Source organism: Pogoniulus pusillus, chromosome 1 (assembly GCF_015220805.1).
Source record: "Pogoniulus pusillus isolate bPogPus1 chromosome 1, bPogPus1.pri, whole genome shotgun sequence".
Taxonomy (NCBI): Eukaryota; Metazoa; Chordata; class Aves; order Piciformes; family Lybiidae; genus Pogoniulus; species Pogoniulus pusillus.
The window spans coordinates 21,313,180-21,372,417 of record NC_087264.1 but is presented as its reverse complement, the minus strand read 5'-3'; the positions used below and the strand labels follow the sequence as shown (position 1 = coordinate 21,372,417).

Genomic DNA, 59,238 nt, shown 5'->3' with positions numbered 1-59,238 from the left:
AAACAAACAAACAAAAAGTTTGTTTGCCTGTCTAGAAGGTTAACCCTCCTGGGGGGTGGCCTTGACCCTGCCCCCAGGTGCTCCTGACTCCTCCCCAGGGGTGGTCTGAGCCTGACCCCAGGTGTAATGGTTAGCCTGCTCCCACTTCCTGCCTAGCCCCCTATAAAAACAGAGGTACTGCCTGTTGTTTCTTCTCTTTGCCCTGCCTCCCTGCCTGCCAGCACCATCCTGTTGTTCCTGCTGCTCTGTGTTTTACAACGTGGCCATCCTTCCTCCAGGTGGACAAACCCATTGCCATCAACCTGGTTTTATATATATATATAGTAGCTTGTTTTTTTTCCATACCTATACCTCTTTGTAACAACCTTACCTCGATTACCTTTTATTTATTGTTAAAAGTTTTCTCTTTTAACTTTCAAACCAAAGTGAGTCTATTTGGGTGTGTTTTACCTTTTCCTCTCTACATCTAATCCCTTTCTTTCTGAAAGGGCTGGGGAATGGGAGGGAGAGGGGAAGGCATCCTTTGTAACTGTATTGGTTCTATTAGCTATGCTTGAGTCTCTGGGAAATTTAATCTAGAACTGAGACAGTCTGCTACAGTTGCTGTCTGCATGCCTCTAAGATCCTACAGGCATAGAAGATTACGAGAGGGATTGTGGAGTGTGCTTAGAGAAGGGCCAGGAGGATGCTCAGAGGGCTGCAGCAGCTCTGCTATGAGCACAGACTGAAAGAGTTGGGGCTGTGCAGGCTGCAGAAGAGGAGGTGAGGTGTCCTTCTTTTGGCCTTGGAAGATCTGAAGGGGGCCTAAAAAAGGCTGTGGAGGGACTTTTTAGGCTGTCAGGGAGTGCCAGGACTGGGGGGAATGGAGCAAAGCTGAAAGTGGGGTGATTCAGAGTGGATGTGAGGAGGAAGTTGTTAAGCATGAGAGTGGTGAGAGGCTGGAAGGGAGGTGGAGGGGCAGCCCAGGGAGGTGGTTGAGGCCCCATGGCTGGAAGTGTTTAAAGCCTGTGGGCAGCCTGCTCTAGGGTAGGGTGTCCCTGCCCATGGCAGAGGTGTTAGAACTAGGTGATCCTTGTGGTCCCTTCAGCCCTGACTGATTCTGTGATCCTCTCATTTAAACATTTCACTAGACCCCAAAAAAGAAGCAATCTTCTCAGATGATGACTTGCTTTTCATTTTCTGGTAGCTCACAGGAGTTCTGTGGCTAGCAATAAGTGCAGGCTCTTTACACAGGCTTAATCACAACCAAATATGATTGATATTATAGGCAGTAGGAGAACTAAGAGTTCTTACTGTACCCAGTACAGGCAGCCTCAAGGCAATAAGGACTCCAAGCCAGTATTTTGCTCTTGTTTTGTTGTTTGGTTTTTCATAGACAAGTAAAATTGAGCTTTGATGGTGAACCATTACTCACTATATTAGCATTCATTTAGTGTGCTTAATAAAACTGTTCCCTTCTGGCTCATTTACATTCCAACAGTTACCACCAAAATCATAAATATCAAGGAGCTGTTCTGCTGCCAAGTGCCTGATGATGGCTCTGGAATGTTTCTTTGTTTATTTTTTTAAGTGAGAAAGAAAAATCCATCAGCATTTCTTCAGAGATTCATCAAGGATGCACTGGCATCTCTTGTTCCAACTTCCAAATTCACAGAATCACAGAATCAGTCAGGGTTGGAAGGGACCAAAAGGATCAGCCAGTTCCAACTCCCCTGTCATCGGCAGGAACACCCTACCCTAAAGCAGGCTGCCCACAGCCTCAGACAGCCTGCCCTTAAACACCTCCAGGCTCTCACCACTCTAATGCTCAACAACTTTCTCCTCACCTCCAGGCTGACTCTCCCCACCTCCAGCTTTGCTCCATTCCCCCCAGTCCTCTCACTCCCTGACAGCCTCAAAAGTCCCTCCCCAGATTTTCTGGAGGCCCCTTCATCCTGGAAGGCCACAAGAAGGTCACCTGGGAACCTCCTCTTCTGCAGCCTGCACAGCCCCAACTCTTTCAGTCTGTGCTCACAGCAGAGCTGTTGCAGCCCTCTGAGGATCCTCCTGGCCCTGCTCTGGACACACTCCAGCATCTGCACATCCTTCTTGTCATGGGGGCTCCAGAACTGGATGCAGTACTCCAGGTGGGGTCTCAGCAGAGCACAGCAGAGGGGGATCATCACCTCCCTGGCCCTGCTGGCCACACTTCTGCTGATGCAGCCCAGGCTCTGCTTGGCTTTCTGGGCTGCAAGTGCACACTGCTGGCTCCTGTTGAGCTTCTCCCCCACCAGCAGCACCCCCAAGTCCCTCTCCTCAGGGCTGCTCTCCAGACACTCACTGCCCAGCCTGGATTTCTGCTTGGGATTGCCTTGACCCAGATGCAGGAACTTTCACTTGGTCTTGTTGGACCTCCTGAGGTTGGCTTGTGCCCACCTCTGCAGCCTGTCCAGGTCCCTCTGGATGGATCCCTGCCCTCCAGCCTGGCTGCTGCACCACACAGCTTGGTGTGGACAGCAAACTTGCTGAGGCTGCACTCAGTGCCTCTGTCCATGGCACCCACAGAGATGCTGAACAAGACTGGTCCCAGGGCTGATCTCTGAGGGACACCACTTGTCCCTGGCTTGCGCTTGGCATTGGAGCCATTGGCAGCCACTCTTTGGGTGCAGCCATCACGCCAGTTCTTTACCCATCCAGTGCTCCACCCATCAAACCCCTGTGTCACCAGCTTGGAGACCATGATGTGGTGTGGGACAGTGCCAGAGGCCTTGCTCAGGTCCAGGTAAATGCCATCAGTTGCTCACCCCTCATCTATTCATGTTGTGACCTGAAATTAGGCCATTCCTCCACTGCTGTGCACAAGCCTTATCCAAATATCCCTGAAGGCAGAGCTGTGTAACATTCTGCACTTCTCACCACACAGTTAGAGGTTGTGGTGAGGGGGTAAGAAAAATGCCTGACTAAAAAACTTGTAAGTTGAATTAAAAGTAAACTCTCTCATGCTGACACCAAAGCTGCACAGCATTTAGACAACATAAAAACAGAGGTGAAGTTACTGTAAAGGGGGTAAAAAATGCTTGTTCTGGCTCTCTCTGCCCAGCCAGTGTCTGAAGTGGTAATTACTTCTATGATACAAGATCATAGTTGTGTTGGGAAGCTATGGAGGTTAATATGCTTCTGCTGCCACTTCAAATGAGATATTTGTGGTTATACTGAACTGAGAAGGTCAGGTAAAAATGCTGCTCATAAGCCTTGCTACTGATCTGAATGGTTGCTACTGTGATATCTCCTGCTTGCTTCCAGAGGATGGAGCCATAGGTAGAACTCCCTATGGAATCATGGAATCAATCAGGTTGGGAGAGTCCCCCAAGCCCATCCAGTCCAACCTAGCACCCAGCCCTGGCCAATCAACCAGACCATGGCACTAAGTGCCCCAGCCAGGCTTTGCTTCAACACCTTCAGGCACGGCGACTCCACCACCTCCCTGGGCAGCCCATTCCAATGCCAATCACTCTCTCTGGGAAGAACTTCCTCCTAACATCCAGCCTAGACCTCCCCCAGCACAACTTGAGACTGTGTCCCCTTGTTCTGTCGCTGGGTGCCTGGCAGAAGAGACCAACCCCACCTGGCTACAACCTCCCTTCAGGGAGTTGCAGACAGCAATGAACTCTGCCCTGAGCCTCCTCTTCTGCAGGCTGCACACCCCCAGCTCCTTCAGCCTCTCCTCACAGGGCTGTGCTCCAGGCCCCTCACAGCTTTGTTGCCCTTCTCTGGACACCTTCCAGTACCTCAACATCTCTCTTGAATTGAGGAGCCCAGAACTGGACACAGCACTCAAGGTGTGGCCTGAGCAGCACTGAGTACAGAGACAGAAGGACTGCCCTGGTCCTACTGGCCACACTGTTCCTGATACAGGCCACGGTCCTGTTGGCCTTCTTAGCCACCTGGGCACACTGCTGACTCATGTTCAGCTGCCAGCCAGTCCCCCCAGGTCCCTCTCTGCCTGGCTGCTCTGCAGCCACTCTGTCTCCAGCACTGCATGGGGTTGTTGTGGCCAAAGTGCCGAACCTGACACTTGGCCTTGTTAAATCTCTTGTTGCTGGACTGTGCTCATCTGTGCAGCCTGCCCAGGTCCCTCTGCAGAGCCCTCTGTGTTGTCAGGGTTTGGGGCATTTTTTTTTGTTTGTTTGTTTGGTTTGTGTTTAGTTTGTTTTGGGGGTGGTTTGGTTTGGTTTGATTCGATCAGTGACCATTTCTGGAGCGGTCACTGCAGCATTACTACTCCTCTCCAGCAATGCAGAGCTGTGTTCGAGAGCTGGGAGCCAGGTGAGATGTGTGCCATGCCTCTGTGCTGGCACCCAAGAAGCAAGGCAGGATTTTCTGCTCTGCCTTTATCAGCAATGGCCCTTTAAGTCTGAGCAGGGCATGCAGCATGGAGACTGCCCAGTTCAAATCCAGCAGCCACGTGAACTGTACCCCAGTGGGCAGTGCCTGGCTGGCACAGCAAAAGCCTCCCAGTGGAGCCTGCCTGCTCCACTTTTATTTGAGACCGAGGAGCAAAACCTGTCTCCAAATGACAGATCCCAGGGCTATGTGTCAGAGAAGGAGATGCCTGACAGCAGAAATGTCTGTCCTGCCCTGCTTTCTGCCCGGGATGCTGCAGCACTGAGTGCAGTAACCTCGCAAGCTGTCCCTGCTGCAGGCAGTGTTTTGGCTCCTGTTAATGTTGGGGACCTTCACTCTCCGGTGAGCATTTTTTCTTCACCTCTCCTCTCCGGTTCTCGTCGCCTTGTGTTTTTGCCCTTGGGCTGCGTTGTGCTGCCCGTGATGCTTCGGGAATTCCTACGTAAGGAGGAGCTCCTCGTGGTCCGTGCCTCGGGGCCAGAGCTATCGAGCAGAGCTGAGCAGCCAAGCTATTGACTCGCACCGCAGCCCGCTGCCGCTTCTGCTTCAGTGCAGCTCATCGGAGTCCCTCCGCTGCCACGCCGAGGGGAAGAGTTAGGACCGCGTCCATCCATGTTTGCTTCAAAATCCAGCTCTGTGTCTCCTTCTCCATCCATGGAGCAGGCAGACTCAGACGCTCTGGACATCAGCACCAAAGTGCAGCTGTACGGCGTGCTCTGGAAGAGACCCTTCGGGAGGCAGTCGGCCAAGTGGTCCAGGAGGTAAGCCGCAGCCACTGAGGGATGCTGAGGTGAAATACAAAGCCCGAGGGTTTTGGGCTGAGCTAGAGCCTGTGTGCTTGGCTCTTCAAGTGTGCCTAGCTAGGCAGAGACTAGGGGTGAAACTTTGGGCACAGCTTCCTTGCTGCTCTTGGGTCTGCTTTATACCCTCGGTACCCACGTTGTGCTTTCTCTTCTGTCTGCCCTGTGCTGCCTGCTCTTCAGGATGGGAACAGAGAGGAGTTGTCTCCTCTGCGTAATTATCCTATGGCCATTTCATGACAGAGGCAGAAGCAGCTGGCACGTTTTGTCCCCAGACCACCTGGCTTCTTTCATTGGCACTCGTTAAAGCTCTGTGAGTCCCTTGGGTGTGAAATGGGCAGGTGGAAATGCTCACCCACCTGGGAATCTGTGTGTGTGCCTGGCAGGATTCCTGGAGGAGCATCAGCCCTGCAGACTCTTCCCTGGTGGAAAGGTCCTCTGAATTCTCTCCTATCTGGTGCTAGACAGTTGTAAGCTGGGATGTGTCAGCAACCAGAAAGCCTGAAGGTAGAGAGCATTTGCTGTTTCCCAAGGACAGAGGTGTGTCCTGTAGTACTGAACTGATGGCTCAGGTTGAGGTTTAAAGTTGCAGTCTCTTTCTGAGAAGCACTGAATCTCCCGGGAGAGCTTTCCATTGGTGGTGAGATCACGACACAGGGCTCCTTATGGCTGGGTGCTGGTGCAGAAATGTGGAGCAAGGTCTTTGTCAGTGCTTGCTAGGGGTACATGATCCCATGGATTAAGCTTTCCAGCATTGCTGAATGGTAGATTTATGTCACTGCTGAGAGATGTCATTGGCAAATGATTCAGTTCAAAGATTGTGGTGTGTGGTGCAGCAGCCAGGCTGGAGGACAGGGATCCATCCAGAGGGACCTGGACAGGCTGCAGAGGTAGGCACAAGCCAACCTCAGGAGGTCCAACAAGACCAAGTGAAAGTTCCTGCATCTGGGTCGAGGCAATCCCAAGCAGAAATCCGGGCTGGGCAGTGAGTGGCTGGAGAGCAGCCCTGAGGAGAGGGACTTGGGGGTGCTGCTGGTGGGGGAGAAGCTCAACAGAAGCCAGCAGTGTGCACTTGCAGCCCAGAAAGCCAAGCAGAGCCTGGGCTGCAGCAGCAGAAGTGTGACCAGCAGGGCCAGGGAGGTGATTCTCCCCCTCTGCTGTGCTCTGCTGAGACCCCACCTGGAGTACTGCGTCCAGTTCTGGAGCCCCCACTACAAGAGGGATGTGGAGATGCTGGAGTGTGTCCAGAGAAGAGCCAGGAGGATGCTCAGAGGGCTGCATCAGCTCTGCTGTGAGCACAGACTGAAAGAGTTGGGGCTGTTGAGTCTGGAGAAGAGGAGGCTCCCAGGTGACCTTCTTGTGGCCTTCCAGGATCTGAAGGGGGCCTAAAAAAGTCTGGGGAGGGACTTTTGAGGCTGTCAGGGAGTGAGAGGACTGGGGGGAATGGAACAAAGCTGGAGGTGGGGAGCTTCAGCCTGGACGCAAGGAGGAAGTTGTTGAGCCTGAGAGTGGTGAGAGGCTGGAATGGGTTGCCCAGGGAGGTGGTTGAGACCCCATGGCTGGAGGTGTTTAAAGCCTGTGGGCAGCCTGCTCTAGGGTAGGGTGTTCCTGCCCATAGCAGGGAGGTTGGAACTAGGTGATCCTTGTGGTCCCTTCCAACCCTGGCTGATTCTATGATTAGCAGCCAAGAAACTTGCATTTTTCACCGTGCCACTGCCAGAGAAATGTTTAATGGTCCAGAGTTTGCTGTTGGGATCTGTTGAAGGAGGGCAGTAGTACTTACCTGCCATTAGTGCTCTGATGCCTGCACATGGGAATAGTTTGCTGCAAAAGAAATTGTGGGGGAAATCTGCTAGGAAGGAAAACTAATGTGCTGAAGCTTTCCTCTGAGGACAGCAGTGGCCATTATTATGGATAATGTTATGATGAGAATTCTCCACCAGCTTCGACATCTTTCTTCGCCTTTAGGTACTAGACTGGTGTCAAATTACTGTGCTCATCTGTCCTGGAGCCTGCTTGGCTCCTTCAGACTCTGGGGATGGGTACATGGAAGTGTTAGAATTGCTCTTGTGAATCACACCTGAAGCCATCACTGTGAGGGGCCTCAGAGGAAGGTGATGTAGTCCCCAGGATGCCCTCATCTGTCTCAGTGGAGGCTTTCTACCCAGAAGCAGTAGGGTTTCCTGGAGACGTTCACAGCAGTGTCTTACCCTTCCCAAATTCCTGAGAATCAAAGAATCAAGCAGGTTGGAAGAGACCACCAACATCATCCAGTCCAACCTAGCAACCAGCCCTAGCCAGTCAACCAGACCAGGGCACTAAGTGCCTCATCCAGGCTTTGCTTCAACACCTTCAGGCATGGCAACTCCACCACCTCCCTGGGCAGCCCATTCCAATGCCAATCACTCTCTCTGACAACAACTTCCTCCTAACATCCAACCCAGACCTCCCCTGGCACAGCTTGAGGCTGTGTCCCCTTGTTCTGTTGCTGCTTGTCTGGCAGAAGAGCCCAACCTCACCTGGCTACAGCCTTTCTTCAGGTAGCTGTAGACAGCAATGAGGTCTGCCCTGAGCCTCCTCTTCTGCAGGCTGCACACCCCCAGCTCCCTCAGCCTCTCCTCACAGGGCTCTGCTCCAGGCCCTTCACAGCCTTGTCGCCCTTCTCTGGACACCTTCCAGCACCTCAACATCTCTCTTGAATTGAGGAACTCAGAATTGGACACAGCACTCAAGATGTGGCCTGAGCAGTGCTGAGTCCAGGGGCAGAAGAACCTCTCTCATCCTGCTGGCCACACTGCTCCTGAGCCAGGCCAGGATGCCATTGGCTCTGCTGCCCACCTGGGCACACTGCTGCTTCATCTTCAGCTACTCTCTACCAGCACCCCCAGTTCCTTTTCTTCCTGGCTGCTCTCAGCCACTCTGTTCCCAGCCTGTAGTCTCTTGGTTTTTTTCAGCTACTTTTCATTTTTCATTCAGACCAAGTTTAAGGCACATGACACATCTCTGCCCTGCACCACTGGCTGCAGGGTCAATGCAACCTCAGTTTTTCCAACAGAAAGTCTCTCCCAGGGGCATTGTGGACATCTAAATCAGCTAAAAGTGGAATTTCTTCCATCACAATTACATGCTCCAAGTGCAGTAGACTCTTGGTATACAGAAGCTGTGATGTTTTGTTGCCACTGTGCAGTGTTCATCAGAGCATACCTGATGCTAACTGAGCAGAACAAGGTACACTGAGATGTGATGCACAGGAGTGAAAGGAATTCCATTTCCTTTGTGTGTGCAGTGGTCAATGGCAGGAGGCTTTACCAGGATCTCTGCCTGAAGATACCACTGAAGCATGTGTCTGCTCCAGAGTGATGTTGTAACCAATGCTGTATTTTACAGCCTACAGTCATAGAATGGTTTAGGTTGGGAAGGGCCTCAAAGACCATCCAGTTCCAATCCCCCTCCATAGGCAGGGACACCTCCCACTAGAACAGGTCTAGACTGTGACTCTCCCTATGATAGGAACCAGCTGTGCACTGGAAACACCTCCCTGCAGGCTTATGCTGAACTGGGAGGAAAGAAGGTGGCAGGGAAGAGATGGCAGAAGAAGATTTCAGTTGCTCTTCAAAAAGACATCAGTTTGCCATCAGAGATAAAGGAGCAACTTTCTTCCAGTGGTTTGGGTCCAACATATGGGCAAGCCACATTTCTTACTGGTGAAAATACCAAAGCTCTCTGGCTGTGTTCCTCTCTTGGACATAGACACCAGTTCCAGTCCCCTGTGAGCAGATGATTCTATGGTTTACCTTGAGGACCCCAAGCAGTGCTAAAGGCTGGGGACAGAGTGGCTGGAGGGCAGCCAGGCAGAGAGGGACCTGGGAGTGCTGGTAGATAGCAGTGTGCCCAGGTGGCAAGGAGAGCCAAGGGCATCCTGGCCTGGATCAGGAACAGTGTGGCCAGAAGGACCAGGGAAGTCCTACTTAACACTGGTCAGGCTACACCTTGAGTGCTGTGTCCAGTTCTGGGCTTCTCCATTCAAGAGTGATGTTGAGGTGCTGGAAGGTGTCCAGAGAAGGGCAGCAAGGCTGGGGAGGGGCCTGGAGCAGAGCCCTGTGAGGAGAGGCTGAGGGAGCTGGGGGTGTGCAGCCTGCAGAAGAGGAGGCTCAGGGCAGAGCTCATTGCTGTCTACAGCTACCTGAAGGGAGGCTATAGCCAGGTGGGGTTGGGCTCTTCTGCCAGGCAAGCAGCAACAGAAGAAGGGGACACAGTCTCAAGCTGTGCTAGGGCAGATTCAGGCTGGATGTTAGGAGGAAGTTGTTGTCAGAGAGAGTGATTGGCATTGGAATGGGCTGCCCAGGGAGGTGGTGGAGTTGCCATGCCTGGAGGTGTTGAAGCAAAGGCTGTCTGGGGCACTTAGTGCCATGGGTTAGTTAATGAGAAGGCTTAGGCAAGAGGTTGGACTCCAGTCCAACCAGCTTGGAGGTCTCTTCCAACCTGGTTAATTCTGTGTGATTCTGTGACAAGTGTGTGCTTGGTGTGAGAAACAGAAGCACAAAGCAGTTTCACTTGACACAGTGTCAAACACAGAATCATAGAATCAGTCAGGGTTGGAAGGGACCACAAGGATCATCTATTTCCAATCCCCCTGCCATGGGCAGGGACACTCTGGCACTAGTTCATGGTTCTGAGCAGGAGCATGAGGCACCTCAGGATTGGATGCTAGTAGTAAACGCTTCTGCTCAGAAAGCAGCTTTAGCTAGGTGGAGATTTTCTTGTGCTCTGAACTGCAACCTTTGCTCGAGCAGAATTTATTTCCTTTCTCTGCCTTACAGGTTCTTCATTATTAAGGAAAGTTTCCTGCTCTACTATGCTGAGAGTGAGAAGAAAAGTTTTGAAAGCAATAAATATTTTAATATCCACCCCAAGGTGAGCAGCATTTGCATGGGGGAAGGGCTTATTTTGTTTCTAGCACCTTCGAGGGCCAGCAAATGACTGAGAGGTATGTCCCAAACACAGCACCTCAAAAAAGCAACAGTCATGTCAGTGCTTCTTGGGGCTCCATAATATTCCAACACTTCCATTTCCTTTTTTTTTTTTTCTTTTGTTCCCCTTCTGCTTGGTAGTAGATTCTGTGGTGTCTCAGGTGTTCTGTGGTTTTCATGATTCCATAGAATCAAGCAGGTTGGAAGAGACCTCCAAGCTCAGCCAGACCAACCTAGCACCCAGCCCTGGCCAACCAGACAGACCATGGCACTAAGTGCCCCAGCCAGGCTTTGCTTCAACACCTCCAGGCATGGTGACTCCACCACCTCCCTGGGCAGCCCATTCCAATGCCAATCACTCTCTCTGACAACAACTTCCTCCTAACATCCAGCCTAGACCTCCCCTGGCACAGCTTGAGACTGTGTCCCCTTGTTCTATTGCTGCTTGCCTGGCAGAAGAGCCCAACCCCACCTGGCTACAGCCTCCCTTCAGGTAGTTGTAGACAGCAATGTGGTTTGCCCTGAGCCTTCTCTTCACAATCAGCTGTGAGAATACTGTTGGCAAAGCCAGTTGCAAGGCTGACAGCTTTGGTTGCTGCTTGATCCTAACCTGTACTTGCACTCGTAAGCAGGTGCAGTCAGTCCCTGCTTATCCATGTGCCTTCAGGAGCAGCATCTATAGTAGCTGCCTGGAGCTCCCACGGAGGAGACTGTGCTCAGAGTCTGCTTTACCCTCTGTAGTTGCTGGGGGATGGTGAAGATGTGCTTTCAAAGGCAGTTGGCTGTGGACAGCAGGCTATCCATGCCTCCCAGCACACGTGGGCCCATGGCCCACTCACAGTGACTCGAACGGCTGCACAACCTTTGCTGTGCTACTACACTGTCAGCTTGCAAGGTAGCCCCTCTAGGGACATCACCTTCTTTGTGATAGGAGATCAGAATCACAGCAACATCCAGGCTGGCAAAGCCCCTCAGCATCACAAAGTCCAACCTAGACCCCTACTTTACAAGATTCACCTTAAACCATAGCCCTGAGCACCACAGCCAAACCACCCTGAAACACATCCAGGCTGGGTGACTCCACCACATGTTCCCACTTCCATGTTGCAGCTAACAGCCTTCCCTCAGGCCAAATGCAGGAAAGCCATAGTTACCCCTTTCAGATACCAGTTGAAGGTCTCCTGCTGGTGGGAGCCCCTTTGCTTTTCATGAACCCTGTGTGTTTTCTTTCCTGTGATAGCCAAGCCAGGGCAGGGCCCACAGTGACCAAGAATTAAAGTTCAGCTCTGGGTTATTTCACAGTTGCCCTTGATTTTGCTAATTGAAGTCCTCTGCTTCGTCCCTAGGGTGTCATACCCCTGGGAGGTTGCATCGTGGAGCCTAAAGAGGAGCCCAACATGCCTTATGCCATAAAGATCTCTCATGAAGACTTCCATGTAAGTTGACTTCTTCCCCCCCCAAATTCCAAGCACCATGTTGCTGCTGAGGAGCAAAGAGAAGCTGCCTTGCTGCCCCAAGTCTGCTCAAGGCTTTGCTGATGCTCCTGCTTTGGGAACCAGCAAGGAAATTTGCTCTGTTCTATGGTGCTCACAGACCACTAGACACTGAGGAGCCCTGGAGCTCATCTTGCCTTAACGTTTCCTCCTCACTGTGGCAGCTTGCCATGTGCATCCCTTTCCAACGTGTGGCAGGCCAGGCTCACGTTTGAGCCCATGGGGTGGCTGCCTTGGCGGCGGTAGCCTGTGGTGGGCTCTCCTCCCTCCATAGCTATGGTGGCTGTGTCCAGCTCATGCCTGGAGTGCACACAGGTGCATTAGGCACCAGCCTCTCTAATACAGTTTGTTTTTTTTCCCCTCCCTCTTCTAGGGAAACATCGTTCTAGCAGCTGAGTCAGAGCCTGAGCAGGCTCAGTGGCTGGAGATGCTGCAGGAGTCTGGAAAAGTGTAAGCTTTCTGCCTGTTCCTTGCTCTCTTCAGGTGTGTGAAGAAGCCTGACTGAAAGGCCTGTGGGGAAGCAGATGAGCTCCTCAATTCTAGAGAGCAGCCAGGCAGAGAGGGAGCTGGGGGTGCTGGTAGAGAGGAGCTGAAGATGAGGCAGCAGTGTGCCCAGGTGGGCAGCAGAGCCAATGGCATCCTGGCCTGGCTCAGGAGCAGTGTGGCCAGTAGGATGAGAGAGGTTCTTCTGCCCCTGGACTCAGCACTGCTCAGGCCACACCTTGAGTGCTGTGTCCAGGTCTGGGCTCCTCAATTCAAGAGAGATGTTGAGGTGCTGGAAGGTGTCCACAGGAGGGCGACAAAGCTGGGTAGGGGCCTGGAGCAGAGCCCTGTGAGGAGAGGCTGAGGGAGCTGGAGGTGTGCAGCCTGCAGAAGAGGAGGCTCAGGGCAGACCTGAGCCAACTCCCTGAAGGGAGGCTGTAGCCAGGTGGGGTTGGGCTCTTCTGCCAGGCAAGCAGCAACAGAAGAAGGGGACACAGTCTCAAGCTGCGCTAGGGCAGGTCTAGGCTGGATGTTAGGAGGAAGTTGTTGTCAGAGAGAGTGATTGGCATTGGAATGGGCTGCCCAGGGAGGTGGTGGAGTCGCTGTCCCTGGAGGTGTTGAAGCCAAGCCTGGCTGGGGCACTTAGTGCCATGGTCTGGTTGTTTGGACAGGGCTGGGTGCTAGGTTGTGCTGGCTGAGCTTGGAGGTCTCTTCCAACTGGGTTAATTCTACGATGATTCCATGATTCCTAGAAACATTCAAGGTCAGGTTAGATGAGGCTCTGAGCAGCCTGATAGAGTGGGAAATGTCCCTGATTACCACATAGGCATTGGACTAGGTGACTTTTTGATGTTCCTTCCAACTCAAAGCATTCTGTGGTTCTAAGCAGGAACTTGACTTTCCCAATCCAGGCAGAAACTTCTGGAATCTGTAGAGCCTACTATTCAGTTATGAGACTTGGAGTAATGAGCTCTTTACACTTCCTTGTGCAGAGCAAGGTAAATTTGCTCCATTGCAGTATGTGTATGTGGCCTCCTGTGACTGGAGGAACAAAAGCTGCTCCTCCAGGCAAGTGTAAGTTGCAGTACCAATGTGTGCATGGTAAAGGCAGTGTCTCAGTAACTTCCAATGGTGTGAGATTGAAAATGTTCACTTGCAACTAATGGGGAACACAATTGTTAGGGTGGATTGGCCCAAGCTAAGCTCTGCTGTTGCAGCAAGCCTGGCTTGGTACTGCTGCTTTAGCTGCTGTTACCTCCCAGCTACTTTATGAACTGCACCCCAATACTGTCCCTTAAAGCTGCGTGGCAGCATGAGCCCCATGGCACACAAGAGCCAAGGCAGGGAACTGCCACCCACTCCACACAAGTGGGCTTGACAAGTGCAGGGGGGGAGGGACCTGTATTTAGTCTTTGAGTAATTCGGTGGCTTTTCTTCTGTAGTTCATGTCTACAATTGCCTTCCACAATGTTGTTCTTAACTATTGCCACATGCAAAAAATTGGAGGGCTGAATAGTCTTGAAGGTCACAGGCTCACAGGATGTTAGAAGGGACCCAAGGAGATCATCCAGTCCAAACCCCCTGCCACAGCAGGACCATACAATCTAGCTCAGGTCACACAGGAACACATCCAGACAGGCCTGGAAAGGCTCCAGAGAAGGAGACTCCACAACCTCTCTGGGCAGCCTGTGCCAGTGCTCTGGGACTCTTCCAGGAAAGAAGTTCCCCTTTGTGTTGAGCTGGAACCTCCTGTGTTGCAGCTTCCATCCATTCCTGCTTGTCCTATCCCAGGGAGCAATGAGCAGAGCCTGTCCCCCACTCCTGACCCCCAACCCTCAGATACTTATAAACATTGATTAAATCCCCTCTCGGTCATCTCTTCTCCAGACTTAGCAGCCCCAGGTCCCTCAGCCTCTCCTCATCAGCCATGCCCTCCAGTCCCCTCATCATCCTCGTAGCCCTCCACTGGACCCTCTCTAGCAGATCCCTGTCCCTCTTCAACTGGGGAGCCCAAAACTGAAGGCAGTACTAGGACAGAGCAGAGGGGGTGGAGAACCTCCCTTGATATGCTGGACACACTCTGCTTAATGCATCTCACGATCCCCTTGGCCTTCTTGGCCACAAGGGCACATGGCTGTGCCATTGTTGTTCTGCACCAGGACCCCCAGGTCCCTCTCCACAGGGCTGCTCTCCAGAAGATCACCTCCATCCTGTCCTGGTGCAGTTTATCATTGCTGTGGAGGCAGGAATTAATTTGGCTGAATCAGGAATATGTATAAAAATAATTGTTTTGTTTTCCTGAGACCTGCCCCCAAAACTAGGTACAGAAATGAACTTAGTTTAATTAGCAGATGCAGTTTGAGTGAGAAGATCTTACAAGGGTACTGTAGATAAATTGGGCTATTTTAGAAGTCAGGAGATGGAAGAGGCTAAGCTATAAACACAGCTTTCCCAGTGTCAATCAGGCTGAGCAGAAAGCTCACTGCTCAAAGGTGAGCCAGGCTGTGTGAGAGAAAGGGCAGCCCAGGTGCTTGTCAGCTCTTCTCTTTCAGAGGACATCCGAGGCTGTGATGGTTTGGGTGTTCCCTGCCCCCCCACACTTTAGAAATCACCCAGACTAGACTCAGCTGGCTCTGGAAATTGAATGAAGCTTATATTTACAGCTAGCACAAGATACAAGCAGATATTTACAGTATATACAGTTATAGACAGGAATAGACAAGGTAAAAGGTAACACAGAAACACAACTCCCCTCCCAGAAACCTGAGTCCCCAGGAGGGGCTCTCAACCACCCTTCCACCTTCTCCCACCCCTCTCAACCTTACCCCAGTCCCAAGGAAGAATGGAGGTTCAGCCAGGGGGTTAGGAAGCAAAGTGGATTAGTCAGAGAGACAGCAGAGAGGCTAGAGAGGGAAATGCAGCCCAGAGCTCCCCAGCAGAAGAGCCTTAGCTATGTTTGCATTCTTGTTCTTATACATCTCAGCAAGCCTATGAGTGTTTTCTCTGTCACAGGCTGTGATCTAATCCTTCTCACCAAAACATTCTAGCTAGGCTCAAACTAGCACATAGGTGTGCAGCCCACAGCCAGTCCCCAGCCCGATCCCAGCACAGGCATTGGCATGGGGCACCACTTGTGTCGGAAGGTCCCTTTGCTGCCCCCCTTCATGCCTGCAGGGCAGGGGGAGAGGAATCAGATTTTTCGTGCTTTCCTCTCCCATTCAAACCACAGAGGGAGAGGAATTTTGAGGTATCCCTGGGGGACACCACTGGTCACAGCTCTCCAGCTGGACCTGGCACCACTGATCACCACTCTTTGAACTCTGACTTGTAAGCAGTTCCTAATCCACCTCTCTGCAGAAGAGGAGGCTCAGGGGTGACTTCATCGCTGTCTACAACTCCCTGAAGGGAGGCTGTAGCCAGGTGGGGTTGGGCTCTTCTGCCAGGCAACCAGCAACAGAAGAAGGGGACACAGTCTCAAGCTGTGCCGGGGAAAGTATAGGCTGGATGTTAGGAGGAAGTTGTTGTCAGAGAGAGTGATTGGCATTGGAATGGGCTGCCCAGGGAGGTGGTGGAGTCACCGTCCCTGGAGGTGTTGAAGCCAAGCCTGGATGAGGCACTCGGTGCCATGGTCTGGTTGACTGGCTAGGGCTGAGGGATAGGTTGGACTGGATGAGCTTGGAGGTCTCTTCCAACCTGGTTGATTCTATGATTCCATCCCACTCTTCTGAGCTTGCTCAGGTGTGCAAGGGATGGAAGGAGCACAGGAGCCTCAGTGCTCAGGAGCCCTCTAGTCCTTGCTTTGATAACCAGGAGATAAATAGCTGTCACGCAGCAGCTTACCTACACCTAGCCAACAATCTGCCACTCCTCCCCTCTTCTCACCATTCTTTCATCAGAAAAGGAGGGTGATGCAGCTGCAGTGCCAGCCTAAAGCTGGTGGTAGGCTGTATTTGAGGAAAAGCACAGATTATGGGATTGATGTCATCAGGGTCAAGCTGGGGGTACAGCAGCAGCCAGAAAGGCACTGTTTGGCCAGTAAATTGGTGAGCAGGAAAGAGAGCAGGATGCAGCTGGCATCTTCTAGGAAAGCTGTTCAAGTGTCCTGTGCTCCTAGGTAAAGATTGTTCCTGCTGATGGCACAGCAGCAGTTCATTGCCATCCTCTTACAGTCTCCTTTAGTATTTAAAACATTTAGAGCACTGGCACAGGCTGCCCAGGGACGCTGTGGAGTCTCCCTCTCTGGAGATACTCCAGAGCCATCTGGGTGCATTCCAGTGTGATCTGCTCTGGGTGATCCTGCTCAGGCAGACCAGATGAGCTTTCCAGGTCCCTTCCAGCCCCTGACATTCTGTGATTCTGTGGCATTCTATGAAAACCAACCAAAGGGGGGAAAAAAGCCAGACCATGACATCCTCAGGAAGTTCTAAATCCACTGAATGAGATTTTGTTTAATAGGAGAAAGAGGATAAAATGAACCCAGTATGGAAAATGCCCTCTGCTTTCTCTATCTGCACCTTCTGGGGCTGGGTGGCAGTTGTATGTGTGTATGCACAGCTGCTCAGCCTCTCACCACCACACTCTGCTTTACTTCTTCACTCTTTTCCACACCCCTGGTTTAAGAAGGAAACAGGTTGGAGCTGGTGGTCCCTTCAGCCTCGCAACATCTTGTGGCTGCTTTAGCATCTCACATTAGCCAGGTTTTGAAAGCTTTTTGGAAGCACACAAAGCCCTGACTCTCACTCAGCTGTCCAGCTTCTCTCAGAGGCTGCCAGGCAGGAGTAGGGGCACACAGTTGCTCTCTGTGCTCACAGTGGCATTCCATGCGTTCAAGGTAGATGTGGTGGGCATTGAGGAGAAAATGAACAGGTGACATAGCAGCTATGTCCTGTGGAGCATGAGGTGCTGGAGTGGGTCCAGAGGAGGGCAACAAAGCTGGTAAAGGCTCTGGGGAATAAATCTTATAAAGAGATATAAATCTTAGAAATGAAGGAGCTGGGGATGGTAAGTGTGAGGAAGAGGAGGCTGAGGGGAGACTTCATTACTGTCTACAGCTGCCTGAAGAGCCATTGTGGAGAGGCTGCTGCTGGGCTCTTCTCACAGGTCATTGGAGTCAGAACAAGGGGGAATGGCCTCAAGCTGAGGTTGGGGAGGTTTAGATTGGACATTAGGAAAAAGTTTTTCATGGAGAGAGTGGTCAGGGCCTGGAATGAGCTGCCCAGGGAGGTGGTGGAGTCACCCAGCCTGGATATGTTTAAGGGTGGTTTAAGGTGATATGGTTTAAGGTGAATGTTGTAGAGTAGGGTTCTAGGTTGGGCTTGGTGATTGTGATGGTTGGGTGTTACCTGCCTCCCCACACTTATGAAATCACCCAGACTAGACTCAGACAAGCTGAAAATTAAGGAATGAAGCTTTATAGACACAGCTTAGCACAATGTACAAGCAGGTATTTGCAATACAGCTATAGACAGACATATGCAAGTTAAAAGTAACATAGAAACACAGCAGCCCTCCCAGAAACCAGAGTTCCCAGCAGGGGCTCCCAACCACCCTTCCACCTCCTTCCCACTCCTCTACCTTATCCCAGACTTTGCCTTATGTGCAAGGTGAGTTTGGAGGGTCAGCCAGGAGGGTTAGGAAGCAGAAGGATTAGTTGCACAGACAGCAGGTTAGAGAAAGTAATGCAAGCAGCCAGAACAGCAACTGTGTTATCTATGTTTGTGTTCTTGTTCTTATCCCTCTCAGCAAGCCTATGAGTGCAGCAGACATCACCACTGTTTCCTTTTCACAGCCTAGCATCTAATTCCTCTCACTAAATTATCCCAGCTAGGCTGAAACTAACACAACCTCCAAGCTGCTGCAGTTGCACACTGACACTGGCTGCAGCAGGTAAAAGGAATGAAAACTTGAGTCCTACACAGCTACATAGGTGCTCCTACCAAGTTGTAGAGCACTGGCTCTAATAACCTTTGAGTTAGAGAGGGAAGCATCTTGTTAGGCTGGGGAAGGGAAAGAGCACTGGAAAAGTAACTCTGATAAACAGCCAGCCTAAAGGCCACTGCTGCTTTGAAACACTCCATTTGGTAGTCTTTTATGTGTCTCTCCTGCCTTGAGCTGTTTGCTGCTGCTGCTTTTCTAGATTCAGGATTCATTCTGTAGAAGAGAATTGCTGCTCCTGTGTATGCATCTGTGTAAATAGAGCAGGATGACTGCTAGGCGTGCACTGTGTGTTGTAGCTCTCTGGGTTTGGTCTGTCTGTTGTGCTTGTTTGGGCTTTTTTTTATGGGACAGGGCAACAAAGCTGGTGAGAGACCTGGAACACAGACCCTATGAGGAGAGGCTGAGGGAACTGGGGGTGTGCAGCCTGCAGAAGAGGAGGCTCAGGGCAGACCTCATTGCTGTCTACAGCTACCTGAAGGGAGGCTGTAGCCAGGTGGGGTTGAGCTCTTCTGCCAGGCACCCAGCAACAGAAGAAGGGGACACAGTCTAAAGCTGTGCTAGGGGAGGTCTAGGCTGGATGTTAGGAGGAAGTTGTTGCCAGAGAGAGTGATTGGCATTGGAATGGGCTGCCCAGGGAGGTGGTGGAGTTGCCGTGCCTGGAGGTGTTCAAGCAAAGCCTGGCTGGGGCACTTAGTGTCATGATATGGTTGCTTGGCCAGGGCCGGGTGCTAGGTTGGGCTGGATGATCTTGAAAGTCTCTTCCAACCTGGCTGATTCTATGAATAGAAGGGAGCAGCAGATGTGATTTATTTTTCTGGTTTTGATTTGTGTGTCCTTGGCCTGACAAGGAGGGAAAGGAAAGGCAAGGGAAAGGAAAGGAAGGGCAGGGAATGGAAAGGCAAGGAAAGGAAAGGAAAGAAGGAAAGGAAGGGCAGGGAAAGGCAAGGAAAGGAAATGCAAGGAAGAGCCAAGAAAGATGAATGCTTGAACAAGAGTGGTTGCAGCAGCAAAATACTGAAAAGGCTGCTGATGACACTGGCCCATGGGAAGTTAGTTGAGTTAAAAGCTAAAATTTGGATCTAAAGTATCTCAGTATCTCAGTATCTAGTTGTAGTTGCAGGCTGTGCATGTGCTGGGTTTGTCTGGAGGCCCTAATGCCTGAGCTCAGTGTATAAATCTCCAAAACACTAGGGGGAAACCCATTTGAATAGCTGCAGTGTTGGCACAGAGCTCTTGTAGTTACAGAAAAAAATGAATGTGATGAAAATTTCTCCAATTAATTTATGGAGAAAAAGTTAGAGAATTGCTGGCCCAACTGATGAGAAGCTGTGTGTTTGAATGCCCTGGCAGATTGCCCTGCTTGCTCCATAGTTGTCTGCTTTACTCTGCTCCCCCTAGGACCTGGAAGAATGCCCAGCTGGGAGAAGCCATGATCGAGAGCCTGGAAGCCCAAGGACTACAGCTGGCCAAGGAGAGGCAAGAATATTTAGGTAGGAAGTTCTTATTCCCCAAAGTCATCAACCCCAGAGCAGCCAGTTTGCTATTCTGCAGTGATGAGGATCAAGCTGGGTGCGTTCCTGTGTGATCTGCTCTAGGAGATCCTGCTCTGGCAGGGGAGTTGGACTGGATGAGTTCTCCAGGTCCCTGCCAGCCTCTGAAGTTCTGTGATGCTGTGTTTTCAGTCAGCAGCTGAAAGTCAGGTTCTGAAGGGAAGGGAGGATGTGAATGCCAAGATCCAGACCTGGAGTGTGGAAGGAAGAATGTGCTGTGGCCAGCAGGCTGCAGCTCTGCCACTCCTCATGGCTGGATATACCTTGCCCCAGACAAGCTGGGATGAGCTGATTTCAGCTGCTCACCAAACAAAGAACCCATACCTTCATCTCCCCAGATCACACAGACTGGTATTTCAGAGGCTGACTGCAGCTTTTCAGGCACAAGTTTTCCTTCTCCAGTTGTTGGTTTGGGGTGGTTTGTGTCTTTTTTGGTTTGGGTCTGACTCTACTTGGTTCTCCTCTGCATTTGCTCACACTGGAAGTGAGCCACATAGCTCCTAGAACAGAATATTGACATGGGCTGGCTTCAAGTGCTAATGGCAGTGAACTACCTAGAACAGAGTATTGACTTGGGCTGGCTTCCAGTGCTAATGGCAGTGAACTACCTAGAACAGAGTATTGACTTGGGCTGTCTTCCAGTGCTAATGGCAGTGAACTACCTAGAACAGAGTATTGACTTGGGCTGGCTTCCAGTGCTAATGGCAGTGAACTACCTAGAACAGAGCAGCCAGGCAGAGAGGGAACTGGGGGTGCTGGTAGAGAGGAGCTGAAGATGAGGCAGCAGTGTGCCCAGGTGGGCAGGACAGCCGAGGGCATCCTCGCCTGGCTCAGGAGCAGTGTGGCCAGCAGGACAAGGGAGGTTCTTCTGCCCCTGGACTCAGCACTGCTCAGGCCACAGCTTGAGTGCTGTGTCTAGTTCTGGGCTCCTCCATTCAAGAGAGATGTTGCAGTACTGGAAGGTGTCCACAGGAGGGCGACAAAGCTGGGGAGGGGCCTGGAGCACAGCCCTGTGAGGAGAGGCTGAGGGAGCTGGGGGTGTGCAGCCTGCAGAAGAGGAGGTTCAGGGCAGACCTCATTGCTGTCTGCAGCTACCTGAAGGGAGGCTGTAGCCAGGTGGGGTTGGTCTCTTCTGCCAGGCAAGCAGCAACAGAAGAAGGGGACACAGCCTCAAGCTGTGCCAGGGCAGGTCTAGGCTGGATGTTAGGAGGAAGTTCCTGCCAGAGAGAGTGATTGGCATTGGAATGGGCTGCCCAGGGAGGTGGTGGAGTCACCGTGGTGGAGGTGTCCAAGCAAAGCCTGGCTGAGGCACTTAGTGCCATGGTCTGGTTGCTAGGTTGGACTGGATGAGCTTGGAGATCTCCTCCAACCTGGTTGATTCTTTGATTCTATTGAACAGGGAGGATCTCAGTGCAGGGTCACACATCTAACAATGGTCAGGCACCAAGCACATAGGTTGTGGTCAGCTGGATGAGCTCATGTGTGCACCTGGCAAAGAGGAGTGGTTCCTTACCTACCACATGGAAAATGAAGAATGCTGAAAGAAGGACCCAGAGGGCACAGGATGAAAATCAGAAACAGGAAAGTGTTGTCAAAACATTATTTTGCATCCATCAGAGCAGATTGCAGAGCCTGCAGAAGCAGAGAGCCACAGTATGATACTAGACAAGGGGAGAGAGGAAAGAGGAATACATGATCTATACAGGAGGGATTTGGGTAATCAATATATAGATATGTATTACTAGGTGCTTTCATCCATGACCTGGAGATGTTGAAGCAAAGCCTGGATGAGGCACTTAGTGCCATGGTCTAGTTGGTTGGCTAGGGCTGGGTGCTAGGTTGGAGTGGACGAGCTTGGAGGTCTCTTCCAACCTGGCTGATTCTATGATTCTATGCCAAGAACATTCAGACAATTATCACAGTTGGTTGCTTTCTTTTGACAGCAATGCTCTTGGATGATCCTTGGGATCTTCCAGCCCTGACAACTCCATGATTCTGTGGCCTAGTTATTGAAAAATAACTGCTGCATTAGATCTACCTTTGGTGATCTGTGTCTGAGACTGCCCCTGGCAGCCGGTGAAGAGGCTCTGGAGGAAGCCAACGTTGCTCTGATGCATTCTGTGAATCCCTGTGGAGTCACCTTCCACCTGCACCCTGCTGGTTTCTCTCTCAGGCAGGGGCTTTCCAAAAGCCCATCAAGCTCGGGAACTGCCCTCACAGCTGGCAGGAGGAATGGAAGAGGGAAGCTGAAAGAGGCTCTGTGTAGCTGTGATGGGTCCTGGCAAGGAAAAAGAGGGCGAGAATGTGAAGGAGAGGCAGGAGTGGTGGCCAGCATAGCTTTAGCAATGTGGCACTGCTGCTCTGGCATTTTTTACTTGGCTGGGATGTCCCAAGGTGACAAGAGGGAGCCAGCAGTGACACACAGCACAGAGGAGAGAGTGATGTGCCAGGCGGGGAGGGCAGAGCACCCAGCTGCAGGCTGCACCACTGTTACAGTGCAGCCGCTTAACCTTTCTGTGCCTTTGCTTCCTCGCGTGTGAAGCAGAGATAAGAATATTCTTCTGGCCCAGCCAGAGGACTGGGAAGGTTAATTCATTCGTGATTTCTGAAGGAAAACCTCTGAGAGGAAGCCTTAGCAGGAGTACAGAACAATGTGATTGCTTAGTTTACTAAAGCATAAGCTGTTTGGCAGGAGGCAACCTGTGTAACATCCCATTAACATCATCTCTGCCTTGGGAGCCTCCCAGGCAGATGCACACGGACCAAGAGGGACAGCTACGTTTTTTAGGCTTCAGTCAGTACTTCATGCTCATAAATACCCCCAGGATATGAAATGCTTTCCCTCTGTGTTTGACGACTCTGTCTGTGTTTGTAGATAAGCTAATGGAAGAAACAGAAGAGCTGTGCCTGCAGAGGGAGCAGAAAGAGGTGAGCATTCATCCCAACCCAGTCCCTCTCAACTTATTGATGGCAGGACTAGCTGGTTCCTTGGAGGCTGAAAGAGTCTGAGAACAACCTCTGAGCCCTGTGAATGAGAAAATGACTAGGAGCCATTAGGGCTGAGTACCAGAGGACTACTTTTCCCCAGCACTTATGGTGCAGTGAGCATGTGTTTGTGTCTCTAGGAGGAGCAAGGAGGAGCAGGTTAAATTCAGTCTCTGTGATCACTATTACACACTTGTTATTGAGCAGATTCAAGAAGGCTGGCAACAAACTTGTTTGTCTCCACAGTTAGCATGAGAGCCAGTGGCATCCTGGCCTGGCTCAGGAACAGTGCAGCCAGCAGGGCAAGGGAGGTTCTTCTGCCCCTGGACTCAGCACTGCTGAGGCCACACCTTGAGTGCTGTGTCCAGTTCTGGGCTGCTCAAGAGAGATATTGAGGTGCTGGAAGGTGTCCACAGGAGGGCGACAAAGCTGGTGAGGGGCCTGGAGCAGAGCCCTGTGAGGAGAGGCTGAGGGAGCTGGGGGTGTGCAGCCTGCAGAAGAGGAGGCTCAGGGCAGACCTCATTGCTGTCTACACCTACCTGAAGGGAGGCTGTAGCCAGGTGGGATTGGGCTCTTCTGCCAGGCACCCAGAAATAGAATAAGGGGACACAGTCTCAAGTTGTGCCAGAGGAGGTCTAGGCTGGATGTTAGGAGGAAGTTGCTGGCAGAGAGAGTCAATCACTCTGCCAATCAGCACACTGCAGTGGTGCTGAGCTGTGCAAGGAGCATTTCTGTGTTTCCTAGGTGCCTGGAAGTGAATTAGTTGGGGCAATTAATGAGGCAGGGATTACAAAATATGTAGTTAATTTTATTTCTAGAATGCCCTGCCCACAACTATATACTAATTAATTAAATTTGGGTTCTAATTTGGTCAGGAAAATCTTCCCAAGGATGCTCCTGGGCAATTCATTCAGTGAGGAGGATCAGAAACATTGGAGAAGTTTAGCCACAAAATGACTTTGCCTCAGTTACAAACAGGCAGCCTGCAGCCCCAGGGCAAGTCTGTGCTACTCACGGTGGTGGAGTAGGAATTTCAAGATGGTCCCTGGCTCCTTTGTGGCAGCATTGGAACTGCTTGTCCATTGGGAGGCTTCCAGATTTTCCCAGGGTGCTGGGAAAGAGGCAGACAACCTGACCTGATCCTGGTTCCTCTTGGCACAGGAGTTTGCAGAGGTGCAAGCAGCATCTTTGCAGCTGTGCAGGGAGCACCATGTCAGTGGCACTTCTTGCCATGTTGTGAGGCACTAAAATGCCTTCTCCTGGGAAACCTGAGGCACTTAAGTTTCCAGGTAGTTCAAGCCCAAAACATCAGGGCTAAGCTGGTCTGAAGCACGAGGCAGAGCAGAACACATTGGCCAAGAGCCGAGGCAGCTCCGTGAGGCAAAGGCAGCAAGCAGAGGCAGCCAGGCAGAAGCAGCACAACTGCTTGCAACTTAGCTCCACTTCTATCACTTGCCTGAGTGCCAAGGCTCCTTTGGCCACAGAGATTCACCAATCAAAATGGCATCTGCAAAACTGACCATATGGGGTGACCTCAGGGCTTGCTCATCTTTATTTGGGCAAGACACCAACAAGTACCTAAACACCTGTGGATACCTGTTTATCACTTTGAGAGGGGACATAATGGCCTAAGCCTTTGTTTTCCTCCTGCCTTTGCTTCCCCCATAAGCAGAAGAGTGGGGCAAGGCAGAACATCTAATAGGCTTATTAGCCTGCCAGGACAGAGACCTGCTCTGTGACTTTTGGATGTCCCAACCAACATTCAATCCCTTCTAATTGCCCCAGGACAAAAGCCTGGTGGGCTGGGAAACTCAGTGACTCTACATGGCTCCTGTTAAAAGCCTCAGGCAGTTTGCACTGAGGCCTTTCCCAACCGTGTGGGAGCAGAGTTTGTTCTCTCTCTTCTGTTTTTCACCCAGGAACTCGAGCGTCTGAACCAGGTCCTGGAGGCAGAGAAGCAGCAGTTTGAAGAAGTGGTGCGGGAGCTGCGACTGGAGCAGGACCAGATTAGGAGGTAAGGTGGTGAGCTCCATGGCTCAGGGCAAAGATATAAGTCCCCATGCTGGGCAGCAGTGCTGCCTTGGGGATGGAGCAAAACTTCTTTTTTAGGAAGTGTAGGAAAGGGATAAATAATACATTTACCAAAACAAGAGAGGCTGGGAGTAGAGAAAAAAGGCAGCTGCTCCCTTCCACGGAGACAGTGAGGGTGTCAGAGTCATCTGCTCCTCCTAACTTGGAGGTTTTAAGCTTAAGGAGACTGGAGATGAGGAAGAAATTCTTGACATGGAGGGTGGGGTGACACTGGAACAGGTTGCCCAGGGAGGTGGTGGAAGTCTCCACCATGGAGGTGTTCAAGACCAGGCTGGATGAGACTGTAGACAGCCTGATCTAGTGTGAGGTGTACCTGCCCATGGCAGGGGAGATGGAACTGGCTGATCCTTGTGGTCCCTTCCAGCCCTGACTGAATCTGTGATTCTATGGTCAAAGTGCTTGCCCAACATTTATCATAGAAGCAACCAGGTTGGAAGAGGCCTCCAAGATTTACCTGCATTGGCTAGCACCAGATCCCTGATAGAATGCAGCACTTGGACCAATGGCTCACAGGATGTCAGGGGTTGGAAGGGACCCAAGGAGATCATCCAGTCTAAACCCCCTGCCACAGCAGGATCAGACTATCTAGCTCAGGTCACACAGGAACACATCCAGACAGGCCTTGAAAGGCTCCAGAGAAGGAGACTCCACAACCTCTCTGGGCAGCCTGTGCCAGTGCTCTGGGACCCTTACAGGAAAGAAGCTCCCCCGTGTGTTGAGCAAAACGTCTTATGCTGCAACTTCAACCCATTGCTCCTTGTCCTACCCAGGGAGCAGTGAGCAGAGCCTGTCCCCCTGCTCCTGACCCCCAGCCCTCAGATGTTTATAAACTTTTATTAGGTCCCCTCTCAGTCTTCTCTTCTGCAGACTAAACAGCCCCAGGTCCCTCAGCCTCTCCTCATCAGGCAGTGCTCCAGTCCCCTCATCATCCTCGTAGCCCTCCACTGGACCCTCTCCAACAGATCACTGAGAGCTGCCTCATGAACAAAGCCCAGATGAGTTAGGGCAGCATGGCAACAGAGAGGTGTTACAGCAGTTCAGAGAGGCAGACAGTGTGATCAAGCCACGGAGTCCTGTGGGCTTCACACCTCTGAATCTGCTCTTCCACCATCAGCTTAGTGACATTGGGTGGGTAAAGAATTTGCCTCACCAAGAATAATGCTGTTGTATTTAAGAGTTGTGCTGATCAAATTATGAATAGCCCTGTGTTTAGGAAGGGAAGGATCAAAGTGCTTTGCCCTGAGTGTCTTTGCTCTATTTTCTCTCCTAACTATTTCCCCTAAGTATTTTTTTCCTACCTACACAGAATCTCAGGAAAAGCCCATGCAGTTTTACAGACTGGTTTGTGTCTCACAGGATCACAGCAACACCCAGGCTGGCAAAGCCCCTCAGCATCACCCAGGCCAACCTAGAACCCTACTCTACAACATTCACCTTAAACCATAGCCCCAAGCACCACATCCAAGCCACCCTTAAACACAGCCAGGCTGGGTGACTCCCCCACCTCCCTGGGCAGCTCATTCCAGTGCCTGACCACTCTTCTCTGTGAAAAAAATCTTCCTAATGTCCAATCTAAACCTCCCCAGCCTCAGCTTGAGGCCATTCCCCCTTGTTCTGTCTCAAATGACCTGTGAGCAGAGCCCAGCAGCAGCCTCTCCACAGTGTCCCTTCAGGCAGGTGTAGACAGCAATGAGATCTGCCCTCAGTCTTCTCTTTTTCATAGACCTAGATCTGCTCAGCCACAGCTGTCTTGCCTGAGCAGCTCATGGTTTGGTGGCACAGCAAAGTTGCTTGGATGCCTGCAGAGTTTTCCAGGCATGGTGCTTTCTGGCAAGCTCCTGACTTTAGGGTGTTGTCCCTTAGGGCAGCAAAGCTGGTGAGGGGCCTGGAGCACAGCCCTGTGAGGAGAGGCTGAGGGAGCTGGGGGTGTGCAGCCTGCAGAGGAGGAGGCTCAGGGCAGACCTCATTGCTCTCTACAACTCCCTGAAGGGAGGCTGTAGCCAGGTGGAGTTGGTGTCTTCTCCCAGGCAAGCAGCAACAGAAGAAGGGGACAGTCTCAAGCTGTGCCTTGAGAGGTCTATGCTGGATGTTAGGAGGAAGTTGTTGTCAGAGAGAGTGATTGGCATTGGAATGGGTTGCCCAGGGAGGTGGTGGAGTGCCCATTCCTGGAGGTGTTGAAGCCAAGCCTGGCTGGGGCACGTAGTGCCATGGTCTGGTTGCTTGCCTAGGGCTGGGTGCTAGGTTGGCCTGGATGAGCTTGGAGGTCTCTTCCAACCTGCTTGACAGTATAAGTCTGACTCTCCAGCATTGCCTGTACCAATCACTGGTCGCAGGTCTTGCAGTAGAGGATCCACAACCTGTGCAGTCTGTGTGACTTCCATGGGGATGGTGTTCCCCTGCATTGTCTGTCACCCTTTTTTGCTTCTTTAGGGAGCTAGAGCTCACAGCCTGCTCCCTTAAAGCAGTGGAAGAAGAAAAGAAAGAGCTGCGAAGCCTGACGGGGTCGCTGCAGAAAAGCCTGGAGGTGAGTGAGCGCTTCTCCCCTGCCAGCCACAGCAGTTTGCTGCTCAGCCAGGAGAACTGCCCGGGGCTGAAAGCAAATTCGTATTGTGCAATTTAACACCCACTGCTTCTCCTGTGGTGGAACAGGTTCCTTTGGTAGCCAAGATCACCTGCTAAAATGAGCTAGACCTGATGGAGAGACCGAGGGAGGGAGGGAGGGAAGGAAGGGAGGGAGGAAGAGGGGAACGAAGGAAAGAAGGGAGGGGAGAAGGAAGGGAAGGGGGTGGGGAGGGGGAAGGAGGAAGGCAGTGGGGAAGGAAGGGTAGGAGGAACGGGGGAAGGAAGGAGGGAGGGGAGAAGGAAGGGAGGGAGGAAGAGAGTGAAGGAGGGAGGAGGGAAGGGAGTGAGGGAGGGAGGAAGTGGGTAAAGAGGGAAGGGAGGGAAGGAGGGAGGGGGGAAGGGGGAAAGGAAGAGAAGGAGGGAGGGGGGAAGGAAGGGAGAGAGGAAAGGGAAGAAGGGAAGGAGGGAGGGAAGGAGGAAGGGGGGAAGGAAGGGAGGAGGGAGCAAGCTCAAGGCTCTAATTCCTGAGCTGAGTCATAGAATCACAGAATCAACCAGGTTGGAAGAGACCTCCAAGCTCATCCAGTCCAACCTAGCACCCAGCCCTATCCAGTCAACCAGACCATGGCACTAAGTGCCCCAGCCAGGCTTTTCTTGAACACCTCCAGGGACGGTGCCTCCACCACCTCCCTGGGCAGCCCATTCCAATGCCAATCACTCTCTCTGTGAAGAACTTCCTCCTAACATCCAGCCTAGACCTACCCCGGCACAACTTGAGACTGTGTCCCCTTGTTCTATTGCTGGTTGCTTGGGATTTCCTGTTAAAGGAGCCTGGAGGTTCTTGTCCACTTGCTAAGCAAAATCTCGGTCCCTGTGAAGCAGGTGTGCAATGCAAACCAGGTTTTGTCACTTTTAAACTGAACGAGGCTTGTGTGTGTAAGATATGGAGGCATTCAATAGGGAGGAGAAGCCAGGCAAAAAGAGAAGCAGGAATGTTAGACATCTGCCTCTGTTGTAGGAGCTCTCCCTGGAAAAGCAGCAAATGCTGGAGATGCTGGAAGAAAATGAAAGCCAGCTGCCGCCAACCAGCCCCAGCCAGGAGCAGAGCACCACCTGGGGACTGCACTGCAGCCTGCAACAGATTGAAGAGAAGATGCAGCAGCTTCTGGAAGAGAAACTACTGGCAGAGAAGAGGTGAAATGGGGGAGGGGGACGGGTGGGACGGGCCTGGGTGGTGTCAAAGGCAAGGATGTGCTGTGATACAATGTAAAAAGGGTGGTAGGAAGAGAGATAGCTTTTGTCCTCACAAGTGGAAGGCAATCAGGAAGGGTAGAGACCTGGAGAGGCACAAGCCTGGATGAGGCACTTAGTGCCATGGTGTAGTCGATTGGACAGGGCAGGGTGCTAGGTTGGACTGGATGAGCTTGGAGCTCTCTTCCAACCTGGTTGATTCTATGACTCTACGATAAGATCTTTTCTAATTTCCACTGGTGGGTGCAGTAAAGAGGACATTTTGCTCAGGCTCAGTGGTGCCAAGTGGCATTACTGTCTGCTAACTTGCTTTTTGATTGCCAACACAGAAGAGCATGGATGCTTGCCTGGCTCCCGTGGGCTTGCTCCTTTCAAATCCAAAGTTAAGCATGTGAACTTGGAACACTGTGTGCAGTTCCATGATCCTGGGGTCCTGTGTGCAGTTCTGGAGCCTCCAATACAAGGACATGGAACCATTTGAGCCAGTCCAGAGGAGGCCACCAAGATGCTGAGAGGGCTACAGCAGCTCTGCTCTGAGGACAGGCTGAGAGAGTTTGGGCTCTGCAGCCTGGAGAAGAGAAGGCTTTGAGGAGACCTTGGAGTGGCCTTGCAGTATCTGAAGGGGGCTACAGGAGGGCTGGGGAGGGACTATTGACAGGACAAGGAGGAATGGGTTTAAAGAGGCAGAGGGGAGATTGAAACTGGATGGTTAGGAAGAAGTTGTTTGCAGCGAGGGTGGTGAGACACTGGCACAGGTTGCCCAGGGAGGTTGTGGATCACAGAAGCACAGAATGTGATCAAAGATCACCATAACCTTACTGGAGGTGTTCAGGACAAGGCTGGATGAGGCCTTGAGTGACCTGTTCACAGTCTCACAGGATGTTAGGGGTTGGAAGGGATCCAAGGAGATCATCGACTCCAACTCCCCCCTTCCAGAGCAGGACAATACTATCTAACACAGATCACACAGGAACACATCCAGACAGGCCTTGGAAGGCTCCAGAGAAGGAGACCCCACAGCCTCTCTGGACAGCCTGTGCCAGTGCTCTGGCACACTTACAGTAAAGAAGTTCCCCATGTGTTGAGGCAAAACCTCTAGTGGGAGGTGTCCCTGCCCATGGTGGGGGGGGTTGGAACTGGTTGAGCTTTGAGGTCCCTTCCAACCTAAACCATTCCATGATTCTAATCCGCTTGGTGTTCATGGGCTTGTCTACAGGAAGCATTAAGTGCTCCTGGACCTTCTCTTGGGATTCAAAACCTTCCACCCAATAACTCTCCCCCTGGCTTTGTCTGGCAGTGCCTGTGTCTTTGAGGCAGAAGGCAGAGATTGCTCCTGTAAGCACAGCTGGGTGCAGCGCAGCCAGGCAGCAAAGCACACCTCAGCACACTGCTGCCTGCCTGCCTTCCTGTGAGCTGTGGTGGTATGAGAACAGTTGTCTCCCTTTGCTGTACTGTGCACCAGGATGAAGGAGAACGAGGAGAAGTCCCGAGCACTGGAAGAGGAACGGGAATTTTACTCTGCCCAGTCCCAAGCACTGCAGCGCTCACTCTCGGAGCTGAGTGCGGAGAAGCAACAGACAGAGAGAGACCTGAAGGTAGCCCTGTGTGCTGCTGCCCCTGGGTCTGTGCCTCCTGACTCATCTTTCCTTAACTTCTTCACCTATCAAGCTTTGGTTTGTTTATCTTTTTTTTTTTTTTTTGGTTGCAAATCTTCATATTTTATGCAGACAGACTGCAAGAGTTGGGGCTGTGCAGGCTGGAGAAGTGGGGGGTCCCAGGTGACCTTCTAGTGGCCTTCCAAGACCTGAAGGGGGCTACAAAAAAGCTGTGGAGGGACTTTTCAGGCTGTCAGGGAGTGAGAGGACTGAGAGGAATGGAGCAAAGCTGGAGGTGGGGAGAGTCAGTCTGGCCATGAGGAGGAAGTTGTTGAGCATGAGAGTGGTGAGAGGCTGGACTGGGTTGCCCAGGGAGATGGTTGAGGCCCCATGGCTGGAGGTGTTTAAGGGCAGGCTGGCTGAGGCTGTGAGCAGCCTGCTCTAGGGTGTCCCTGCCTGTGGCAGGGGGGTTGGAACTGGCTGATCCTTGTGGTCCCTTCCAATCCTGACGGATTCTATGATTCATATCATGACGAATTTGTCCTTTGTGTCTGTGTAGCACTTCCCACTGAATGTTTTCATTCTGAGCTCCGATGGACCCATTCAGTAAAAAGCCTCATTTGATGCTGTGAAAGTAGGCACTCTAAGGGGTATTCTAAAAGAAAGAAACAAACAACACCCACCCACCCCCAAAAATAAAAACATTGCAGAGCTGAAGAGAAATCTTCCCTCGCTTGCGTTCAAAGAATCAACCTTAAGATATATAGGAAGCTCTGCATGGATGTGGGTTAAGAAGCAGAGGAGCTGAGGGTGAGACATCAACCCTTTGTTATACCAGTAAAAGATGACACCTCGAGCTATGCAAAGGTTAAGGGGAGAAAGCTTTCAAACTGGAGAAAGGTTTTAAACTAGATGTTAGGATGAAGTTGTTTGCAGTTGTTTGAGGATGGTGAGACACTGGCACAGGTTGCCCAGGGAGGTTGTGGAGCACAGAGTCACATTCTCCACGACCTCCCTGGAAATGTTCAAGGCCAGGTTGGCTGAGGGTCAGAGAATAAGAGGAAGATGTGGAAATGAAATCTGTGCTAAAACAGTCTGGACTTTCAGATTCTGTCTGAAGGCAGGAGAAATAACTCCTTCTGTGTTGTCTCACAGTCTTTCTGCTGCTTTTCCTTGCTGCTGTCCTTTCATCCTGGTTTGCTTGCTGAGTGCCTCTCAGACTCTGAGTATAGCAGGATGGTGACTGAGTGCAGGCTGGTTTTCAGCAGTGCTTCTTCTCTTCTTCAGGCTGAGGTGAAGATGCGTATGGACCTGGAGAAGAGACTGAGAGAGGCTGAGAAGGCACTGCAAAGTTTAGAGAAAGGCTTAGATTCTCTGGATTGCAACAAGGAGGAAGAGGAGAAGATGAAAGCTGATGTCAGTAACCTGAGGAGTAAGTCAGTCATCCACTCTCTCTGCTGATGAGAAAGCTCTAAGAGAGGAAATATTTTTAACCATTTTCCCAGCTACAAAAAGAAGTTCTCAGACCAGCAAAGGTGCTGATAATGTGCTCTTCTGGCACCTTGCACCTCCCTTTTGAGGAGCTGGAATTTTTTAGGTGCTTGGTGTTTTGCACTCTTAAGAAGCTAACAATTATTCCAGCCTTTCCTGTTGGGTGGAAGACAAAGCCAGGGATGGAAACAAACAATTGCTTTCCAAAGCTTTCCAGATCCTGGGCGGCATCAGCAGTGTGCCCAGGTGGCCAATAGAGCCAATGGCACCCTGGGCTGGCTCAGGAGCAGTGTGGCCAGCAGGACTAGGGAGGCTAGCCTGCCCCTGGACTCAGCACTGCTCAGGCCACACCTTGAGTACTGTGTCCAGTTCTGGGTTCCTCAATTCAAGAGAAATGTTGAGGTGCTGGAAGGTGTCCACAGGAGGGCGCCAAAGCTGGGGAGGGGCCTGGAGCACAGCCCTGTGAGGAGAGGCTGAGGGAGCTGGGGGTGTGCAGCCTGCAGAAGAGGAGGCTCAGGGCAGACCTCATTGCTGTCTATAACTCCCTGAAGGGAGGTTGTAGCCAGGTGGGGTTGGTCTCTTCTGCCAGGCACCCAGCAACAGAACAAGGGGACAGAGCCTCAAGTTGTGCCAGGGCAGGTCTAGGCTGGATGTTGTTAGGAAATTCCTGGCAGAGAGAGTGATTGGCATTGGAATGGGCTGCCCAGGGAGGTGGTGGAGTTGCCGTGCCTGGAGGTGTTGAAGCCAAGCCTGGCTGGGGCACTTAGTGTCATGGTCTGGTTGCTTGGCTATGTTGGACTGGATGATCTTGGAGGTCTTTTCCCACCTGGCTGATTCTAGGTCATTAGCTTATCTGAGCCCAGCAGTGAGGGCACTGCTCGTGGCTGAGCTGCTGCTCGAGGCATCTCTCCGTCGCTGGCTCACGGCCGTGTCTCTCCACAGAGTTCTTTGAAGAGTGCATCCGCAGCGCCGAGCTGGAGGCCAAGATGCCTGTGATCATGAAGAACTCTGTCTACATCCACAAGGCTGCCACGCGCCGCATAAAGAGCTGCCGCTTCCACCGCCGCAGAGGCAGCGCTGCCTGGAATGACTGTAGGTGCTGGGGGGCTTCTTGCTCTCCACCCTGCAACAGTAGATGTGTTCAGATGGGGCTGAGAGAGCAGGAAGGTCTGCAAACGTGGTTCTTTTCCTGTGTTCCTTAGTAGCAGCATACAGCTACAGGAAAAAATTCAGCTCCTTACGTAGAGCACAAGCACTGTGTCCTTGGCCCCTAAAGATACATGATGGAGGCTGACATCATCTGAGTGCTGAGCCACAGTCTGAGATAGGTTGGATGGAACATTTGCAAGGTTAGATCAGGTTCCATGTGGCTCCATCAGAGGCAGGTGTGAAGAGGAAAAGGGCTACGAGAATGATGAGAGGACTGGAGCACTGCCTGATGAGGAGAGGCTGAGGGACCTGGGGCTGTTTAGTATGGAGAAGAGAAGACTGAGAGGGGACTTAATCAGTGTTTATAAATCTGTGAGGGATGGGGGTCAGGAAGGGGGGGACAGGCTCTGCTCACTGCTCCCTGGGATAGGACAAGGAGCAATGGATGGAAGCTGCAGCACAGGAGGTTCCAGCTCAACACAAGGGGCAACTTCTTTCCTGTAAGGGTCCCAGAGCACTGGCACAGGCTCCTTGTCTGGAGCCTTTCCAGGCCTGTCTGGATGTGTTCCTGTGTGAGCTGAGCTAGATTGTCTGATCCTGCTCTGGCAAGGGGGTTGGCCTGGATGATGTCTTTGGGTCCCTTTCAACCCCTGGCATCCTGTGAGCCTGTGTTCCCTTGGCACTCTCCTCTGAAAACAGTAAGGTGAGGCTGTTGGAATGCAATGGTCAGCTCATCCCTTGCCAGGCTCTCAGTCACATTGCTCACAGCAACTGTGTGCTAAAGCAAAGCTTTATCTTCAGTTTTTGTCCCCGAGGGAGAATGCTGACCTTTCTGTCCTGCTCTCGTTTCAGTGAAGCAGTCCCAATCCTCCATATTCTCTCACACAGAAGCTGAGAACATTGAGGAACTGAAGGAGGCAGCCAAAAGACTGAGCCGGGACCAGCGCTTCAGGGCAACTCTTCACCGGATCATGAGATCGCAGAAGGATTCTGCTCCAGGAGATGAAAAGTGACTCTTGTTGGCAGGAGGCTTCTCATCTGAACTTGCCACTCAGTTCTGCATAAGTTATGGCATCAGCACTAGTGTCAGAAGACAGAGTTGTCCTTTGCTGGGGAAAGTGTGTGTGTAGGCAAGTCCTTCAGGTAGTGGCTTCGCAGTAGTTTGGATGCTCCCTGTAGCCTAGCAGATCTCTGCTGACCACTCCAGATCTGTTTGCCTCAGCTGCTAATGTTAAGCCATATTTTGCTAAGATACCGTGGCCTGTGTTAAAGTGAACCACAGAGCACAGCTTAGGAAGTGCCTCTTGCCTTTCCTGTCTCCTAGGTCTGCCAAACACAAGTGCTTCCAAGGAAGTCCTTTAGCAAACGATGCTTCAACTAGTGTAGCGTCCACAGTTAGGACACAGCTGACCTTGCTCTACCTGATACCCCCTTGAAAATGGCCTGCTGCACCCCGCCCTTTGAAGAGCACTTTAGTGGGGCACAATTTCCTGACCTTCCCTGAAGACCACAGCAGTCTCCCGCCAAGCACAACAATCCCAACCGTGTTGGCGTTGCATCAATTCAAGCAAGTGATAGCAGCATGAAGGCAACCTGAGGATGCTGTGGACTTTGCTCCAGGGAATGTCTTGTGCAGAGAAGAGGGCTGCACTGTGTTGGCTGTGGGCAGAGCATCCTGACCTTTTATATTTTGCACTGGGACACCTGGCTGAATCTGCCAGGAGGAGGAGGAGGAGCAGGGTTGCTGCTGCAGAAGGTGTTATAGAAGTATAGAAGCAACGAGGTTGGAAGAGACCTCCAAGCTCAGCCAGTCCAACCTAGCACCCAGCCCTAGACAAGCAACCAGATCATGGCACTAAATGCCCCAGCCAGGCTTGGCTTCAACATCTCCAGGCATGGAGACTCCACCACCTCCCTGGGCAGCCCATTCTAATGCCAATCACTCTCTCTGACAACAACTTCCTAACAACATCCAGCCTAGACCTGCCCTGGCACAGCTTGAGACTGTCCCCCCTTGTTCTGTTGCTGCTTGCCTGGCAGAAGAGACCAACCCCACCTGGCCACAGCCTCCCTTCAGGGAGTTGCAGACAGCAATGAGCTCTGCCCTGAGCCTCCTCTTCTGCAGGCTGCACACCCCCAGCTCCCTCAGCCTCTCCTCATAGGGTTTGTGTTTCCAGCCCCTCCCCAGCCTTGGTGCCCTTCTCTGGATACCTTCCAGTACCTCAACATCTCTCTTGAACTGAGGAGCAGCACTCCAGGTGTGGACACAGCACTCCAGGTGTGGCCTGAGCAGTGCTGAGTCTAGGGGCAGAAGAACCTCCCTTGTCCTACTGTTCTACTTATCTACAGGAATATTCAGTGTGCAGAACCCTTTGATTCTGCCCTCCTCGTTACCTCTGTAAACCCAAGCTAGAGAACAGCTGGATGAGGAGTGTTATGGGACCCAAACCATTACCTCTTGTAGAATTAAGCTTTCAGGGCTGGGGAGACAGTGAAAGTCATCTCTGTAGGTGCTGCACTGACTAGCCTGTGCCCAAGGCTTTGTGCTGCTCTCTGCCAGTCTCCATGCTTGCAATCCAGGCTGTCTTGCTCAAACTGACAACTCTGGCAAGTCAAGGCTGGATTGGAAGAAGCACTGAGGACTGCCTGTTCAGAAGTGGGCTTCTGGCTGCCCTCTGTCCCCTCCCAAGGGCTCACCACATAGTTATTGCAAAGGGGCATTTGCCCTTCACGTGGACATTCTTTATGATAGAGGAACCACTTCCTGAGGGAAACCTTGCAGCTTCTCTACCTTGCTTCCAGGAGGCAGCTGGCTAACAGCTAACCTGCTGCAGCACCAGCACTGCACGACAAGCATGCTCAGAGTGACACTGCTACCCTTGAGCTATGAGTGGGGAGACAAAGGCCTGTGGAATGCAAAGGTGAGTGATGCTGGCAGCAGGGTGTGGGCTCCGGGGATCTCAAAGATTTACCGGAGCTTTCAGGTCTCTGCTCTTCGTCGACACCCCTGAGTACCACCTCTGTCTAATGACATGGGGGTATCTGCTTCTTTGTCCTGTGCACACTGATATTGTACAGTCCCAGATTTGGGTGTTTTTTTCTGCCCACCTAAATCATTCCCTACCAGTTCAGGTCTGTTTTTAGGGAGAAGCTAGGAAGGAAGCCCTGCCTTGCCAGCTAGAGGAGTGGCATTGGTGCTGGGTGGGAAGGTGCAATGTGATCAGAGAGAGTCTCTCCGGTGTGACCAGACATAAAGCACGGAAGTGCAGTCTGTGTTTTCCATTTCAGTCACTTACTGGCCAGTGCCTTTATGGTAATGGAGGGTTTGACTCACTGAGAAGGTTCAGAAGGCAGGTGATGCAGTAAGAAAAGACAATTTGCACCCTTCCTTAGCACACCTGATCCTTCTGTGGTTTTCCCACTTACTATTTGCACATTGGAAAGCCACAAATGAATTCTTGTTCCTGCGAGGCTGAACAGCCATGACAAAGCAACACAGAACTGGTTTTCCCCCTCACTTCACTGGATAGTAGGGATTGAGAGAGACCCAAGAAGATCATCAAGTCCAGCCCCCCAACATGTCTTGGCTTCATCTCTGGCTATTTTCCAGTTACAAGGTCTGTACCAGGTGGTGGTGGAAAGGACAGAAAAGAGAAGAGACAGGGAGCGTAGCTGTAATTCAAGCAGTTAGGAGAAAGCACCCCATAGTTTGTGCATGCAGCACCTTTGATCTGTTGCCACCAAGCCACAATATCAGACCTCACAGAAGTATCCTGCTCAGGAGGTAGCCATATCAGGTTCTCCTTTACTTTGCATGCTGGCAGGAATGGATAAATAAATGCTGACACTGGAGTAAAGTCCTGTGCGTTCTTGAGTCACTGTCACTGAAATGGTGGTAAATGGCCCCTGCAGGAGTAGGGACAAATCATTGTGACATGCTCACTTACTGCCAGAACACTTCCTCTGCTTCAGTGAGTTGTTCTGCTCTGTCCTGATATGTCCTTACTATCACCTCTCTGAAGCACTGACTGTTATGTGAGATGCTTTCACCCTTTCGTCCCCTGCCGCTTTTCAAGTGTGTGTAAGGTTAAGGTCAGGATGTATCACATCTGAATGAAGAGTCTCCCCCCTGCCTGCAGTGAGGAGCTTGCCAACACTTGCTGCAGGTAAGGGTCCTGCAGAGGGTACTGCAAGCTGGGTCTGTGTGTCATAGAATCATAGAATCAACCAGGTTGGAAGAGACCTCCAAGCTCAGCCAGTCCAACCTAGCACCCAGCCCTGTCAATCAACCAGACCATGGCACTAAGTGCCCCAGCCAGGCTTGGCTTCAACACCTCCAGGCACGGCAACTCCACCACCTCCCTGGGCAGCCCATTCCAATGCCAATCACTCTCTCTGACAACAACTTCCTCCTAGCATCCAGCCTAGACCTCCCCCAGCACAACTTGAGGATGTTGCCGTCTCTGAAGGTGTTGAAACCAAGCCTGGCTGGGGCACTTAGTGCCATGGTCTAGTTGACTGGCTAGGGCTGGGTGCTAGGTTGGACTGGATGATTTTAGACATCTCTTCCAACCTGGTTGACTCTACAATTCTATGACCTGATAGCACAGGCTACCACATTGTGGGTGCTAATTGTGGTAGTAAGGCCACAACTGGAGCTCAGTTTGTGGCTGCTGTGTGTACAGAATTGTGAATCACACGGAAGCAGGACGTGGGCTCTCATGTTCAGATGGACAGCTGCACCAAACACAAATCAGAAGCTATTTTATGGAGTCTCCTCTCTCCTTAATCTTCCAAAGATTTATTGAAAAGCTTAGGGTTAGGAAATAATGCTAGAGCCTCTTATCTCTTCTCTTCTGTCAAAGATGAGTACATTTTATCTACTTACCATTGAGGGAATTTTGGTGTTATTCTAATCTATGGTGAGGAATCCTTGGGCACAGGAGAGGTGGCACATCAGCCTGGATCCTCCAGGAGCTGTCCAGGAGCAGTAGCTGGCTGGGGAGCACATGGGCTGGTAAGCTGCTTTGGAGCCTGTGCCTGGTGAATTGCACTTGCACTAATGCAGCCTTAGCCAGCAAGCACCTGGACACACCTCAGCATGGATCCTCCAGGAGCTGTCCAGGAGCAGTAGCTGGCTGGGGAGCACATGGGCTGGTAAGCTGCTTTGGAGCCTTAGCTGACCTGGGAGACTTGTGCAGACATTGCCCTTTCTGTGGAGTACTTTGGAACTTGGCAGGACAGGTTTTTGGGTATGAAAGCCTGCAGCAGCATCTCTGTTGGGAAAACACAGAAAGGAAAGCTAGATCAGTGAACATTCACCCTCTAGAGCATGGAGATGTTTTTCTGTAAAGGGGTTGGCCAGTTTCCTGCTATAGCCAAAGTGCCACTGAGCTTTGGGTTGTGGTAGCTGCAGATCCTGTGGCTGCAAGAGCAGTAGCCACAGGAGGGACACTGAGGAGACACAGGGCCTCTGGCAGGCTGCAAGGAAGACACTCTGGAAGGCACATTCTTCTGTCTCTACTCTTTACAGTCACTCAGTAGAGAATGGAATCTCCCCCCACCTTATTAAGCACAATGTAGAAATATATGCAATGTCAGATTTCCCAAGGGCAGGTGGGAAAGGGAGGGAAGCTGAGAAGAGGTAGCAAATGGGAAACCTGAAGCATTATTAGCCTTCTGGGTTCCACACTGAGAAAGAACCTTTCTATGAAGCTAGCTCATTCAGGCCCCTTGCAAGCAAGTTACTCATTCCACCTTCCACTTTTGCCTACAGCTTGTTTGAACATCTCTGTGCCTCTGCTGTGCCTTATCTCTTGGAGTAGAGTGTGTGGAAAGGGCACTGTTACCTGTGCCTTGCCCCAGGAGGATGAGTAGCCTCATGGCTCATGTATCCTCAGGTAGGAGCTGGCTCCCTTGTGTCCTGCACCAGTGCTACAGCTCTTGGTGTGAGGACAGAGCCCTCAGAGGATAGAGCAGCCTCTGGCTGCTGTTCACAGGTAAGTCAAATGAGCTTGCCAGTGTGTAGGTATTTCACAAACAGGTGGTCACAGCTGTGGTCTTTAGGGAACAAGCAGACTGCAAAAGGCAAGGTGCACTGAGGCAGGTGGGGAAAAGTCCTTTGACTGCTCAGCTGCTTTTTAAAGGCAGGACAAGAGTGATGCCACTGTGATGCCCATCCACAAGAAGCGCCAGAGGGAGGAACTGGGAAATGCCAGACCTGTCAGCCTGACCTCAGTGCCAGGCAAGGTCATGGACAGGTCCTCTTGAGTGCCATCACAAAGCATCCCATAGGATGGGCAAGGGATCAGGCCCAGCCAGCATGGGTTTAGGAAGGGCAGGTCCTGCCTGACCAACCTGGTCTCATGTTGTGATCAGGTTCCCTGCCTGGTGAGTGAGGGGCAGGCTGTGGATGGAGTCTGCCTGGACTGCAGCAAAGCCTTTGACACCATCTGCCACAACAGGCTCCTGGCACAGCTGGCAGCTCATGGCTTGGACAGATTCACTCTGATATGGGTCAAGAACTGGCTGGAGGGCTGGGCCCAGAGAGTGCTGGTGAATGGTGCCACATCCACTTGGCAGCTGGCACTAGTGGTGTGCCCCAGAGGTCAGTGCTGGGCACAGTCCTGTTCAATATCTTTATTCATGATCTGGACCAGGTGATGGAGTCCAGCATTAGTGATTTTGCAGATGACACCAAGCTAGGAGCAGGTGTGGAGCTGTTGGAGGGTTGGAGAGCCCTGCAGAGGGACCTTGCCAGGCTGGATAGGTGGGCAGAGGCCAAAAGGATGAGATTGCACAAGGCTAAGTGAGAGTTCTGAACTTTGGCCACAACAACCCTGAGCAGCACTACAGGCTGGGGACTAAGTGGCTGAGAGCAGTCAGGAGGAAAGGGACCTGGGAGTGCTGGTAGAGAGTATCTGAAGATGAGGCAGCAGTGTGCCCAGGTGGGCAGCAGAGCCAATGGCATCCTGGGCTGGCTCAGGAGCAGTGTGACCAGCAGGACAAGGGAGGTTCTTCTGCCCCTAGACACCAGCACTGCTCAGGCCACATCTTGAGTGCTGGGTCCAGTTCTGGGCTCCTCAAGTCAAGAGAGATGTTGAGGTGCTGGAAGGTGTCCAGAGAAGGGTGATGAAGCTGGTGAGGGGCCTGGAGCACAGCCCTGTGAGGAGAGGCTGAGGGAGCTGGGGTTGTGCAGCCTGGAGAAGAGGAGGCTCAGAGCAGAGCTCATTGCTGTCTGCAGCTACCTGAAGGGAGGCTGTAGCCAGGTGGGGTTGGGCTCTTCTGCCAGGCAATCAGCAACAGAACAAGGGGACACAGTCTCAAGTTGTGGCAGGGCAGGTCTAGTCTGGATGTTAGGAGGAAGTTGTTGGCAGAGAGAGTGATTGGCATTGGAATGGGCTGCCCAGGGAGGTGGTGGAGTTGCTGTGCCTGGAGGTGTTGAAGCTGAGCCTGGCTGGGGCACTTAGTGCCATGGTCTGGTTGCTTGGCTAGGGCTGGATGCTAGGTTGGACTGGCTGAGCTTGGAGGTCTCTTCCAACCTGGTTGACTCTATGACTCTAAGAGATTTAGCACATGTGTAATTTCAATCAAAGTCTTAGCACCTGGTCTCTTGCTTAAAGGGGGGGGGGGGGGGGGGGGGGTGTGATCAGTGTGTCTTCTCTGCAGTTACTGTCATATATGTGATCTTAAAGAGACACCTGAGGAGATGGCAGCTATTTGTAACACCAACCTCATAATCTCAGCCTTTTTCTGTATTCTCATCTTATGCCTTCCCTGTCTATGAAGCAGAGCCAATCTCGGGTAGCCAGCAGCCAGGGGGACGTGTCTCATCCTGCCTGAGGGAGTGCAGAAAGGCCAGAGGTCCACAGAACTACAGCTACCTGAAGGGACCCTGTGGAGAGGCTGCTGCTGGGCTCTGCTCACAGGTAATTGCAGACAGAACAAGGGGGAATGGCCTCAAGCTGAGGCTGGGGAGGTTTAGATTGGACATTAGGAAGAAGTTTTTCACAGAGAAGTGTGGTCAGGTACTGGAATGAGCTGCCCAGGGAGGTGGGGGAGTCAGCCAGCCTGAATGTGTTTAGGGTGGTTTGGATGTGTTACTTGGGGCTATGGTTTAAGGTGGATGTTGTAGAGTAGGGTTCTAGGTTGGCCTGGGTGATGCTGAGGGGCTTTGCCAGCCTGGGTGTTGCTGTGAGCCTGTGAAATGCTCCTAGGAGCTGGTAGATAGTAAGAACCTTGGTTTCGTAGCTCCCTGTGCCGGGAGCTCTCCTCACTCTTCCGATGGCAGCAGAGCTGCAGTCCTTTTATCTGCATCTCCAAGGAGAAGCCTTCAGGTGCCCTCCGGCAGCCCACGGGGCTGTCCTCGGACGCAGTGAGGCATGCGGCTGGCAGGCCCCGCAGCTCTGCCCCAGCAGAACGCACTTTGCTCCCTCTGCCCAAACTAATGCATAGGACTGATGCCCTCTGAATCCCTATTTCTAGGCGTGCTTGGGTCCCTCGAGGTCACTTCTATTCCGGCCCAGCCGTGGCACTCCCTCAGCTCTTGGCAGCCTATTAAAAGCTCTCCTTGCATAACGTTCTCTCCATAGGACATAGCATCAAACATGTTCCAGCCGCCGGGAGGGCTTGCCCTGCCCGGGCCGGGCTTGGCACGGGGCACGCTTAGGGGCAGGGGAAATGCGTGCGCGAAGCTGAATAGCGTTAGTACAGCGTTTATCTTCCCCTGCCCCCAAAGGGCATCTCAGGGCGGGCGGGGGGAAAGTCGCACTGCACTTCAGAGCAGCTTAGTGACATTACTCTCCCAGAAGCAGCAGTAAAGCCATGGTCCGTGGCCTTGCAGTGACAGCTCAGCTCTTCCTCTGCTCCAAGCGCTGGCTCTGTTATCCCTCAGCAAGATAATTCCTCGACCTCAGGGGCAGGGGCTGAGCGCTTTGCTTAGTGATTAAGCCACTGCAGTAGATAACGAGCAGGGCTTAATCCCTGGCTGCAGCAAAGTGGGGGCAGGAGGGGCTGCAAAAAAAACCCCAGTGACTTGCAATGGGCCTGGAGACCTCAGGAGTGCTGGCAACAGTGTGTGAAGCGTAGCTGTGTATGCCCAGCCTCCTGAGTTAGTGTGGTGGCAGACTGCAAAGCAACCTATGTATCTAGGGCACTGTTAGATCAAGTGATAGAGCCATATGGTGCAAACCCCCCCAGTCGTCTGAGGGCTTAGGCACGTCAGGAATCAGGGAGGCCCTTTGTCTGCTAGCTGGCATATACGGAAAGAAGCTTTGCAATTATTTTCCCTCTGCTCTCTTCCCATGCTCTTGCTGTGATGGGAGGACTATGATCCCCCTTTAATCTTTTCTCCCGTAGTCTTTTCCCTTTCAGAAAGTCCCTGTTCTCCTTGAAAGCAGTCTCAGGACATATGGCCTTTGTGTGGCACTGCCAGCCAGCTCTCCAGTTCCCCGATGAAGGCTGGGCTATGGCCATGGTATGGTTACCTATCAACATCTGGCAGTTTGACATTTAATTTGGCCTTTAAGACCAAAAAACAACCCAAACCACCCAAACACAAATAATCCAAACCCAACCAAACAACCCCCCCCCAAACCAACCAACTCAACCAAACCCAAACCACCAAAAGGTAGTAGAATGAAACCAATCTTCAATAGAAATGTGCTTCCTCATCCTGTGCTCTTGAGCTCTGTACCTCACTGTGTACCTCTTCTGCAGCTCATCCTCCCGATGCAGGGTAAAATCCCTTTAGTGCCAGCTCACAGTCACACAGAGGAATGCTCCTTGTCACCCTCTGCTTCAGGAGCCCCTGAGGACACCCTAGGCTGTTGCTCCAGTGCCCAATGGATGGTTGGTTAGCTCAGACTCCCTCATCGTGTCATGGATTGCTGCCTTCCAGCGCTGTGGAGCAGCACTGGCACAAGTCTGGGGTGGAGAAAACCCCTGGGCTGGTATGCTACTGAAGGTACTTCTCTGCTGCTGTAAGGGAGAAGTCTTCAATAGAAAGGAGACCTTAAAATCTTCAAAACCATCATGGAGGGGCCCAGTCCTATTTTCATTATATTGTCCACTCAGTCAAGTCCTTCACGTGCTTATTGCAGCTCCCCATGGACCTGGCTTCTCTCCTCGTTGGAGACATCTAAAGCAGCTTTTCTACATTTCTTCACTCAGTTTTGCAGCCCATGTGGACCTCTCTTGGAACACACCGCTCTTTTCTTACCTGCCATCTCAGGTACCTTTCTGTGCCACTCATTCCCTGCAGAACATTGCATGAAAGGACCTTGCACATGTTGCATGAGACCCATAAACCTGTATCTTGTGATCACAGCATCACAGATGTCAGGGGTTGAAAGGGACCCAAAGAGATCATCCAGGCCAACCCCCTTGCCAGAGCAGGATCAGGCAGTCTAGCTCAGCTCACACAGGAACACATCCAGACAGTTGTGGCAGAGAGAGTGATTGGCATTGGAGTGGGCTGCTCAGGGAGGTGATGGAGTCACTGTCCCTGGAGGTGTTCAGGAAAAGCCCTGATGGGGCACTTAGTGCCATGATCTGGTTGATTGGCCAGGGCTGCGTGCTAGGTTGGGCTGGATGAGCTTGGAGGTCTCTTCCAACCTGGTTGATTCTGATTCTATGATCTAGTGTGAGGTGTTCTTGCCCATGGCAAGGAGGTTGGAACTGACTGATCCTTGTGGTCCCTTCCAACCCTGACTGACCCTGTGACTCTGTGATTCTATGACTGTGTGACTCTGTGACACTGATTCTATGACTCTGTGATTCTATGACTCTGTGACTCTATGACTCTGTGATTCTATGACTCTGTGATTCTGTGATACTGTGACTTGGTGATTCTATGGCTCTGTGGCTCAGTGGCTCTGTGATTCTATGGCTCTGTGATTCTGAGACTCTATGATTCTATGACTCTATGATTCTAATCTCTGCTTCCAGATTAGTGTTTTTTTGGCTGGACTCTTAACTGCAGTGCATTGTGATACCTGTCTGCATGAAGAGTTATGTGCAGGTTCTTTGAAATGCTGCAAGAAACACAAACCTGATGGCACACCAAGTGCCTTCTGCAGACCTGGAACATATTAGGATTCACTGCACCTGGGAAACGAGAGCTGGAGTGACAGCCAGCATGCAAAGTGACCTGGCATCTATCTGCAGCAAGCCTAAGATGTCAGGTGTAGCATAAAGCCCTGCAGGATCTCAGCTTGCCTACCTGCCTTAGCGTTTCCTGACAGCAAGCAGGTCAGCTCTGCTGTACAGAAACAATTCTGCCTGGCTTTGCTTCCTCCTGCTAGCAGAGCAAACATGTCATGACTCAGCAGGGCTGAGAGCTGTCTCAAATTCCTGTCACACCAGGTCATGTGGGCCTGTATGAGCTAGTGACAAATTGACCAGCGAGCTTCACTTTATCCTGCCCAGCAGTAGGTGAAACTACTAGCAGGAAAAAAAACAACAAGGCATGTCATAGAATCAGCCAGGTTGGAAGAGACCTCCAAGCTCAGCCAGTCCAACCTAGCATCCAGCCCTAGACAACAAACCAGACCATGGCACTGAGTGCCTCATCCAGGCTTGACTTCAACACCTCCAGGCACGGTGACTCCACCACCTCCCTGGGCAGCCCATTCCAATGCCAATCACTCTCTCTGACAACAACTTCCTCCTAACATCCAGCCCAGACCTCCCCTGGGACAACTTGAGACTCTGTCTCCTTGTTCTGTTGCTGATTGCCTGGCAGAAGAGACCAACCCCACCTGGCTACAGCCTCCCTTCAGGGAGTTGGCTCAGGTCTGCCCTGAGCCTCCTCTTCTGCAGGCTGCACACCCCCAGCTCCCTCAGCCTCTCCTCACAGGGCTGTGCTCCAGGCCCCTCACCTGCTTTGGCGCCCTTCTCTGAGCACCTCAACATCTCTCTTGAATGGAGGGGCCATGCCCCAGCATGGTTCAGGTCTGTCTAATACACCTGCCATGCCAGGTTCATGTGGGCCTATGTAAGGTAATTATGAATTCACTAGTAGAGCTTAGGGTGGGTTGGGCAGCCCAGAAGGAGGAGCTGGAGAATACTGGAGCAGTTACTCTAGCCAAGGCTCTGCACCGACACAGCTGAAGAGCTGGCAGCGACTGAGTGAGTCCACTTAACACTGCCTTAGTTACATTCATATCTCACTAGCAACCATGACAGTTGTGACAGGGTGGATGCATCTTCTGCTGCCAGCCTGTTCCCAAAGCACAGCTGACAACACCTGCAGAAAGGAAAGCTTCCCTCTCATGCTGGAAGGGGCAGCACTGCCCATGCCAAGCGCTGGTCTAAGCACGGAGGGCAAATACCTAATGGCTGCTTCTGTAGCTGCAAGCACTGCTGCTGCACTGGGAAAGCAATGCAAGGGAGGCAAACCAGCAGTGCTAAAAATCCAACTGGAGCTTCCCTTTGCTGTGCCACAGCATCCTAGTTCTGCACGGATTCAGGCAGCTCCTGTGCTTTCTCATGCACAGGCATGCCTCAGTTTAAGGAAGAGCAGTGCAAATTAGTTGACTTAAAGCCTCTACAGACATGTGGAGACTTGCCTGACCTTTGTGGTTGGCTACCCAGGTACCTAGCTGCAGGCAATGGGGAGCAGGAGCCTCAGGACCAAAGTAGCTAGGAAACAGGGACAGCTTGGATATGATGGGATTGTAAAATGGTGCAGAGGCTCCTAGACAGCATTTGGGTGACAGCTGCATAATTTCTCTGATGCTCTGTCACTTCTCCATTGGGCTTTGAGTCAGACGGCTTTGTAGTGGTCCCTCTAGAGTGAGAATATGGCTTTTGTGTTCCTCTCTGTTGAAGAAATAGCTGTCCTGGGAGGTAAATATGGGACAGGCTCTGCTCACTGCTCCCTGGCATAGGACAAAGAGCAGTGGGTGTAAGCTGCAGAAAAAGAGGTTCTGCCTCAACACAAGGGGGAACTTCTTTCCTGGAAGGGTCTCAGAGCACTGGCACAGGCTGCCCAGAGAGGTTGTGGAGTCTCCTTGTCTGGAGCCTTTCCAGGCCTGTCTGGATGTGTTCCTCTGTGATCTGTGTTAGATAGCATTGTCCTGCTGTGGCAGGGGGGTTGGAGTCGATGATCTCCTTGAGTCCCTTCCAACCCCTGATGTCCTGTGAGCCTGTGATATGCAGCTGGCCTCTGCAGGTGCACAGGTAGCAAAGTGTGTGACCAGACTGGTCCCCTCCTAGGGTCTGACAAAATGTTGCAGCTTGGCACTTAAAACTCTCAGCTGCGGTCATAATAGTGGAGGCTTTGCTCGGGAGGGAAAGGAAAGTGTCTTTCTGCGTTGCCTCTACATTTGTGCTTTGAGCTGCCTTTCTCATTTCTTTCCCCATCTCTTCTATATCATTAAAGAAGTGTTACAAAGAGCACAGAGCAGACCTGGGAGGTGACTTAAAAAAAGAGAACAACACTACCCTTTTATCCTTTTGCAAACCAAAACATCCCCAGCAGCAGCCAGCAGACAGAGCCAAGCCCCTTAGCTGCTGTTCATCAGCTTGCTGTCTGGGTCAAGAACTGGCTGGAGATGTGTGGTCAGTGGGTTAAATCCAGGTGGTAACCAGTCACAAGTGGAGTCCCTCAGGACTCAGTTTTGGGGCCAGTCTTGTTTAATCTCAGCATCAGTGACCTGGCTGAAAGTATCGAATGCATCCTCAGCAAGTTTGCAGATGACACCAAATTGAGCATAAGTATCAACCTGCTGGAGGGTAGGAAGGCCCTGCAGAGGGATTTGGACAGGCTGGAGCCATGGGCTGAGGCCAATTGCATGAGGTTTAACAAGGCCAAGTGCCAGGTCATGCTCTTCAGCCACAAGAACCCCCAGCAGCCCTACAGGCTGGGAGAGAAGTGGCTGGAGAGCTACCTGGGGCTGTTGGTGGGCAGCTGGCTGGATGTGAGCCAGCAGTGTGCCCAGGTGATGCCCAACAGCATCCTGGCCTTTATCAGCAGTGGTGTGACCAGCAGGAGTAGGGAGGTGCTCATGTCCCTGTACTCAGCACTCATGAGCCCACACCTCGAGTACTGTGTCCAGTGTTGGTCACACCACAGTACAGGAGAGACATTGAGGTGCTGGAGTGGTGCAGAGAAGGGCAACGAGGCTGGGGAGAGGTCTGGCAAACATGGCCTGTGAGGAGCGGCTGAGGGAGCTGGGGGTGTTTAGTGTGGAGAAGAGGAGGCTGAGAGGGGACCTTTTTGCCCTCTACAGCTACCTAAAAGGAGGCTGTAGTGAGGCTGGAGCTGGTCTCTTCTCCCCGGTTACTAATGATAGGACAAGAGGAAATGGCCTCAAGTTGCATCAGGGCAGGTTTAGGTTGGCTGTTGGGAGGAAGTTCTTTCCTGAGCAGGTGGTCAGGCACTGGCACAGGCTGCCCAGGGAGGTGGTGGAGTCACCATCCCTGGAGGTGTTTAAAAAGAGAGTGGATGTGGAGCTTGAGGCTGTGGTCTGCTGCTGAAGGCTACTGGGATGAAGGTTGGACTGGCTGACGCTGGTGCTCCTTTCCAACCACAGCGATTCACAGTGATGAGATGTTGTGCTGAGGGCTTTGGTTTGGTCAAGGACTTGTCAATGTGAGACTAATGATTGAACTCGATGAGCATGCAGGGCTTTGCAACCTAAGAGACTCTATGAGTCTGTGACAAGGTGCTCCTGTGCCAGCTGCCCTTCCCCTCAGCTGTTTAGCAGACATTGCTTTGCAAGCACCCAGGAACACGGCGTGCGGCGTGGGGGTATTGACAAACCTGTCACCCAGCCTAAAAATAGCAGCTGCTAAGTCACCCTCCCATCTTGTTGCCTGGGTACAGTGTTGATGGGGAAATTTCCACCCAGCTCTTGGAAACATAATCTATCCCAAACCAGAGTGGTATATAGATAATATAAAGTTTACTCTATCGAGGCTGTATCCATTCCTGGACTAACTCAACTGGCTCTGGGGAGGGAATCAATGGAATGAAATGGGCCCTGTAACTTTAACAAGCTGTGAGAAAGTGCCATTGTATGCTGTCATGCTTAGGCAAGTGATTGATTTATAGCTGGCCAGGATGGTATAAAAAGCCTCATTCTGTATCTGCTCTTTTAACATGTAGAATCATAGAATCAGCCACCTTGAAAGAGACCTCCAAGCTCATCCAGTCCAAAATAGCACCCAGCCGTAGACAATCAACCACACCATGGCACTAAGTGCCCCAGCCAGACTCAGCTTCAACACCTCCAGGCACGGTGACTCCACCACCTCCCTGGGCAGCCCATTCCAATGCCAATCACTCTCTCTGACAACAACTCCCTCCTAACATCCAGCCTAGACCTCCCCTGGCACAGCCTGAGACTGTGTTCCCTTCTTCTGTTGCTGGGTGCCTGGCAGCAAAGCCCAACCAGACCTGGCTACAGCCTCCCTTCAGGGAGTTGTAGAGAGCAATGAGGTCTGCCCTGAGCCTCCTCTTCAGCAGGCTGCACACCCCCAGCTCCCTCAGCCTCTCCTCACAGGGCTGTGCTCCAGGCCTCTCACCAGCTTTGTCACCCTTCTCTGGACACCTTCCAGTATCTCAACACAGCTTAGCCAGAAGAAACTGCTTGCTGGTCAGTGTTTCTCCTCTATGTATGAGTTTCCCCAACACAAGGTGATCCTGCATCCTTGTTTTCACTGAAGTGAGAATCACAGGGCACTGATCCAAGGAAAGCAGGCTGCCCACTTCTAACGCTTCCGAAATTCTTTGTCAGTCAGCAAGTGAGAGACTTCTCTTTTGCAACTCTGTATGCTTGATGATGGCTCACTATGGAGAAGATAGGTATTGAGTTCTGCCTGAAACCTGATCACAGGACTTGGTCCTGTGGTTGCTTTTAAGAGTAACTTGGTGGTGTTGCAGGCTTTCCCCCATTGCTTTTCACTACTTGACTTTCAGAAACCCTGTAAAACTTCAGACTGGTTTCTTGCAGGTCATATTCTAGGAGTGGTCCTAGCCAGTGGGCAGCAGTAAGCTGTGCAACAGTTTTCAGGTGGGGTTAAAAGTGAGCCTACGTGTCAGTGTCTGGCTTTAGATTTGAATGTTGAGTGGCACTGGATCCAGACTTGGGGGCATTCCATTAGATCCCTGGGATGCAACACAAAACCTGGAGCTAGACTCGAGGTATTTAGGAAATGTTATCAGTCACAGAAATCTCTTGCTTATTGTCCTTTGGTTGCTGATGCAGGTGTTTCAAAGTCCAGTGGTCATTCTGCAGCAAGCATGCAAATGGCCTAGAAGCAAAGTCTTTATTACCACCCCATGGTTGTAATAGAGAAGGAGTCTAAAATGTCTTCTAATCATAGTATCATAGAATCAGACTTTTTAGGCTGTCAGGGAGTGCCAGGACTGGGGGGAATGGAGCAAAGCTGGAGGTGGGGAGATTCAGACTGGATGTGAGGAGGAAGTTGTTGAGCATGAGAGTGGTGAGAGGCTGGAATGGGTTTCCCAGGGAGGTGGTTGAGGCCCCGTGGCTGGAGGTGTTTAAGGCCAGGCTGGCTGAGGCTGTGTGCAGCCTGCTCTAGGGTAGGGTGTCCCAGGGCATGGCAGGAGGGTTGGAACTGGCTGATCCTTGTGGTCCCTTCCAACCCTGACTGACCCTGTGACTCTACAACTTTGGAGTGGAATCTCTACAGAAATAAACAATGCCCACACACAGGAGAGTGTCTTTTGAAAAAAAACAGAACAGCTTTTTTTCCCTTTCTCAAGATTGCACATTCAAAACGAGCTGCACACTGCACGGGATAGAACAGTAGTTTGCCAATCCAATTACCACCACATAGGTGTGTTTTAATTAGTTTGGCTGTAGCCCCAAGGTGTCAAACTCAGTCAGCAGCAGCAGATGGACCCCAGGAGTAATCACAGTCAGTGGACAGGACACATCTCCTGGGCTGTAAAATGTCCCCAAGTCCACGCTGGAAATGCCCCATCAGAGAGAGGTTTGGACAAAGCCTTCAGGTAGATTGCAGCAGACCTTTAGGGAAAAGCTCCAGTTAGAGACTATTTACTCACTACAAGTTGCCTTTTGTTCAGTTTCCCAGCCCTTCCCATGGTTTCTTCACCGAACAACAGATCAAGCACTGAGCTTGGAGCACGATGTACCCTCACGTCCATGCTGACAGGCTTTCTCTGCAGCCCCCGGGACTACAAACCAGATGAAATAGCTATGTTGGAGTCACTGTAGGGTTTGTCCTGATTCTAGTGCTGCCAGGGAGCACGGGAAGTTTTGTGCAGGCTGGATTTGAGACACTGGGGATTTCATTTCTAGGTCTTTGCAGCTACAAGGGCACTGTGGTATGAACAACACATGAAGAATCCTGGTTTTTAATCAGGGACCTCCATCAGTGCTGGAGCAGGATTGGTTTTGCTGTTCAAACTGATTGTAGTTTCGAGGAGGAGGGTGAGGGGACAGACTCCCAGCTGGAAAGAGTAGCACTGCTGCCCTCATCCCAGCTGCCACTATTTTTAGATTTGGGTGTTTTTTACTTTAATAACCACTTAAATAAATAAAGTAACAAGTCAATAAATAATAAGTAATAAAATAGTACTTTGTGCTTTGCTAGCAACACTTGTTACAAGTCTTTGAAGTGTTTTGCCAAGCTGGCTGTTGCTATTTCCTTCAAGTCCCAGACATCCCACAGTCCAGATTCCACTTCCTTTGGATCTCAACAGGAGCAAGGAGGCCGTGCCTGGTGTTACACGGTGAGCCAGTGACTGCCATGGCAAACATGGCTCAGCTGCCTGCCCCTCAACAGCACCAATGGTATCAAAATCAAAAGAAACCCCCTACTTGCTTCATTCTCAACACTACTGGTGTAAGGTCTCCAGCTTTGCAGGGCACCAATCTACTTTTGTAGGTGATGTTTTATTTAACACCTTCCTGAAAGCTTTCTAAGAGGTTTTTGACCTCATAAATCCTTGTAAGCACTAAGTTCAGGACTGCATGTTTGTGACATGAGTCACCTTCTTGTTTTTTTCGTCTGCTGTATGTGAGAGACACTGGCAATTTAACAAGATCCTGGCTGTTCTTGCTGTTTCTCCCCTGTACTCCAGGTTTAACCACAGCAACCCAGCATGACGCCACAGATGGTGGAGCAGAGCTGGCACTGCCCGGAGTCAGAACAGTAGAAAGTACCTGGTTTGGAGGTGCTCTTAACTGCAACCTAGCAGAAAGTAACCATGGAAAACTGGAGCAGAACACTGTGGACAGAGCACAGGTAGGCTTTTCACATTTCACAGGGCATTAATGGCAGAAGGACTCTGTTCCCTCTACAGGGTATTGAGATGAGTTTAAAACAAACAAACAAACAAAACCAAACCATGGTCCTCATCTAAGAGAATCTGTCATGTACCTTATTTTGTGCATCTACTCCTTCTTGTGCCCTATATAATATATACACACAAAGTTAGCACCAGCAGACAGATAAATGCTGCCCTGCTCAAGCAGATGATTGTAAGAAGTGGGTGGACATCTCACTGGATACCTGCTCCAACCTCCTGCTCAAGGCAGGACAATCTGGAGAAAGTTGTGGAGGCTCTCCTGAAGTTTCAAGAATTCCCAAGAGGGGCAACTTCTCTCTGCAATATTTGCAGGTTTCAGTTTACAAAGGCTCCATGTTTGCCACAGAGGCCAGATTTCACAGGTCCCTTCATTCCTGTATCTTAATGAACAGCTGGGTTGTCTTGGTGCTCATCAGCTTGTGGATTGCCCACTTCTCTCCTTCCTCTGAAAAAAATGAAGTTGATTGTGCAGAGGTTTGTAAGAGAAACTTTCAAAGGAGACTTGAAGATAGCTGGGAGGGGCAACAGTTGCAAATAGTAAAAGAGAAACGGTGTGAGAACTTCTGACAGCTTTTGCCCAACTCCTATCATAATGTCTACTGACATGGTGGGATGAAACCTTGATCTGTGCTTCCTTTAGCTCAGCATCCTGCCCAGCATGCTGCATCCTCACCTTCAGCATGGCAGTGCAGTGGCTTTGGAAATGCAGCCCTGTAACTTAAACCAAGCTGCTGTCACTCAAGCCAGAATCAGCTGGGGCTGGTTTGGGTTCTTAGTCAGCAGGCTCCAATATTCTCCGTCGTCTGAATTTCCATCTGAAAAGAGTGCAGCTGTAGTCAGCTCTGGTATGGACAATCACTCAGTAGCTCACAGGCTTCCAGGAGACTTCTTCTGCAGTGCTCTCTTGAGAAAATGTGTGTGCTTGTGGGGTGGAGACACAAAAACTCGCCTCCCCAGTGCAAAGATGACCAAGGTCAGTCCTTAATACACGGCCAGAACAAAATCACGTTTCAAAAAGTATGTGAAATAGCTGCCACGTTTTTGTGCGGTACCCTGCTCCCTCACAATAAGAAATCAGGGTGCTGCTTAGTTGTTTTTCAAATGCTGATGGGGGGAGCTTTCTGATACCTCACTGGGTGTACACCATAATGTACAGCCACTCGTCCACCGCCTTTCACTTCTTGCTCAGGTGGGCGTGCAGCTCCGCCTCGAAGGCCATCTTGTCAAAGGTGCGCGTGTTCGTCTCTTCCCGCACCCTCTCCCGAACGTGGAAGGACGCCCGAGCAACGGACCTGGCATTTTCTAAGACAGTCTTCTTCTCCTTGAAGATCTGCTCGCTCCTCTCCAGCTTCCTCTCTATAGAAAGGAGAATCTCCCTGCGCCGTAAGTCCTCGTACTGTTCTACTTTTTGCTTGTTCATCTTCTGGACCTTCTCCTTCTCCAGACGACTCAAGACCACCCTGCGGGCTTTTTCTTGGACAACCTCTTCAGCCACCTGGGCAGCGTGCTGGAGCTTTCTCTCTGTCTCTCTAGCCAGGGCTTCCAAGTGCTCCTTCTGCTCTCTTTCCTTCTTCTCTGCTGCCAGTTTGGCTCTCTGGATCTGCATGTCCTCTCGCCTGGCTTTTTCTCTCAGTTCCTGATTCCTCTTCTCCATTAATTGCTCATAGTTCTCCTGAGCCTTTGTCAAGCTCATCTCTAGGGAAGCTTTCAGCATTTCCTTCTCTTCTGCCTCTTGCTTGGCCAGTTCCTTGAGCAAAGCCTCATGCTTCAGCTTCTCTGTTTGGTTGAGCAGCTTCTTCTCCTTCTGCAACTGCACCTCCTTCTTCATCCTTTTCTGTGCGGCCATGGACAGCTTCTCTTGCAGAAGCTGTTCCTCTCGTTCCCGGTGCTCCTTCTTGCCTTCCTCCTTCACCTTCAGGTTGTGCTCTTGATGGAGCTTCTTCTGCTTGTCCTCCTGAATGGCCCTCTCCAGCCTCTCCCTGCGCAGCCGCTCCTGCTTCTCGGCTTGCTCCCGCCACCTCTCCTCGCACATCTGGCGCTGTCTCTGCTTCAGCAAAACAGCTTCCTCCTGTTCCTGGGTCAGCCTGCCCCGACGCTTCTCCACCTGGCTCTCCCACAGTCGCTGGCCATGCAAGAGGGCCCTCTGCTTTTCCTTCTCCTCCTTCTCTTTCCGCTGCTCGGCCAGGCGCTTCTGGCTGTCCCACTGGAGGTGGGCAGCCTGCCGCTGCTCCCGCAGCAGGCTGGCCTCCTGGTGCTTGGCAATCATCAGCGCCGCGATCTTCTTGTCCCTCTCCGGCACCTCTGACAGGCCCTTTCTCCTCTTCACTTCCCGAACGATCCTCTCCACCTTTTGGGCTGTCTGTGGTGAGTGGCTGAGGTCACCCAGGCTGAAGCTGCGCCCTAGCAAGGAGCCGTTGGCAGCAATGGCTCCCCCTCGGCCCCGGCCCCCCGACTTGCCCCCACGCTCTCGCAGGCTCTCCCCGCTATAGGAGGACGATGCCCCCGACTCGGAGGAGGTCTTGCCCCAGCTGCCTTCACGGCGTTTCTGTAACGAGTCCAGGGAGTGGCTCTTGCCTTTGGCACCCCCCGGTGCCCTGGCCTTCGCCCCGCCGTGGGGCCGGGGCCCGGAGGTGGCAGCGGTGGCTGCAGCCCGGGTCGTGACCCGTGCGGCGGGCGAGGGCGGCAGGCTGCCGAGAGGCGCCAGGATCCGCCGCTTCTCCTCCCGGATGATCCTCTCCCGCTCCTCCCGGCACTGCTGCAGCTTGCGGCGGCGCTCCCGCTCGTAGGCCTCATAGAGCCCGGCGGCCACCCGCATGGAGCGCCCGGGCGCCTCCCGCAGCAGCTCCCCCAGCGCCCGCGGCAGCAGCTCCACCGGCCGCACGGCGCAGCGGGCACAGGCCTCCAGCGACCGCGGGCTGGTCAGCACGTACCGGCTGCCCTCCGCCGCCGCGCAGTCGAAGTTGTACAGGTCCAGGTGCAGCAGCGGCGACTGCTCCCCGGGACGGGCTGGCTCTCCTCCCACTGCCCCCCCGGGAGCCGGGCAGGGCTGCGGGGGAGGCTCAGCCGGCGGCTCCACCATGGCTCGGCCTGCAAGGGAGAGAGCGGCGGCGGGTGAGCACCTAGGCCGGCAGGTGAGGGGGACCCGGGCCCCTTTTGTCTGCCGGGGAAGGCGCAAGAGCAGTGCGGGCGGCAGGCGATGGAGAGGCGGTGGGGTCTTCCCCGGGAGGGGGGCTGAGCTGGGGGAGTGTAGTTCGGTTGTGTCTGTGGAAAGGAGGGGGCAGGCTGGGGAGGGGGCTGCCTAGCGCGGGGTCTTTTCGGCGTGAGATGTGCTCGGGCGGCCCGCGGGGGTGCTGGAGCCTGTGCGCGGGCAGGGGGAGGGGGGCGACCGGGCAGGCTTTAAACTGCGTGGGCTGTGCGCGGGGGCGTTTGAGGTGATGAGGGTGTTTGGGGTGACGTGGGGTGGATTCAGGAGTCCCTCCGGCACGTCTGGGCAAAAGGCGCGGGTTCGGTGGGCAAGGAGTGGAAGAGGCACCACGGCGAGCGTCGGAGTGGGAAATAGCAGGGCTGTGAGCGCGGATGCTTGCGGTGCAGGGCGGCGGACGGCAGCGTCTGCGCTATGAATGTGGATGGGGGGGACCCGGGAGTGGCAGGCTGAGCTGGGTGCGAGACCGGGATCTTCCATCCCCAATGCCCGGGACTAAGAATGCAGCCCCCCCCCCACCCCCTCCAAGCAACCACCCGCGGAACTCACCGGGAAGCCGCGGCGGGCAGTCCCGCGCTTTGTCTCGGTGCCGGCAGCCTCGGGAATCAGGCGGACGGCGGCGGCGGCTCCTCCATGGCACCCCGGGCCCCGCGCGGCGTCCCCGCTTCCAGGGCGACGGCGGCAGCGGGCACCGCGGCGGCCCCTGGGCTACGGCGCCCCGCGCTGCCCGCTGCAGGCCCCGCGCGGGGGGCGGGCGGAGGCGGCAGCAGCGGTAACCCGCCCGCAGCCCCGCAGCGGGGCCGGGCAGGGCCGGGGGCAGCGCTGCTGTCTGGCGCGGGAGACCGCCCCTCGTCTCCCTGCCCCCGCCCTGCGAGGGGCCGGGCCGGGTGCTGCTGCGGCGGCGGCGGTGCCGCGGCTGGCTCGGGCAGTGGGCAAGCGCCTGGTCCTCCGGGAGTGTGTCCTTCCCTGCAGGCATCTTCCATCCCTGCGTGCGCATCCTGCCACCCTTGCGTCCCTCCGTGCACCTGCCCCTCCATGCACACGCCCCTCCGTGCACACATCCCTCCGTTAAATCATGGAATAGAATCAGAATCATAGAATCAGTCAGGGTTGGAAGGACCACAGGGATCATCTACTTCCAACCTTCCTGCCATGGGCAGGAACACCCTACTCTAAAGTAGGCTTGCCAGAGCCCCATCCAGCCTGGCCTTAAACATCTCCAGCCATGGGGCCTCAACCACCTCCCTGGGCAACCCATTCCAGCCTCTCACCACTCTCAGGCTCAACAACTTCCTCCTCGCGTCCAGGCTGACTCTCCCTTCCTCCAGCTTTGCTCCATTCCCCCCAGTCCTCTCACTCCCTGACAGCCTCAAAAGTCCCTCCCCAGCTTTTTTGTAGCCCACTTCAGGTCACGGAAGGCCACAAGAAGGTCACCTGGGAGCCTCCTCTGCTCCAGCCTGCACAGCCCCAACTCTTTCAGTCTGTCCTTACAGCAGAGTTGCTGTAGCCCTCTGAGCATCCTCCTGGCCCTGCTCTGGACACACTCCAGCATCTCCACATCCCTCTTGTAGTGGGGGCTCCAGAACTGCATGCAGTACTCCACGTGGGGTCACAGCAGAGCAGAGTGGAGGGGGAGAATCAGCTCCCTGGCCCTGCTGGCCACACTTCTCCTGCTGCAGCCCAGGCAAGTGTACACTGCAGGCTCATGTTGAGGTTCTTCACCATCTGCACCCCCAAGCCCCTCTCCTCAGGGCTGCTCTCCAGCCACTCACTGCCCAGCCTGCATTTGTGCTTGGCATTGCCTCAACCCAGATGCAGGACCTTGCACTTGGTCTTGTTGAGCCTCCTGAGGTTGGCTTGTGCCCACCTCTGCAGCCTGTCCAGGTCCCTCTGGATGGATCCCTGCCCTCCAGCCTGTCTGCTGCACCACACAGCTTGGTGTGGGCAGCAAACTTGCTGAGGCTGCACTCAATGCCTCTGTCCATGGCACCAACAAAGACGTTGAACATCCCTTTGTGCACACATCACTCCATGCACACATCTCTCCATGCACTTGCTCCTCCGTGCACACATCTTTCCATGCACTTGCTCCCCCATGCACACATCTTTCCATGCACTTGCTCCCCCGTGCACACATCCCTCCATGCACTTGCTCCCCCGTGCACACATCTTTCCATGCACTTGCTCCCCCGTGCACACATCCCTCCGGGCACACATCTTTCCATGCACTTGCTCCCCCAGGCACACATCCCTCCGTGCACACATCTTTCCATGCACTTGCTCCCCCGTGCACACATCCCTCCGGGCACACGTCTTTCCATGCACTTGCTGCCCTGTGCACACATCCCTCCGGGCACACATCCCTCCGTGCACTTGCTCCCCTGTGCACCCATTGTTCCCTGTAGACCTTCCCCATGTAAGTTGCGCTTCCAGGGTGGTGTCTTCTGTTTTGCACTCTACCTGTATGCAAACAAGGCCATCAGGATTTACAGTTAACACAAATAAGGGCAAAATGGTTGTGAGAAGGAAGTTTTACAGATTGCAAACTGAGCCACAGGCATACAAAGGTGCCTGCCTTGGGCTACCTAGACAATTTATGCCAGAGCTGGAAAGGAAAGACACAACTCTCAAATTTCAGTTTGATGCAGTTTCCAGCCATGAAACTCTATTCCCTTTAGTGGCTAATACATGCTATTGCTTGCTGCAGAGCTGTGTCAGGTCTGACAAGGGAGGAACTACAGTGGTGTGATAGGCAATAGGGTGCACCTTTTCAGGTACTCACTTTCAACATGCTGGTTGCATACTTTGCTAGACCCCCTATTTCTACAGGGGTGCTGGGCTCAGCAGCTCCAGTGGGGTTGAGGAATGGCTTGCTCTAGAAATACAGTTCAGCAAAAAGGGGTTGTTGCAGGTTGTCGAGCTGCAGAGCATCTGTGCCAAATAGTGGAGCAACTCTGATTTTGTCAGGCAGAGGACAGTAGTACCAAATGTACCACTAACCACTCTGTTATGACTTCAGTGCTTTTCAACAGTTCCTCATTTAATCTCTACAGGTGCAGGTTAATCTGCTTTGCATTAAGAATGAAGGATGTGGCACTCACCAGTGGACTTCTGTAGTGGCCTGGGACAAGAATACAGAGCAAGAGGACCTAAGAAAGGCCTAGGAAGTCCTAGGGAGAAGACTGAAATGCTGGAGTTTGGTCATGGTTTCTTACTGCACAGGCAAAGACTTTGAATCGTGCTCAACCCTGTGCTAATGAAGGCACACAGTAATGGTGCATCCACAGTGCATGGGCACACTCCACCAAGAAACCATATTGACTAATCTGATTTCATTCATTCGTCATCATCATGAAACAGGGCAAACATAATGCCCATCTTTAAGGAGGGAAAAAAGGATGACCCCGAGAACTACAGACCAGTCTCGCCTCTGTGCCTGGCAAGATGATGGAGCAAATCCTCCTGAAGGCTCTGCTAAGGCAAATGGAAAGCAAAGCAGAGGTGATTGGTGGTAAGCAGCAATGGCTGCACCAAGGGCAGATCATGCCTGACAAACTGAGTGGCTTTTTCGATGAAGTAAGCCACAGCAACAGTGGACAAGGGAAGGGCAACTGACATCATCTACCTGGACCTGAGTAAGGCATCTGACTCTCTCCCACATGGCATCCTGGTCACCAGACTGAAACAACTCAGACTGGATGTGTGGAGCACTGCTGGATAAGGAATGGACTGGATGGTGCATGCAGAGAGTGGTGATCAAGGGCACAATGTCCACCTGCAGACCAGTGCCAAGTAGCTCCCTCAGGGGTCAGTGCTGGCACCAGTGCTGTTTGACATCTTTGTCAGTGATCTGGACAGAGGAATCAGTACCCCCTCAGCAAGTCTGCAGATGGCACCAAGCTGTGTGGCACAGTCAACTTGTTAGGGGGCAGAGATCCAGCCAGAGGGACCTGGACAGGCTGCAGAGCTATGCCCAGGCCAACCTCATGACATTCAACAAGGCCAAGTGTAAAGTCCTGCACCTGGGTGGGTGCAATCCCAAGCACAAATCCAGGCTGGGTGAGGAATGGCTGAGAGCAGCCCTGAGGAAAAGGCCCTGGGGATCTGGGCTCGTGAAAAGCTCAACATGAGCCTGCAGTGTGAGTGCAGCCCAGACAGCAACCCTGTGCTGGGCGGCAGCAGGGCAAGGGAGGGGATTCTGCCCCTTGGCTCTGCTCTCCTCACACCCCACCTGCAGTCCTGTGTGCAGTTCTGGAGCCCCCAACACAAGAAGGACATGGAACTGTTGGAGCCAGTCCAGAGGAGGCCACCAAGATGCTGAGAGGGCTGCAGCAGCTCTGCTATGAGGACAGGCTGAGAGAGTTGGGGCTCTGCAGCCTAGAGAAGAGAAGGCCTGGAGGAGACCTTGGAGTGGCCTTGCAGTATCTGAAGTGGGCTACAGGAGGTCTGGGGAGGGACTATTGACAAGGTCTTGTGATGACAGAATGAGAAGTAGTGGTTTTAAACTGGCAGAGGGGAGAGTTAAATTAGATGTTAGAAGAAGTTGTTTGCAGTGAGGGTGGTGAGACACTGGCACAGGTTGCCCAGGGAGGTTGTGAAGGACAGAAGATCACATTCTGTGGTTCTTTTCCTCCACAACCTCCCTGGAGATGTTCAAGACCAGGTTGGATGAGGCCTTGAGTGACCTGTTCTAGTGAGAGGCGTCCCTGCCTGTGATGGGGTGTTGGAACTGGATGATCTTTGAGCCTTCCAAGCTAAACCATTCCTTGATTCTATGATCATTGTCTGCAGGGGATGGTTATAAAGCTTGATAATTAGCTGTGTGAAAAATTCTCAGGTCAGGGAACAGCTCCCTTGTGACCAAAGATGCCAGCTCACTGGCTGATGGGGTGAACTATTAGCTGCGGCACTGCAGCTGTCAAGCCACGGCTGTGTTCTCTCCTCCTGGAAAATATTAAGATGGTAAGTGCCAGGTAAGATGGGAGCATG

General features: G+C 52.4%; 2 protein-coding genes across 3 annotated transcripts; one reads left to right on the top strand and one right to left on the bottom strand.

Annotated features, from left to right (window-relative positions):
- Positions 1-4,971: 4,971 nt before the first annotated feature.
- Positions 4,972-34,587, top strand: PLEKHD1 (pleckstrin homology and coiled-coil domain containing D1). 2 transcript variants are annotated; one of them, XM_064153214.1, is made up of 13 exons: positions 4,972-5,144; positions 10,004-10,097; positions 11,500-11,589; positions 12,020-12,096; positions 19,465-19,556; positions 22,492-22,544; positions 24,521-24,615; positions 27,123-27,216; positions 28,273-28,448; positions 29,968-30,100; positions 31,388-31,532; positions 32,534-32,683; positions 33,593-34,587. In XM_064153214.1, exons 1-13 carry the CDS (start codon positions 4,996-4,998, stop codon positions 33,751-33,753), a joined length of 1,509 nt encoding a protein of 502 aa, XP_064009284.1. In that variant the 5' UTR covers positions 4,972-4,995; the 3' UTR covers positions 33,754-34,587. The 2 variants fall into 2 exon arrangements, with proteins under 2 accessions (XP_064009284.1, XP_064009292.1); XM_064153222.1 differs by having other exon boundaries at positions 33,598-33,735.
- A 16,482-nt stretch (positions 34,588-51,069) lies between these two features.
- On the bottom strand, positions 51,070-54,961 carry CCDC177 (coiled-coil domain containing 177). Its single transcript, XM_064143486.1, has 2 exons — positions 54,799-54,961; positions 51,070-54,134 (listed from the first exon to the last, which is right to left on the bottom strand). Exon 2 carries the CDS (start codon positions 54,124-54,126, stop codon positions 52,222-52,224), a length of 1,905 nt encoding a protein of 634 aa, XP_063999556.1. The 5' UTR covers positions 54,127-54,134; positions 54,799-54,961; the 3' UTR covers positions 51,070-52,221.
- Positions 54,962-59,238: the final 4,277 nt, after the last annotated feature.

Excerpts from the sequence above, each read along its gene's own strand:
- PLEKHD1 (XM_064153214.1), top strand. The coding sequence starts at position 4,996 with ATGTTTGCTTCAAAATCCAGCTCTGTGTCTCCTTCTCCATCCATGGAG. Across the intron at positions 22,545-24,520 it reads TGCAGAGGGAGCAGAAAGAG|GAACTCGAGCGTCTGAACCA; the intron begins GTGAGCATTCAT and ends TTTTTCACCCAG. Across the intron at positions 30,101-31,387 it reads AGACAGAGAGAGACCTGAAG|GCTGAGGTGAAGATGCGTAT; the intron begins GTAGCCCTGTGT and ends TCTCTTCTTCAG.
- CCDC177 (XM_064143486.1), bottom strand. The coding sequence starts at position 54,126 with ATGGTGGAGCCGCCGGCTGAGCCTCCCCCGCAGCCCTGCCCGGCTCCC.